The sequence below is a fragment of the Aristolochia californica genome, unplaced genomic scaffold (assembly GCF_029961685.1).
Source record: "Aristolochia californica isolate CCGP_79_NKW_82.1479 unplaced genomic scaffold, dmAriCali1.0.hap1 SCAF_9, whole genome shotgun sequence".
Taxonomy (NCBI): Eukaryota; Viridiplantae; Streptophyta; class Magnoliopsida; order Piperales; family Aristolochiaceae; genus Aristolochia; species Aristolochia californica.
The window spans coordinates 10,276,640-10,348,728 of record NW_027182290.1 but is presented as its reverse complement, the minus strand read 5'-3'; the positions used below and the strand labels follow the sequence as shown (position 1 = coordinate 10,348,728).

Sequence of the window (72,089 nt, the reverse complement as noted above, 5' to 3'; positions counted from 1 at the left end):
AGGACAAGTATCATATTTTGGGGAAAAAATAATCGAAGAAGATGGAATTACCTCGGTAGGATCCGACAACTCAGCAGGTGTGGTGTCACCCAGTGTTTCTGGGGGTTCAGTATTTTATGTAGCATGGGACACAATCGGTTGAGGAGAACCTGGTACAGAAGATAAACCTGGAGGAGCATTATCAGAATAATATGGAAAGTGTTGCAATGTGAAACCCACCATGGTGCACAAACTGGTGGAACCCACAATGATGACGTGGGATGCCAAGAAGAGTCCTCACCCAAGCTAGCACGAGTTAAGAAGATAAGAAGCACAAGTTGAAATGAGTTAGAAGACTTGAAGATCAAGTGGGACCCACAAAGATACCACGAGTTGGAATCTTATCAACATGAGCTAGAAGATCATGTGGGACCCCCAAAGATAAGACCATGAGTTGGCCTCCTCCCTTATCTCCACGTTCTTGAAGAAGAGTTATAGTTCAACTTATATTAGAACTCTATTAGATTGTGTTATCGTTTCACGGTAGACTTATCTTAGAGAGCGTTAGAGTTGGAATGTAATTAAGAGATGTAAAGGCTAATTGTATAAAGACTCTATCACTTCCTCTACTATAAATACAGGTGTTGTAATTCGGAATTAATTAAGTTCTACAATTTTTTCTTGAGTAAATCTGTTATGAACTCAATAGCACACCGAGTCACTCAGAGGAGGAGACAATGACTCACCAAGTCAACTACTTTTACTTTTATTACTTATGTTGCTTTTAATTTCGAATTTGATTGATTATGTAATAAGAGTTGAAGGTAGGGGTATAGTTTGGATTTATAAACCTAACCCTAACCTATCTTGGCGTGAATGACCCTATTTAAAGGGTAAGGAATGAGAAATAAAGTAAGTTCGGATTTAGAGTAAAATAGAGTAATTAGGTTCTTGCAAGGTTCCCTATCCTAGGGTTCTTGGCGTGAACTATCATTGGTGGTTTGCTACGTCCATTGGGGAGTCTTTGAGGAGATCGTGGAAGGAAAAGGAAGAGGAATTATCCTTCTCTTCCAAGCTTCAATAGTTATCCATCTCTTCCACGAACCAGCAGTGAGGGAAGGAGGTTTTGCGTGAGCCTTAGCATCAAGAAAGAGGTTTTCGAGTTGCTGATCGAAGGAGGTCTTCAAGAGGTATTTTATCTATCTTTTTCGAGTTTAGAAGAGCTATAGACTATCTTCTTTACATACAACATTGGTAGTTGCATGAATTTGGAAACCCTACTCATTGATGTGAGGTATAAAGTGGGGTTTCATAATTGGATCCTTAAACAGTCTCTTGATTGATTTGGTGCATCTATAATTGAGAAAATGAAACTCCTTTTCAATTATAACGTGTGAGGGAAGTAAAAGAGAGTTTCTTTTCACAAAAAAAAACGTGTTAAGAAACCCTCTAACAATGTTGGATCCTTATTTGACTCGTTGAGTTACTAGATCCATGGCTAGGGACCATAACAACTTGGTATCAGAGCAGGGTAACACGGCAGATATCAGTAGCCATGAATTGCTTGAAGCTATCCTCAAAGGCAATGCAGATAATGAGAAAAGATTTGCTGAATTGGAGGAGAGGTTCTCTAAGGTTGATATCGGTATGGAGACCTTGAATGGAAGAATGGACAGGATGGAGACTGGTCTGACTACTAGAAGGAACACAACTCCAGAGCAAAGAGGAGGGGACCATTCATATAACAGAGGGGGAGAAGAGTTTACGAGTTTCTCTGGCCAGGAAGGACCCTTCATCCCGGGGGGACCCTTCAACTAGGGAGGAGGCACTGTACCTAGCTAGTAAGGATCCTTCATCCTGGGGGGACCCTTCCACCATGGGATTTACTAGATCCATGGCTAAGGACCATAACAAAATCTCTCTCTCTCTTTGTTTGGCGCACACCTTGTTCCTCTTCTCTTCTTCTCTCTACCCAAGAGCCTTCTTCCCCTTTTCTCCTTTTTCTTTCTCTCTTCCCTTGCTTGAAATATTGGAAAAGGGATCCTAAATTCAACATGGCATTAGAGCATTAAATTTAGGATCCCTACATCAAAAGGAATGCTCTAAGAAGATATGATCAACACCATTCATAGAAGGCTCCTTGAAAAGAAAGATCGAAAAGTGTAAGATAAGTTCCTTCATTATTTTTTTTATTACTCCATGTTACTGGTTTCCAGATTTAGAAGATGATTTAAAGGTGAGTATGTGAATGTTTTTCATCCTATGAGATTGTGGATTTGAATGTCTCTCGATCTAGAAGAAGCTATAAAATCAGTTTTGTCAGTTTGGACTCTCTATTAATCGAGACCAGTCCACGATCAGATTGTTGAAAAAAAATATTCATGGGAAAAAGATTCCCCTAATATAGAAGATTGATATTTAGTCTATTATGAGTGGTTATTTACTCAAAAAAAAATTAGAATAATGATTGTTTAGCGTCAATGCTAAATTTCTCCATGCACCAAGTTGTTTGAAGAATACTACTTGGATATTTTGATTACAATTTTTTTGAGAATTATTTTCGTTGAAGTGCCTATTATGGGTAAAGAAAATGTGATTAGCAAATGTGGTATACTCATAATTACTACAATAACCTTACGAAGGGTATCCAATTTTATAAGTTGGTCCCCATCAGTTCAGAAGTTTCTTATAACAAAGGACCTACTTGGTGATCTCACCAACCATGGAACACCTATTGATCAAGAAGACATTTTTTTTGTAACAAATGGTTAAACAATGATAACATTGTGATTAGTTGGCTTATCAAAAGCATGAAAAATTGTGGAAAGAATGCACTCATTATGGGAGATATGGTAAGAGTTACTGTGGAAAAATTGGTCACTATGGGAAATATGTTATAATGCCAATGACAACTCAGACTTGACAAAGGCTAATCAAGGCTTGGTAGGTGATACACAAGAGGATCAGCCCACAAAATCAACTAAAAAGAAAATTTTTACTAAAGAGGAATATGAGTTGTTTCAAAAAATGATGGGTTCTTCTTCAAGTTCCTCATTAATTACCGCTGCCACCACTGCTTCAGGTATGTTATCTGCCTCATCTTCATCTTGGATAATTAACTCAGGAGCCTCCGAGCATCTTACAGGTAATAAACATTTATTACATTTTGTATCTCCTTGTCTTTCACATAAGTTTGTCACCATAGCTGACAATTCTCAAACCATGCACGAAGGGACTGTTTTAGACTATACAAAGATATTTTTAGTTGTCATATTGACTCTCCCTCAACCACATACCTAGGTGGTTGTTGCATATAAATTTCTTCTTTGATGTCCCCATTCAAAAAGGCATTTTTCACATCAAGTTGATATACCTGCTAAGAAGAGTTAGCTGCTAGAGATTATAATACACTTACTGAGTTCATTTTAATTGTGAAGTTTGTCAACTGAGTAAACATCAAAGGAGTACATACTCACTTCGTCCAGAAGTCAAAAGTATTACTCCATTTTCATTAATCCATATTGATGTATGGGGACCCTTGAGCGTCTCAAATATTTCTCAGGTCAGGTATTTTATTACATTTATTGATGACTTCACTCGTACCACTTGGTTGTTTCTATTTAAGGAGTTTTTTGAGATACCATTGATTTTTAAGTTTTTTCATGCTATGGTACTGACTCAGTTTAGTTAGAACATAAAAATACTTTGGTCTGATAATGCCAAAGAATACATTTCCAAAGAACTTGACTCTTTTTGTCAAGAAAATGGCATTATCCATCAAACATCATGTGCCTACACTCCTCAACAAAATGGTCTAGCCATGAGGTAGCTCGAGGTTTATTATATGCCATGAAATTTTCATTCTTTTATTGGCCTCATGTAGTCATTACCGCATGCTTTCTTATAAATCGTCTACCATCTTCCGTTCTTGGTAATAAATCTCCATACTCTATATTGTTACCAAATGATGATCCGTTTTCACTGCCCTTGAAAATCTTCAGGTGTCAATGTTTTGTCCATATTTCCTCCCCAAAACACAATAAACTTGATCCTAAATCTATCAAGTGTATCTTTCTAGGATACTCAAGTACACAAAAGGGTTATGTTTGTTATAATCCCACTCTTCAGAGTTTTACATGTGTCCAGGGATGTCATATTTTTTGAAGACTCTCCATACTATTCTGACAATGCTCCTCCAGGTTTATCTTCAGTACTAGGTTCTCCTCGACCGATTGTGCCCCGTTTTATCAAAACTTCTCAACCCCCAGTAACACCGGTTGACACCACACCCGTTGTGCTTATGGATCCCACCGTGGTAACTCCATCTTCTCCAGTTGTTTTTGGCCCACAATATGATACTCATCCTATCGCACAAAGAAGAGAACCCAGATCATGCACCATACCCTCTACGTCTCATCCCATATCAAATTTTGTGTTTCATCGTCATTTGTCCCCTGCATGTTGTCAATTTCTCTCTACTATTTCTTCCATATATGTACCACAATTCTATCAAGAGGCTCTCAAACATATAGGGTGGAAGGCAGCAATGGATGACAGAATGTAGGAACTTTATGAAAATCAGACATGGTCTCTAGTCCCACTTCCTTCAGATAAGAAACCAGTCGATTGCAAATGGGTGTTTACTGTGAAACACAATCTGGATAGGTCTGTGGCTCGGCTGAAGGCTCGCCTTGTGCTAAAGGCTATACACAATGTTATGGAATTGATTATATTGAAACCTTCTCTCTAATGGCAAAATGAACTCGGTATTTTTGTTATTATCTCTGGCAGCTAACTCTTCCTAGCAGGTATATCAACTTGATGTGAAAAATACTTTTTTTCTGAATGGGGACATCAAAGAAGAAATTTATATGCAACAACCACCTGGGTATGTGGTTGAGGGGGAGTCAGTATGTCGACTAAAAAAATCTTTGTATGGTCTAAAACAGTTCACTCGTGCATAGTTTGAGAAATTTAGTCAAGCCCTCATATGGGCAAGATTTTACAGATGCTTTGAAGATCACTCAGTTTTTATTAAAAAACACCTAGAGGCAAGGTAATTCTGGCAGTATATGTTGATGATATCATTTTAACTGGTAGTGATTCCGATGGCATCCAGGAAACAAAATAAAAATATGTGCTGAATTAAAGAAAAAATATTTTCTGGGTATTGAAGTATTACAATCCATACATAGGATTGTGCTATCCCAAAGGAAGTATGCCCTTGATCTATTGGAGGAGACAAGAATGCTGGGATGCAAACCAGCAGACACTCCTATGGACTCAAATACAAAATTATGTGCAGGTACTGGAAAATATGTAGATATCGAGAAATATCAGAGATTAGTGGGAAAACTTATTTACCTGTGTGTAACATGGCCAGATATATCATATGTAGTAAGTGTGGTGAGTCGATACATGCATAAACCACAAATTAGTCATTGGCAAGCACTTGAAAGGATATTATGATATCTGAAAGGATCTCTAGGAAGAGGGCTTCTTTATAGAAATCATGGTCACTTCAACATTGAAGGATTCTCAGATGCAGACTCGACTGGATCCCCGGATGACAGGAAAACTAATTCAGGATTTTGTACGATGGTTGGAAGGAATTTAGTTACATGGATAAGCAAGAAGCAAAATGTAGTAACACGGTCTAGTGCAGAAGTAGAATATAGAGCCATGGCACACACTGTTAGTGAACTCCTATGGATAAGATCTCTTCTCACTGAATTGGGATTCTACAAAGAAGCTCCGATGGATCTATATTGTGATAATCAAGCAGCAATACACATTACATCGAATCCAGTATTCCATAAAAAGAAAAGCATATTGAAGTGGACTGCCATTTTATACGAGAAAAGTTCCAAGCAGGTCTTTTATCTCTAAAGCATATATCATCACACAGTCAAGTTGCAGATATTCTCACCAAGCCGATCACTCATAAGATTATGTCTATCATCTGCAGCAAGTTGGGCATCTACGATGTTTTCTCACCCCCAGCTTGAGGGGGAGTGTTACAATGTGGGACCCACCATGGTGCACGAGCTGGTGGGACCCACCATGATGAAGTGGGATGCTAAGAAGAGTCTTCACCCCAAACTACATGAGTTAAGAAGTTAAGAAGAACAAGCAAAAATGAGTTAGAAGACTTGCAGATCAAGTGGGACCCACAAAGATACCACGAGCTAGAATCTTATCAATATGAGCTGGAAGATCACGTGGGACCCACAAGGATAAGGCCAAGGGGTGGCCTCCCCCCTTATCTCCACGTTCTTGAAGAAGATTTATAGTTCAATTTATATTAGAACTTTATTAGATTGTGTTATCCTTTCATGATAGACTTATCTTAGAGAGTTAGAGTTGGAAAATAATTAGGAGAATTAAAGGCTAAATGTATAAGGACTCTATCACTTCCTCTACTATAATAGAGGTGTTTTAATTCGGAATTAATCAAGTTCTACAATTTTCTCTTGAGTAAATCTCTCTCTCTTTGCTTGGTGCATACCTTGCTCCTCTTCTCTTCGTCTCTCTAGCCTAGAGTCTTCTTCCCCTTTTCTCCTTTTTCTTTCTCTCTTCCCTTGCTTGAAATATTGGAAAAGGGATCAAAGAGTCTTCAAAAAATTTGACATATTGAGACACAAGTAAACGCTGAAGAGATGGACTATAGCAAACATAACCCTTTTGTGTGCGAGAGTATCCTAAGAAGATACACTTCACCGATTATGGATCAAATTTACTGTATTTTGGGGAGGAAATATGGATAAAACATTGACAGCCGAAGACTCTCAAAGGCAGTGAAAAAGGATCATCATCAGGTAATAATAGAGAGTAAGGAAATTTTTTACCAAGAACGAAAGAAGATAACCGGTTTATAAGAAAACATGCGATAAGAACTGCATGAGGCCAATAAAAATATGGAACTTTCATGGCATATAGTAAACCATGAGGTACCTTAAGAATATGATGGGTCTTTCATTCAGCTGCACCATTTTGTTGAGGGGTATAGGCACATGATGTCTGATGAATAATACCAATTTCTTGACAAAACGAGTCAAGATCTTTGGATGTGTATTCTTTCGCATTATCTGACCGAAGGACTTTAATTTTTTGCCCAAACTGAGTGAGTACCATTGCAAGAAAATATTTAAATATCAATGGTATTTCAAAACTCTCTTTAAAAATAATAACTAAGTTGTACGAGTGAAGTCATCAATGAATGTAATAAAAATTTTCACATGAGAAATATTGGAGACAATCAAGGGTCCCCATACATTAACGAAAAAGGAGAGACACTTTTAATTTCTAGATGAGGTGAGTATGTAGACCTCCAATATTTACTCTTTTGACAAGCTTCACAATGAAGGTCCGACCGCGCTTTAGGAAAGAAAATGATGAAGAGATTGGGTCGACGGATGTCCCAACCGGTTGTGCCATAACCTGGATTCAGTGTCATAGGTGGATGCAGTATTTATTTGTGGCACATCCAGGTAGTAGAGTCTCCCTTGTTCACGGCATCTACCAATCACCCGCTTCATTGTAAGATCCTAAAAGACACATGAAGTTGGTGAGAAAGTGATAGAGCAATTAAAATGTTTGGTGAGCTGACTAACCGATAAAAGATTCAAAGGGAAAGTAGGAACAAAAAGGATATCAGTGAGCGGAAGTGGATCATTTCCCTTGAACTTTAGTTTGTGAACTGATAGATGCCATATTCTGACATGAGAACTAGGTTAATTATAATAGAATAACCTTTATAATTGTGTTATAGGTGGTTATTTGTCAAGTTTCAAATGAAATGAGCATTTATTGAATTTGGCATTAATCACTGTCGATATTGCATATTTTTCTCTCCTGAATTATATTTCATTATTTTTAAGGTTTATTTCTTCCTGAAATATTTTTTATAGATTTAATTATGGAATTTCAGGAGAATTTTGGTTGAGAAGGAGATATTTACCAAAATGCCCTTAGTGAAATGGAGGTGATTTTTAGGTCAAATCGTTTTAAAATAAATGAGATGGTATTAAAGGAACGAGAGGGGGGACCCGAGAGGGAAGACCGGGGAGGGGAGACCCGAGAGGGGGGACCTGAGAGGGGAGACCCGAGAGGGGAGCGTGAACAGAAAACAGAGTATCAACCAAAACAGGGGAGCACCGTTGACCGAAACAGGGGAAGACCCGAGAGGAGTTTCCCACCGTCGGTCGCCGCACCACCGTCGTCCACCGTCGTCCACTGCCGTCCAACAACCGAGAACAAACCCGAGGAGAGCTCAAGAGAGAGTCTCCGTCGAGGTGAGTTCGACAGTCGTCGCTCGCCAGGCCGAGAAGTGATCCGAGAGGGCTTCTCCGATGCCAAATCCGCTTTCCGACCATCCTCCGGCATTGGTTACGTATTTCCGACCATTCCCGGAGCGATTCCGACTCCGACTCCGACCGAGACTCGAGAGAGCCGGTTAGAGAACTTCATCTCTGTTTCGTTCTTCGTCGGACATAACCTCCGTCTGTCAGCTTCTATTCATCGTCACCGGCATCGTCTCTACCTCCGGCCACTCACTATTGCTACCCAGCGCCACCAATTTCGGGAAATTGCAGCACCCGTGAGAACAAGTTGCTGCCCGAGCGAGAGGAAGGAGAAGGGGAGTAATTCGTCATTATTGAATTTAATTTTTTATATAGTTTGAACTTTTGAATGTTAATTGAATCTGATTTGATAATTAATGTTTATTTAAGATTTTTTTTCTGGATATTTGATTAAATTAGCTAATTAGGGTAGGATTATAATTGAGGTTGAATTTTGGTATTTTAATCCGATTTCTGTCTTTCACTCTATGCGCCCAAGAGGGGCTAGACGCAAGGATTGAGAAATCGGATTCGTGATTACGTGGCGCTCGAGAGAGGCACGAATCACGGTAAAATCTAGAGTTGATAATTTTAGCATCATCACAATAGGAAATTGATTCTCTGCATTCTATTGTAATCCGCTCTTTGTCATTAACTCTAGGCGCCCGAGAGGGGCTAGACGCAAGGATTGAGAATCCGGATTCATGGTTTCGTGGCGCTCGAGAGAGGCACGAATCACGGTAAAATCCAGAGTTGATGTTTCCTGTTGTGCAAGTAGTTAATTAGATTATTGCTTGATAATGTAGGATATAATTAGTGTTTAGTTTAGATTAATTCATCATATTTGGTTAGGCTAGTTGACTGAAGAATACACAAAGTTCAATCCTCCTTGTGGATATGACCCCCGCTTACTGCTAGATTACATGAACGATTCGTACGCTTGCGAGGTATTAAAGCCGATGTAACTAAATTTTACATCATGAACCATCAGCAATGGTAACAAATTTATGTGAAAGACATGGAGAAATTGAGTATAGAAGATGTTTGTTACCTGTATGATGCTCGGAGGCTCTTGAGTCAATTATCTAGGATGAAGAGGAGGCAGAAAACATACCTGAAGCGGTTGCGGTAGCGGTTGGTGAAGAAATACTTTGGGAGGACCCCATCACGGTCTTCATTTTCTTGAATAGTTCATAGTCTTCATCAGTAAAAGTATGCTTTGGAGTTGTTGTTGTAGAGTGCTCTACCTTTGTATCACTCACTTAGGCTTGGTTAGCGTTATTCTCATTAGCTTTATAACATCTTTCGCGAGAGTGGACTAATTTACCACATAGCATTCTTTTAGGTGAAAACATGTGTCTCTAGTGTGGCCATATCCCTTACAATGGGTGCATTCCTTCCCATCTATTTGGTCAAAACCAGTCCTTCCACCTCTTCCTCTTCCTCCTCTATAAAATTTGCCTTGGCCTCGACCTTGGTCTAGAGTACATAGCGGATGGTATTTCTGTAGTAGTGGGAGAAACATCTAGAATACGGAGAAGTATAGCACATACATCATGAAAAGTGGGAACCGCGGAAGAGATAAGAAGGTGAGTCTTAGCAACTTCAAGATGCAATTTAATATTAGCACTATGGAATAGCTAAGAAGGTGAGTCTTAGCAACTTCAAGATGCGATCTAATGTTAGCAAAGCATATGGCAGTTATCAAGGCCTCTTTCTGTTTATCTTGGACAGAGATATCTGTTGGCTGGGCAAGTTTCCATTCTTGAAGAAAGCCTTGAAAACGAGCCAAATATTCATGTATATTGTCTCCTTGTTTGGTGGTAAGCATCCGTTGTAAAATATCATATGGCTTGTGTAAGTTGTCGGAGCTTGAATACAACTTGGCGCATATCTCCCAAATTTTTAGCCGTCTCTAAACGAATGACATTATAGGAGACATGTTCTTCCATACTGTTGATAAACCAACTAATAACCAATGTATCCTCCATTAACCATTTGGTATAGAATATATCATCTTCATCAATATGTGGTCCAGATGGTGAGATGACCAACTAGGTCCTTTGTGATAAGAAACCGACGAACCAATGTGGACCAATTCATAAAATTTGATACCCCCCATAAGGTTACAGTGGTGATTCTGAGTATGTAACTCTTGTGACTCATATTATCTTTAGCCATAGTAGGCAAATCAAGTAAAATAATTCTCCAATCAAGTAATCAAAATATGATCAAGTGGAAGGCTTTAACCAACTCGGTTAATGGAGATGCTTAGCGTAAATTATAAGTAATTAATTTTAATGGATAATAACTCATAAAAGGCTCAACATCATCCTTCTTTATCCTGGAATCTTGTTCCCACATATTTATAAAAAAAATCCAATATGCACTGGTCTAGGTCAAAGTATTGTGCAAACCAACAAAAACTGCATTGATAATCTCTTATAATCAAAGATAATCCAAGATGCATATATTCTCATAATTTCATAAGATGAAAACATGCATAATGACATCTCTAAACCACCTCTTAATACCTAAAACCAGTATCATAAAATTAATTATATAAAAAATATATACTTATCTCTTGGGCTTCAATCTTGCTTCATAAGGAGCCTTTTATGAGCAGTTTTTAATCATATCTTCGTATAGCATAATGGGGATCCTAAATTGGTATCCCTGCTACCATGTTGAATTTAAGACCTCATGAGAAATACCTCGAGCAAAGGGAGAGAGAAATAAAAAAAGGAAAAAGAGAAGAGCTCTTGGGTAGAGAGAGAAGAGAAGGAATATAAGAGAGAGAAGAAAGAGAACACTTCACACGAGAGAGAAGAAAAAAAATAAGAAACTTGCTTGATGAATTCCGAGTTACCATCACCTCTATATATACTTGAGGAGGTGATAGAGTTCGTGTACAAGTAATTTTCGGACTCCTAATTACATTCCAACTAGAACTCTCCAAGATAAACCTATCATGATAAGATTACATTATCTATTTAAGAGACTACTTTAACTTAACTTCTAACTCTTCTTTAGTCACGTGAAACAAGATAGAAACTACCTCATGATCTTATCTTTGTGGGTCCCACATGATCCTCCAGCTCATGTTGATAGAGATACCAGCTTGTGGTATCTTTGTAGGTCCCACTTGATCTTCAAATCTTGTATTTAATTCCAGCACATGTTCCTTATCTCTTAGCTAGAGTCACTTTGTATGAGGACTCTTGTTGACACCTCTAGAGCTCATGGTGAGTCCCACCAGTTTGTATAGACATGGTGGGTCCCACATTGTAACAATATCTTCGAATACTTTTCAAAATTGATATAAGTTCTAATTATTTCTTGTATTTGAACTATTCTTTTCAAATTCAAAATTTTCATTCATTTAACATCACTTGAATTAATATATATAACGTTGCTGATCATTTTGGATTTCACCTAGGAACTTGGTGTAAATATTGTTTTCAATTTGATATCTAATCACAAAGTGGCATTTGTGAGTTTCATTGTAAAAGCAAGTAATCTTGCTCATAAGTCAATCAAGCTAGATTGGCTAATTTGTAATCCAAATCTCTTTGTGTCTAGGTGCTTGTACCTAGAGTTGCTAACCATAGGTGCCAAGGTGATTGGGCAAGTGTTTTAAATGAACCTTTGTGCTTCTAAGCTATTGATGTATTTGGCAATTAATAGTGGAAGTTTTAATTCTAGGGCAAGGGTTCCCTAGGACTTAGCAATATGAAATAGTTATTGTAGACCACTATAAAAAATATTGTGTAGTAGATGTGCTTGTGATATTTACTTGCAGTTGCTTTACTTTTGTGTCAGTTGACTTTCAAAAATAAAAACTTCAAAACTAACTTCCATCCCAGCTCTCTTCTAATTTTAGGCAACAACGTAAGTTCAAAATTTATAGGCTATTTTACCTTTCTATTTAAAGCCTAATGACCCTTTGCCTTTTTACACCCTTTTTTACTAATTTAGCTCTCCATCATTCAAATACTAGCATCCACCCTCCTTGAGGAATCTCGACCTTGAGGTTCAGATGTGAGTAGTGGTGTGGTTGTCAACTATTATCCCATGGGTCGGCATTGTTGAAGATGTTTGCATCCAAGGGAGAAATGTATTGTGCTTGATTCATAGGATACAAAAAGGCGTTAGCTCCCACAAACACAATGTTATGGGAAACCAAAAAAATGATACTAAAAAGACATGCAACTTCATAAATAAAATCTCTACCAATGTCGTTTGTGTGAAAGAGAAAATTTTCAACAACTAGTTTAAAGTTTTGGCTATTGTATGGAGCTCAACCTTCTAACCAACAATAAAGCATCCTACTTTTTGTTTGTCATATTAACACGACAAAATAATGGGATCGGGTGCTCTTGGGCTTGACGGAACCAAGAGTTTAGTTGTTTGGTGAGCCATGAGGCTGAGGAGAAATCTCAATCGCAAAGGGTGGCAGTGCTACCCATTCTTGTTGATAGGGTGGAAAATCATCTTTTGTCTCATTATTCTAAAATTTAGGGGCTAGATGACAAGAGACGTGAGAAAAATGATGGAGGTCGAGGGTGTTCGGCATAGTGATTTCCATGGGAGCTTAAGGCATGGGTATGTGAGGAGTTAGGGGTTGCATTGGAGTATATGATATGGACTTGAAGTGTAGCTACGTTGAATGTGAGAGGCAGCTAGGTTGGGTGGAGTGGGAAGTATAAGTGGGAGCATAGGAGTAAGGGCAATGAGTAGTGGATGGTAACATGTGTAGTGGGGGGCTCTTGAGAAGAGTAGGGAAAAGAAACCATTTTATGCATCAACATTAGGTAGTTGGTCTATCTTTATTTTCGATTGGAAATTGTAATGTGACCCTTAGGTATATTTGATGTCTTTCATGGTTGCCTTGATCTTAGAATTTCTTTTTTTCTCAGTTCTATACCTTATTTCATCCATGTCAATAAGTTGAGAGAAAATTTGAAAATGAGGAACAATGATTTCCTCCTCCATTGTGTGTGTCACCTCTAGCATATATGGATTGCAAAATTTTGTGTTTCACCGCTCATAACCTACTAACATAATGACATTTTCTTCTTCCAATGTTGATCTTATGTTAGGATCCTCACGAGCCATGGATCTTGTCACACTTCTCTCTTGTGTTCCTTCCATTGCTTTGCTTGACGTAGGAACAAATTGATGGAGTGATGTAAGAAGAAATTCGGAAAGGGGATTTGGGGAAAAGGGGGGAGAGATTGAAGGAGCTCTCGACCTGTTATCGAAATTACTCTAGGCTAATTTACTAATTCAATCGCCCCTTTCATTAACCTAGTTGTCCCCTTAAATAGGGTTGAAGACACCAAATACACTTCAAACCCTTGGGTCACTGGTCAAGCCAAATAAATTGTAAACCAAACCAAACCAAAATCAAACCAAATCAATTACATGAAAATTGAAAACCACATTAATTAATTCCTATGTCTGCTGGTAACACGTGATGCTATAGAGTCCAAAACATCTCCCCTCTCCTGGAGAAAGAGCTTGTCCTCAAGCTCTAAGGAAGGGTAGAGAAGCCGAAATGCTGATAATGACTCCCACGTAGTGTCACTGGGGTCTGCATCTGTCCATTGTACGAGAATTTCTCAATCGCCTTGAATGTGGCGTGCCTACAATACCTGAGCTGGAGTAGAAAGGACACGGCCCTCATGGGGTGGTGGCAGAGGGGTGTGCAGCAAGGGAGAGTCGCCCTGGAACGGCTTTAGTTGGGATACGTGAAATACATTATGTATCTTTGCCTCAGGTGGTAGCTGCAAGCGGTAGGCCACAGTGCCAATGCGGTCCAACACTTGAAATGGACCATAATATTTCGGAGAAAACTTGTGGCGCTTGGAGGTAGTCAGTGACAGCTGGCAGTAGTGTTGGAGCTTTAACCACACATAATCTCCTGGGGAATAATATACTTCTCGGTGCTTCTTATCATAATAGAACTTCATAGAGTGTTGGGCCTCCTGGAGATGAGTACACACCTCAGTGAGCATAACATCTCTTTCAGCTAACGCTTGGTCCAAAGTGGCGACTTTGGATGCCCCTGGTTCATAGGATAACAAACTAGGTGGATCTCTGCCATAAACTACCCTGAAAGGAGTAGTTCCCAGTGCGTTGTGCTAAGAGGTGTTATAGAAAAATTCTGCCCAGGGAAGCCACTTAACCCACCGTTTAGGTGAGTCCCCCACAAAACAGTGAAGATACATTTTGATCGTGCGATTCACGACCTCGGTTTGTCCGTCAATCTGTGGATGATAGGCAGAAGAGAATACCAATTGGGTGCCATGTAACTTGAATAATTCTTCGAAAAGGTACTGGTAAAAATGGCATCCCAGTCACTGATAATAGATGCTGGAATACCGTGTAATCGAACAATGTGATCCATAAATAACTGAGCTACATGAGCAACAATATATGGATGCGCCAAAGAAATGAAGTGACCATATTTTGAAAAATGGTCAACCACAACTAATATCACAGATTTACCTGATGAAGTTGGAAGGCCATCAATGAAATCCATGGAAATGTCGGACCAGATTTGAGACGGTAGTTGTAGAGGTTGTAGTAGGCCGGCAGGACTTAAAGATTCGGCCTTGTTTCGTTGAAAATCTGACAAGTAGCTACATAATCAGAAATTGTGCTCTTCACACCCCTCCAATAAAATTCCCGACTGATTTGGAGATATGCTTTCTGTCGACCCTCATGTGTGCTATCATGGAAAGAGGACATAATGGTGTGAAGAAGTGGGGATGTGTGATGCAGAAAAATCTTATTTTTGTCTAGGATAAGACAATCCTGAATCGTCCAATGACTAGCTGTTGTCCCTTGCTGAATATCTTGATATCATGAAATAAGTTCTGGATACTGATGTGTCTCCTCACGAATAGAATCCAACAAAAGTGAGCGTGGGTGGCTGAGAGCATAAACGTGTGGTTCTGGAATGTCCCGACGAGACAAAGCATCAGCCCCCAAATTTAAAATGCCTGGCTTATATTGAACTATAAAATCAAAGCCCATGAGTTTACTCAACCAGTGTTGCTGCGGTCATGTGGTGAGGTGTTGCTCAAGAAGATATTTGAGGCTGCAATGATCTGTACAAATCACAAATGGTCGTCCCCATAGATAAGGCCGCCAATGTTGGATGGATTTGGGTAACCCAATCAGTTCCATCTCATATGCTGCTAACTTGTGGTGGTGTTGTCCCAACTGGCGGCTGAAATAAGTGATGGGGTGTCCCAGTTGCTGTAACACTGCACCAATACCTCCTCCGGATGCATCACATTCCACAAAGGATTTATCAAAATCTGGTAGTTGTAGCACCGGCGCTGAGGCTAAGGCCTCCTTTAACTGCTGAAAGGCATGTGCCGCTGAGGGAGACCAGGTGAATGCATGTTTCTTGAGAAGGTTGTTAAGTGGTGCTGCTATCTGGCCATAAGTACGGATAAATTTTCTGTAATATCCGCAAGGCCCAAAAATCCCCTTAATGCGGTAAGGGAGGAAGGAGGAGGCCAATCTGTTACGGCTTGTATCTTACTCTGGTCAACCTTCATGCCTACTGCTGATATAACGTGGCCCAAGTATGCCACTTCTGAAGTTCCCATAAAACATTTGGATTCATTCAAAACCAAATGATGGGAGCATAGAATGGTAAATACCTGATGGAGGTGTTGGAGATGTTCATCCTAATTTGTGTTATATACCAAGATATCATCAAAAAATACTAACACATATTTCCGCAGAAGTGAGGAAAATACCTTATTCATGAGGGCCTGGAAGGTGGAGGGCACATTGGAGAGACCGAAGGGCATGACGAGGAACTCGAAATGACCATGGTGTGTGCAGAACGCAGTCTTCTCCACATCTGCAGGGTGAACTCTAATTTGATGATAGCCCGATTTCAAATCTAACTTGGTAAAAATCGTAGCACCATGTAACTCATCCATCAACTAGTCCACCACTGGGATGGGGAACTTGTCTTTAATTGTATAGAAATTGAGTTGCATGTAGTCGACACAAAACCTCCATGATTTATCCTTTTTGCGGACTAGTAAAACAGGGGATGAGAAGGGAGACCTACTGGGCTGGATAACTCCCTGAGCGAGCATATTCAGGCACTGTCTTTTGATTTCAATCTTCTGTATATGTGGGTAACGATAAGGATGCACCACCACTAGATCGGTTCCCAACTTCAAACGTATGCGGTGATCACAGTGACGCACTAGTGGTAGACTAGTAGGGTCATTAAATAAATCCGCAAAGGCTGTAAGTAAAGGAGATAACTTATAATCACCAGTGCTCTGAATCTGGAAAGTGTGAAGTGCACTGGGCACTTGTGCCTTGATACCTTGCAATGTAATCTTGCCCTGTTGTGCGGTAAATGTCATAGTCCGAGCCTGAAAATCCCACAATATAGGGCCTTATAGCTGAAGCCATTTTACCCCGAACACCAAATCAAATCCTGCTAAAGGAATGACCAGTAAGTCAGCCTTAAATGAATGTCCTTCAATAGTAAAAGGGGTGGCTGCACATAACCCAATACTAGCAATTTTAGCCCTATTGGCCACTGAAACCGAGAGACCCTTTTGCTGTTGGATTTCTATTCCCAATTGTTTCGCTGCGGGCTCACTAATAAAATTATGTGTGCTGCCATAATCAACTAAAGCAAGTAACTGGAGATGATGTAACTTGGCCTATACCTGCATGGTATTAGAACTACGCAGGCCATGCATGGCATGGAGGGAGAGCTCTGGTTCTTGCTATTCCTTTTTAACAATATCATCTTCAGGAAGCACTTCTGAACCATCTTCCCAAAGTTCTATACTGAATAATCTTTTACGAGTATGTCCTGGGAGAAATTGTTCATCACAATTAAAACGGAGGCCCTTGGCCTTTCTTGCCTCCATTTCCTGTTTAGTGAAGAATTTACATGGAAGATTGTGGGGGACGCACATTTGTAGACTGTTTTGCATGGTTAGGGGCTGAAGAGCCAAAACGAGGCCCAGGTGCAGTACCTGGTAGTCTGTTGGTCCAAAAAGGTTTTCAGCCTAATGATTCCCTCAGAACTCTTTGTTTCTGTTCTACAGCCCTGGCATAATTCATGGCTAAATCCAAGTCTGTAGGACCAAGTAATTCCACTTCCAAGCGAACCGACTCGGTTAATCCACAGTAAAGATCTGAACATACAAGTGAGGAGGAACAAATTTACTCGCTCGGGCCAACCTTTCCTGAAATGTTTTCTGGTACAATTCTAAAGTGCCAATCTGTTTATAGTTGATCAATTCCTCCACTGGATTGCTACTAGCTGAAGGTCTAAACCTCATATGGCAAGCATGTTTGAAATTTAGCCAATTCTGAGTCGAATGGACATTTCGGTAGTGATGGAACCACATAAACGCTTCATCGAGCAGGTGGTAGGCAGCCAACGTGACCTTGTCCACATCCAACATTTGTTGATGATAGAAAAATTGCTCACATTTCGTGAACCAAAGTAAAAGATCCTTTGAGCCATCATATGTAGGAAAATTAAGTTTAAAGTACCTGGGAACCGTAGTTGGTCCCTGTGCGTGAGTAGCCATAGGAAGAGTTTGTGGGCGCAGTGGTGGTGGGGGCGGTGACGTGAAGTGTTGTTATGGACTCTATAGCATCACAAGTTACCAACAGGCGTAGGAATTAATGAATGTGTTTTTCAATTTCCATGTAATTGTTTCTTGGTTTGGGTTGGTTTAGCATTTATTGGTTTGAACCATTGACCCAAGAGGTCTTTAGGGTTTTGGACGTCCTCAACCCTATTTAAGGGGACGGCTAGGGTAATGAGAATTATGAATTGAGTTCACTTTAGCTAGCGTAATTTAGATAAACAAGTCAAGAGCTCCTTCAAGCTCTCTTCCGTTTTTCCCCCAATTCTCCTTTCCGAAATTCAATTCCCTTCAACCCCTCATTCCATCTCAACGTAAAGCAAGGTAATGGAAGGAAGAGAAGAGAGGAGGGTGAAAAGATCCATGGCTCGTGAGGATCCTAACAACGTGGTATCAGACAGGTCCACCCTCGGTGATTCCTCTTCTCCAGAGGACATACGTCAAGTACTTTCAGAACTTCAACAATGATCCACTCTTCAAGGTACTGAAATTTCTCACATCAATAATACATTACAAACACTGGAATCATCTCTACAAACCATCCTCCGACAACTTTTTGTACTTCAAGCACCAACGCCACCACCAGCAACCAATTTTCAACCACAACCAGTTCCCCACCAACAATTCACGCCACCACCAAATCCACCCCTGCGCCAACCTATGGGTTCAATGGCCACTCATGCACAAGGACCATCAACGGTTCCCAGGTACTTTAAACTTAACTTTCCTAAATATGATGGCTCTAAAGATCCTTTACTGTGGTTCACGAAATGTGAACAATTCTTCTATCATCAACAAACGGTGGAAATGGACAAGGTTACTTTGGCCGCCTACCACATGCTCGATGAAGCGCTCATGTGGTTCCATCACTCCAAAATGTCCATTCCATTCAGGATTGGCTGCACTTTAAAAATGCTTGCCAGTTGAGGTTCGGACCTCCAGCTAGCAGCAACCCAGTGGGGGAATTGATCAACTATAAACAGACCAGCACCTTAGAAGTTTACCAAAAAGGTTCCAAGAAAGGTTGGCCCGAGCTAGTGAATTTGTTCCTCCTCACCTACATGTTCAGATTTTTAATGCTGGATTGACAGAGGCAATTAGATTGGAAGTAGAATTACTTGGTCTGACAGATGTGGACTCAGCAATGAATTATGTCAGAGCTGTGGAACACAAACAGAGAGTTCTAAAAGAGTTTTTATAGCGAAAACCATTTTGGAACAACAGAATACAGGGTACTGCATTTGGGCCACGTTTTGGGTCCTCTACCCTAACCGATCAGATCACGCTACCAATGTGCCTCCACAGACTATGCCACCTAAATTTTTGACTAAACAAGAAATGGACGCTAGAAAGGCAAAGGGCCTATGTTTTAATTGTGACGAACAATTCCTGCCAGGCCATACTTGTAAACGCTTATTCAGTATTGAACTGTTGGAAGAAGATTCAGAAGAGCTTATTGAAAATGAAATTGTTGAAGAGGTACAGCAAGAACCAGAGCTCTCCCTCCATGCCATGGATGGCCTGCGTACTTCTAATACCATGCAGGTAAAGGCCAGGTTACATCATCTCATGCTACTTGCTTTAGTTGATTTGGGCAACACACATAATTTTATCAGTGAACCAGCCGCACAACAATTGGGATTGGCCATTCAACAACAAAGGGGACTCTCAGTTTCTGTGGCCAATGGGGCCAAAATTGCTAGTGTGGGGTTATGTGCTAACACCCCTTTCACCATTGAAGGGCATTCATTTCAGGCGGATTTATTAGTCATTCCATTGGCTAGATTTGATTTGGTGCTTGGGGTCAAATGGCTCCAGCTATTAGGACCGATATTATGGGACTTTCAGGCTCGGACTATGACATTTTCAGCACCACAGGGCCAGATTACATTATAAGGCATTGTGGCACAGGTCCCTAACGCACTTCACACTTTGCATATTCAACACACGGGTGATGATCAGTTAGCTCATTTACTTACAGCATTTGCGGATTTATTTAATGACCCTACAGGTCTACCACCAATGTGTCATTGCGATCACCGTATTCGTTTAAAATTGGGAACCGATCCAGTAGTGGTGTGGCCTTATCGTTACCCACATATCCAGAAAGATGAAATAGAATGACAGTGCATGCATATGCTCGCTCAGGGTGTGATCCAGCCCAGTCGATCTCCTTTCTCCTCACCAGTGTTACTTGTACGTAAAAAAGATAAATCTTGGAGATTTTGCGTCGACTATAGGCAACTCAACTTGCACACAGTTAAGGACAAGTTCCCCATTCCAGTCGTGGACGAGTTGCTGGATGAGTTACATGGTGCTACAATTTTTACCAAATTAGATTTGAAATTGGGCTATCATCAAATACGAGTTCACCCGGCGGATGTGGAGAAGACTGCCTTCCTCACACATCACGGTCATTTCAAGTTCCTCGTCATGCCCTTCGGTCTCTCCAATGCACCCTCCACCTTTCAGGCCCTCATGAATGAGGTCTTTTCATCACTTCTGCGCCACTATGTGTTAGTCTTTTTTTATGACATTCTGGTCTACAGCAAAAATTGGGAAGAACATCTCCACCACCTCCATCAGGTATTTACCATTCTACGCTCTCATCATTTGGTTTTGAATCAATCAAAATGTTCTATGGGTACATCTGAGGTGGCATATTTGGGCCACGTCATATCAGCTGTGGGCATGAAAGTTGACCAGAGAAAGATACAAGCAGTTACAGATTGGCCGATTCCCACCTCCACCACAGCATTAAAGGGATTTTTGTGCTTAGCGGGATATTATAGAAAATTTATCCAATCTTATGGCCAGATAGCAGCACCACTCAACAACCTGCTAAAAAAATGCCTTCCACTGGTCTTCTTTAGCAGAACAGGCCTTTAACCTGTTAAAGGAGGCCTTAGCCTCAGCGCCAGTCCTACAATTACCAGATTTTAAGGCAAACTTTGTGGTGAAATGTGATGGCTCCGGGGGAGGTATAGGGGCAGTGTTACAACAATTGGGACACCCCATTGCTTATTTCAGCCGTCAGTTGGGACAACACCACCATAAGTTAGCTGCATATGAGAGGGAATTGATTGGGTTAGCCAAGGTTGTCCAACATTGGCGACCTTATCTTTGGGGACGACCATTTCTCATTCGTACAGATCATTGTAGCCTCAAGTATCTTCTTGAATAGCGCCTCACCACATCCCCACAGCAGCATTGGTTAACTAAACTCATGGGCTTCGATTTTACGGTTCATTATAAGCCAGGTAGTTCGAATTTGGGGGCTGATGCCTTATCACGTGGGGATATTTCCGCCACACAAATTTATGCTATCAGTCACCCACATGCACTGGTATTAGATTCTATTCGTGAGGAAGTACATCAATATCCGGATCTAATGTCATTATATCAGGATATTCAACAGGGGACAGCTGCTCCTCATTGGACAATTTAGGATTGTCTCATTCTCTACAAAAACAGGATCTTTTTGCATAATACATCCCCACTTCTTCACACCATCCTGTCCTCTATCCATGATAGCACACATGAGGGTCGACAGAAAACATATTTCCGAATCAGTCGGGACTTTTACTGGAAGGACATGAAGAACACAATTGCTGATTATGTAGCTGCTTGTCAAATTTGTCAAAGAAACAAGGCCGAATCTTTAAGTCCAGCCGGCCTACTGCAACCTCTACAACTACCATCTCAAATCTGGTCGAATATTTCCATGGACTTCATTGTTGGGATTCCCATTTCATCAGGTAAATCGGTGATATTCGTCGTCGTTGATCGGTTTTCAAAATATGGGCACTTCATTGCTTTGGCGCATCCATATACTACTGCTCAGGTCGCTCACTTATTTATGGACAACATTGTCCGATTACATGGAATTCCCTCATCCATTATCAGTGACAGGGATGCCATTTTTACCAGTGTCTTTTGGAAGGAATTATTCAAATTACAGGGCACCCAATCCACAAACGGACGGCCAAACAGAGGTTGTCAATCGCACGATTGAAACGTATCTTCGTTGTTTTGTGGGGGACGCACCTAGAAGATGGGTGAAATGGCTTTCATGGGCAGAATTTTGCTATAACACATCTTACCACACAACACTGGGCACTACTCCTTTCAGGGTAGTTTATGGCAGAGATCCACCTCGTCTGTTACCATATGAACTTGGGGCACCCAAAGTCGTCACTTTGGACCAAACATTAGCTGAAAGAGACGTTATGCTCACTGAGGTACGTACACATCTACAGGAGGCCCAACACTCTATGAAACGCTTTTATGATAAGAAGCACCGAGAGGCATCTTATTTCCCTGGAGACTATGTGTGGTTAAAGCTTCAAAACTACCACCAGTTGTCCCTGACTGCATCAAAGTGCCATAAGTTGTCTCCAAAATATTATGGTCCATTTCAGATATTGGACAAAATTGGGCCCATGGCATACCGCTTGCAGCTACCACCGGAATCAAAGATCCACAATGTCTTTCACGTCTCCCAATTGAAGCCCTTCCAGGGTGACTCGCCCCTACTGCACACTCCACTGCCGCCACTACATGAGGGCAGAGTCCTTTCTATTCCGGCTCAGGTAATACAAGCACGCCACATTCATGGTGATTGGGAAATTCTTGTCCAATGGGCAGATACCGATCCTAGTGACACCACATGGGAGCCGTTATCATCATTTCAACTTTTATATCCTTCATTTGAGCTTGAGGACAAGCTCTTTCTCCAGGAGGGGGGTGATGTTATGGACTCTATAGCATCACGAGTTACCAACAGGCGTAGGAATTAATGAATGTGTTTTTCAATTTCCATGTAATTGTTTCTTGGTTTGGGTTGGTTTAGCATTTATTGGTTTGAACCATTGACCCAAGAGGTCTTTAGGGTTTTGGACGTCCTCAACCCTATTTAAGGGGACGGCTAGGGTAATGAGAATTATGAATTGAGTTCACTTTAGCTAGCGTAATTTAGATAAACAGGTCAAGAGCTCCTTCAAGCTCTCTTCCGTTTTTCCCCCAATTCTCCTTTCCGAAATTCAATTCCCTTCAACCCCTCATTCCATCTCAACGTCAAGCAAGGTAATGGAAGGAAGAGAAGAGAGGAGGGTGACAAGATCCATGGCTCGTAAGGATCCTAACAAGTGTGGGTGGTTTGCTGCCGGTGGCTGAGAGTTTGTAGCTGGTGGTGGTGCGGTTGATTGAAGTGTTGCAAGCTGACAGATGACGGTTTGGAGAGAAGATTCCAGCGTGTGCAATGTATTATGGATGTTTGTAATTTCAGCACCTTGATGCGTGAACCTTTGTTGAAGATCTGAAAGCACTTGACGCATGTCCTCTAGAGAAGAGGAATCACCGAGGGTGGACCTGTCTGATACCACGTTGTTAGGATCCTCACGAGCCATGGATCTTGTCACCCTCCTCTCTTCTCTTCCTTCTATTGTTTTGTTTGACGTAGGAAAAAATTGATGGAATGATGTAAGAAGAAATTCGGAAAGGGGATTTGGGGAAAAAGGGGGAGAGCTTGAAGGAGCTCTCGACCTGTTATCTAAATTACTCTAGGCTAATTTACTAATTCAATCGCCCCTTTCATTGACCTAGTTGTCCCCTTAAATAGTTGAGGACGCCAAATACACTTCAGACCCTTGGGTCACTAGTTCAAGCCAAATAAATTGTAAACCACAATCAAACCAAATCAATTACATGAAAATTGAAAATCACATTAATTAATTCCTATGCTTGCTGGTAACGCGTGATGCTATTGAGTCCATAACATCTTATTTGTATAAAAATTGGAAAGAGAAACCATTTTTTGAGTTAGAAACTAGATGCATTGGTCTTTCATTGAATATATGATTCACTTTCATACCACTTTGTTAAGCATCCTACACATTCCTTAACTTGTCATCAAATAAAAGATTACATATAGTTTGAATAGGAAAGGAAATTAATTAATCTTAAGCTAATTTAGAAACCAACTCCTTAACTAACTTGAGCGTTATTTAATTGCAAATAATCTTCTAAACTAACTTAAGATGTCAACTCTATTCTAAATTCATGCATCAATTTGAATTCAATTTTTTACTATTTTATTCATCTAATTAAAGCTTAATTACCATTTTACCCTTTCAAGAACCTTTTTACTAATTTACCCTATATTATTTAAAATACTGTTGAAAAGAACAAAAAATTTCAGAATGAGTAATGAGATAAAAAGTTAATAAGTTATAAGGTTGAACAATATACCTCTTAAGTAGCCAGTCATTTTGGGACAGAACCACACTCAATCCAATAGTGGTAAAAGAGCAGTATGTATGTGCGGACCGATGCTCAGTTTTGTGTGCTTTCTAGGTCATTTATGTGTTATGGGCCCATTAAGTAAGAGTATATGTGTTGTTGGCTCCGTGAACTAGGGGTTCGTACTCGTATCTCAAACCCATTATACATAAATACTAGATGTGAAGGAGGGAGTATTAGGCGAAAAAAATCCCACATTGGGAAATGGGAAGAAAAATTAATAAAATATAAGATTAGACAATAGGTTTCCTAAGTGGCTTGCCATTTTGAAATAAAACCGATATATTGATTAATAGTTTAAAGCTTACATAATTCATGCAACTAAATATTATGTACTTATGTCATCACTTTATTTTTTTTCTAAAATACGTGTCAAACTTGTTATTTAGCTTAGCAAAAACTACAAATCCTATCTCAGCCCTAATCAATAATTATTTACTTTAAACAATAGTAGTATAACGTACTCACCCGTGGCTCTAATTCACTGCCGACAAAAGAGTACTAGTGAAGAGCAGCTGACCAGTCAAAGATGCTCCACAGTTAACTCCTCAACCCTGAAGGGCCCACATCTACAGTCAACGTCAAATTAAACTTTTCAAACATCCATCATGAGATGGGATCACAAAGATATTTAACCTTCAAAATGAATAAATTAAGCTTTGATTCAGGACATGGTGCACGAGTAGACCTCCTAAACTTTCAACTTTATCTCCCTCCTCGAGTCGTGCTCTCATGGCTCACAATGTATTTCCCAATTCTCACGACAAACGATGAGAGAGAGAGAGAAGACTGTCGATGTCTCCTCATTAAGTTAGAAGACGATATGAGAGGAGTTGCAGATGAGGTTTGCGACAAGGTTCAATGGCTTCGTTAAAGGACCAAAACCCTAATATCCAAGAGACTAGGAATAAATAAAAAGTGGCTATAGAAAATGTACGATAAAGCTCGGAATTGGGAATCACGTGATACCATTAAGACAAAAACCTCAACCGAGTAGTAAGAAAACAAGTAGGGGTGAAAGTGAAACCTAAAAGAGAGAAAGAAAAATCTAACAGAGCGGAGATCTGTGTGGAATGCCTTTCCTTCTACTAATGCTTGTGGCCATGTCATCGTCGGACATACTAGTAGCAGACCTCACGCATACATAGGGTCCACATCTCTTCTTTCTACCAAAATCAGTGCACGGAAGGCTCAGATTCTCTGATCCCGACGATGAGCCCATCGCGTCGTCGTCGTCCACCACCGTGGAGTGGTTCGTGTCGTCGTCGCCGATGTCCTGGTGTGCGAGGAAGTCCGGATTGAGTTGCAGTGTCTTGCATGTTCTTAGGCAGCCCGAGAGATCGTTGTTATGTTTTAGAAGAAACTCCACCTGGTAATTGATACAATCCAAAATGAAAAAGTCGTTACAATGTTTTTCGTGCAAGGCAATTGACATTTTATTATTATGGCTGGCTTGATAATGGATATATTGCAATTAAATGATAAAAATCCATGCTAGTCTCGAACAGAGTGGTTATCACTTCTTTTAAGTATTTGAACACTATTTTATTCTTATGGAAATGTAAAATATTGCTTTTGTGAAGCTGTTTAAACAAGTAAAATAGATTATATTTTTGTTTTGTTTAAATGAGGGACTAGTTCAAGTGGTTCAGTAAAGCAGATTTATGAATTGAAATTAAAGACTCAGTTTCCTAAGCTACTTCCTCTCAGCATTAGGAGGAATTATCAGAACAGAACAATCGGTCCAAGGCTAATTAAGACACTGTTAATTAATCAGGAGATGCCTGTGGGAAATCAAAAGTGGCTTTTCTTCCATGAGGATTACCTTGCAGCCTAGAGAACAATGGATATAAGGTTCTTGAAGACTCCGGTCACAAGTGGTACAGTAGTTGCCTGAGCCCTTGAACTGCCGGCTCTGCGGCCTCTTCTTGATGAAGACTACCTTGGCACTGTTAATGGTATACGCCTGAAAAATTCAAAGTGGTAAATTCAGAAGCTGCAAGGAAGCAATAACAGAAAGTTAAGAGAAAGAGGAAGCCGTACGTGGCTTAAGCAAGAATAGTAGTGTGTCTGCTCACACGAACCTGAACATTAGAGCAGTCGATAAGCTTCTCGAGGTCTTCTAGTCGCACTACGTCGTGGTAGACGTAGCGGCGGACCTGAAGAAGCCTATGAAAACGATGAGAAGGCAAACAGTGGGGGCAAATACTGGTGCAACAATCCAAGCAGCATATATTCTTCTCGTTCTTCTTTCCGTTTTCATGAGTGGAGCAGCCGACGAAGAATCTCTGCGTGTTCAGAGCTTCCAACCACCCCGGTTTCCGAATTGCCTGCAAAGACAAATATGGTAAGACGCTCAGTCAATCGATCGGTGGAGACTTTGGCAAAATAGACGGAAATGCCTACTGTCTACTGTCTACTATCTACGACCCAACCCAGTAGCGAAGTACCCACCATGATTACATGAAGCGCAGCAGGAGGGAAAGGCAGAGAAGAAAGAAGAATGTAAGCGAATAGTGCATTGAATGAAGATAAGGAGTTGGGTTGGAAGGGAAAGAGAGTATTTATGGAGGTTCACAAGCAAACACGGGGTATATATTAATTCCTTGGTGAAATACAGTGGAGGCTGTGAAGGGGCTTGTTCTGAGGAAGAGGGTTACAAAAAAAAAAAAAGGGAGTAAGATATGAGGAGAACGTGGGGGCTGTTTAATTGTCTCCTATAACCTGCCTTTTAACTATTACCAGCCTCTTCTTGGCTCAAGAGCCTCTGCCCTCAAAACTAATCTAACACTATGAAGCGCCCAAGAAAACTTTTTTATTTTTCCTAACCAGCCCGGTAAATTTGAGCTTTAACCTTGTATCGGCCACTCCTGATCACCAAAGACCCAGAGTTTAGAAACAATTAAGCCCTTGGAGCTTGTTTTTCTTCATTCACGGCACCGTTACTACATATCCAGTTTTGCTTCTGCTCCCAATAAACCTAATACATGAGAGAGAGAGAGAGAGAGAGAGAGAGAGCATCACAAATGCAGCCTCTCCAGGGTGGGATGGAAAGAAAGAATCCGGAGTTTGAAACATAATAATTGTTTTAGGCAAAGCTGATATTCTTACAGCTTGATGCTGCCCATGTTTCCAGGAGGCAAGAAGGTAGTGGATACGAAGAAAATGGGAACAGAATGGTCTTCTTTAAGAGCACTTCGTTAACAAGAAATATAAAATTAATACTAAAAAGTGAACCACATAATAGCAGAAATACACAATAATTAACTCTTATCTCCCTAACAACCGTGATCAAACCAAATTGAAAAGAGTAATTGTGTTTGCGTTACACCCCACACATCACTTTTATTTTAGCATCCCCGTGTATGAATTTAGGGCAACACTTCCCTAGTAAAACAACATAAAAACCTGAAGCAACTACTATATATGAATTAACTCATCAAGGAACATAATTCCGTGCACATACTACCAACTTTTAGTGCCATAATAGATTTACTCCCTGCATCCCCTTCTTTCATTTAGTTCCAAAGCAAACTAGTGTTTTCAACCTGGCCTGGAGTACTAAGTGGTTAATTAATTGAGTTCAACTCGACCAGGTAGTTAAACCGTGTTCGATTAGATTATTCGATCCCCATCAACCATGTCAATAAAGCGCATTTGCCCATTCACAATGCTAACCATCTACTAAATTTCTAATTTTTTTATATTTTTCTTTAATTCTTAGGTCCAATTTCCTTCAACCAACGAGAAATTGTTATAGTGGGTCTATACCCAATGCTCAGAAGTGTAATAAAACTCTTCCATCACCGTGTCCCTCCACAGGACAACGACTCTCAAGTGGTAGGAGTAATAAATGCCAATTAAGGGGGGCTATAACATAGATGTAGTAATAATCTCTTCCATCACGGTGTCCCAACCCAGCACCGAATCTCACAGGTAGAAATTAACGGGTAACATAGATGTAGTAATAATCTCCTTCGTCATGGTATCCCAACAGTAGCAACACTCATAAGGTTACAGTAAGTGTTGGCCCAAAGATATTTGTGAGAGTTAAATAAATGATAGCATGAGAAAGGATACTAAGGCCACCACTTCTTCAATAATAATGTCTCATCCAAAGAGACACAATAGCAACAACTGAAAATGGGTTTGGGCCCATATAACACGAACCAAAATAATAAACCTTGAAAAATGACCCATGAAATAATCTGATGGAAAAATTTCTTCTTAGATGCAAAAGCTTCATCTTTTGTGCTCCCCCTTTCTTGAATATGTTGGTCACGTAAAATTTATCCACAACTTATGGAATAAAATACTTCCTTCTTGTACTTCGTGTACTTCTCCCCCTCAAGCTAGGAGGTAATGGTAGTGATCCCAGCTTGAACCAAATATCATAGATGTACTAATATGCCTAAATAACATAGATGTAGTAATAAGCCCTCAAACCAGGGAGAAGTGAGATATTTTTTTGATATAGCAACTCAAAAAGTGAAGCAAAAAAATCGACTTAAATTCAGATTTTTCAATACAACAGGATACCAGTATGTCCTTTGATGCTTCCACTACGAATATATCTTTAAATATAGATCAGATTGACATAAAATTTGTCCTTCTGAAACTAGACTTAAATAATTTTCATCCAAATATAACTTCTCTTCATAAATTATACTTCTTTTGAGATAAATAATATGATAGATTTCAGTCATTGTAATCTGGCCGAACTATGTACTTTTTTCTCCTTTTGCCAATATGGCTATTGACTCTTCCAAGATCAATGTCTCCTTATTAAAAAAAACTCTGATCAAGAATTGGATCAATAGGTAAGAAAATAAACTTACATATATTTCCTTTGATATATAATTTCCCATATAAAGTCTCGTTCTTGATAGCATAAAGTACATAGGAAGTTGAAACTTTCTACTACTGCTTGAACCTCTTTTGTAATCTGCCATTCGCTGCTTCAAATATCGATTTCTCTTTGTAGATAACTTAGATCGAGAATTGGTTGAATAGGTAAGAAAATAGACTTATAGATATTTCTTTTGATATATAATTATCTATATAAAGTCTCGTTCTTGATAGCATAAAATACCTCAGAAGTTGAAGCTTTCTACTACTGCTCGAACCTTTTTTGCAATCTGATCTTCGTTGTTTCAAATATTGATTTATCTTTTTAGATAACTCTGATTGAAAAAATCATTTTTCCTTGCAAAGTAGACTCGAATTTATTTCCATCAATATAAAATTTTCAATATAAAAAATTCAGTATATAGGTGAAAAACATAAAACAACTAATGGGTGTAGGGACTAAAAAAAAGATAAATATGAAACCTAAACTGCTTGAATTAATAGATTAGAAAAGGATCACATTATCTCTGTGGGTTGATACCATGTTGAATTTATGGAAAAGAGAAATACTTCGTTGACTTATTATAATCAGAGTATATGAACCTCTATTTATAATAGAGGAAGCTCGTAGAGTCCAATTACAATAAAACTACCTTTGTCCCAATTACACCAAAACTCTAACACTTAAAGATAAGTCCTCTCATAATTAAATAACTCAATATAAATAGAAGACAACATAACTAAAACTAGAACTCTTCTATGAGGACGTGACCATAAGATAAAGATGCCAACTTGTGGCTATCTTTGTGGGTCCCACTTGATCTTCTAACCAGGTCATGGTTATCTTTGTGAGTTCTTCTAAATCTTCCAACCAGCTTGTGGTTATCTTTTTGAGTCCCACTTGATCTTCCAACTTCTGTGATAAAGATGCCAGCTCGTGGTAATCATGGTGGGTCATACTTCTTATAGGCTTGAGCCCATCTTACAATACTCTTAGATATGTGGGCACTCCTTGGTCGTGTGGCCCATCTTACAATACTCTTAGATATGTGGGCCTTCCTTGGTTGTGTGGCCCATCTTACAATACTCTTAGATATGTGAGCCTTCCTTGGTCGTGTGGGCTTGGGCCCATCTTCCAACCATTATATATCATGAAATCCTAAGTTTCAACATGGTATCAGATCAGACAAGGATCTGAGATGGAAAAGGAGAAGATGATGGAGAACAAAGGGAGGAAGAAGAAGAAAAAGCAAAAAAAAAAAAAAAAAATGGAAAAAAGAGGAGTTTCTCAATTTTGATTATTTCACAATTCTTGTTTTTCATTGGATTTTTAACTCTCTAACCCTATGTTTCAAGTATAAAAGTGTACCCCGTTCAAAAGATATTTGAGTCTTGTTTCCAACTCACAAAGAATCATTGAAATCAGATTTTTTTAGAAATGGAAATCACCATCTGAACAGGAGAAAGTTTCATGCTATAGCAACAAACTTCAAATTTTGAGCCGTTTTATGCTATCAAGAACAAAATTTTATATGGAGAATTATATATCGAAAGAAAGATCTGTAATTATATTTTATTACATATTCAACCAATTGTCAATATGATTTTTTGATATGGACATATCAATATCAAAAGAATCAATGGTCTTGCTGGCTAAAAGAGAAAGAGTACTCAGTTTGGCCAGATTACAGAGTCCAAAATCTATCAGATTATTTATCTCAATAGAAGTATATTTTATGAAGTGAAGTTATACTTGGTTGAAAGGTATTTGATTATAGTTTCAAAAGGATAAAATTTTATGTCAATCTGATATATATTTACGGAGATATTCACATTGGAAGAATCAAAGGTCATTCTGGTATACTGTTGCATGCGGAGATCTGGATTTAAGACGATTTTTTTGCTTAACTTTTTTATTTTATGTTATTGATCAACAACATTAGGAAAGTATCTCATGATCTACCCTTGGAAAGAGTATGTTGTTAACTAACAATATCTGGAAAAAATCTTTAGAAGATTATCTTATTTTCAAAAAACGTTTTTTGATTTATTTGTCAAAGACTGCCTTGCCTAAAGATTTCAAGAAAAAAAAGGCAAGGAAAGGTGTCTTTCTTGATTGCTAAGTTAGCACAAATTGGAGGAAACTACTTTATCTAGAATATTTTTTTCAGCCACAAAATTTTTGAGATTTTGGTGGTATTTTGAAAGATTACAAAGAATTTGATTGGTATCCTTGCCTAAAAAATTGAAGCAAGAAAAGTTTGAAATATTTGGCTTGGCTTGAGTTACTTGGTTTACAATAATGGAGAAAATTAAGTTGTTGATGATAGCCTTGTTTTAGTTGATCATACAAGAGGTGGATTAGCCCTTGAACTTGCAAAATATTTGTTAACTGCAAGTTGTGATCATTGACATTATCTCCCAACTTGAGGGGGAGAATAAAAAGAGAAGTATGAAGGATAAGCACATTGGAGATTATTTGATTTATTTTTTATTAAATAGCACTTGGTGCAACTTATTATTGGCAGTCTATTACCTGGCTTGACTCACTCACTCAATGTCAAAGCTACAATCCTCTATCTACTATCTGCTACCGATTTGACTCTGGCTTGATTATTAACCTAGATTATTAACTTGGATTATCCTCAGCTTATTATTTGATGCATAACTTCCTTATTCAAGGAAGGACTTGTTGCAAATTTATTTATGTGTCCTTATTGCTCTTAATGAGTTTTACTACCTATTGGTTATCTGCTACTATTTTGCCTATTTGGTACGTGTTATTTGGGCTTAGGCCCATTTCAGCTATTGCTATTATGTCTCTTTGATTGAGACATTATTATTGAAGAAAGAATTCTTAGTTGCGGATTGTTGTCAACATTGGTTTTTCTGATGAAGAATAAAGCACATGATGGCCTTAGAATATTATCTTCCAGGTGATTACCTATTACCCTCCTTAAATGGCATTTATTACTCCTACCATTTGAGAATCAGTGCCCTATGGAGGGGCACCGTGATGGAGGAGTTTTATTACACTTTTGAGCAATGCCTATAGACCTACTACCTACAGAATATAGGAGTGTGCCAAACATCCAATATGAGTTATTTGACTCAAGTATGGAGCAATGTCTTATAGCTAGGAGTGATTTTACTCTCATTTATATTATGCCAGTTGGTTCTCTTGGAAAAAAGAGACCACTAGCTTTAGGGGGAGTGTTGAAAGATATGGTGGACTGCCATTTTCTACTGGAAGATCCTATACACTATTTTTAGTAAGTTGGGCGTTTATGATGTTCTCTCACTCCCATCTTGAGGGGGAGTGTTAGAAGATGGGCCCAAGCCCACACGACCAAGGAAGGTCCACACGTCCAAGTGTGTGGAAGATGGGCTCAAGCCCATGGACCAAGGAGAAGGTCCACAAGCCCACACAGTTGTGGCATGATGATAAATAAAGAGTCATCTCATAAAGATGACATTGATTTAAATAGTTTATGGTTTATGTCTCTTCTTTACTCTTACTACGGTGAATGGTATTTTTACAATATTAGTACATTTGATATCTATAAATACAATTGAAAGGGGAGGGTTTGAAAAAGTCCATTACCATAATCTTCCTCTTCTTTTCTCCAATTTTTCCGATCTTCCTCTTCTCCTCCTAAAACCTTCTCTCTTATTCTTCTTCTAACCCCTTAATCCTCTTCTAATGTGATTATACATCATGAAATCCTAAGTTTCAACATGAGCCTTCCAAGATTCAGATTTTTAGTTTTGAATTCAAGCTCGGATTGTTTTTGAACTCATAAAGTTATTTCATTAGGTAAAGCTTGGATTGTGAGGAAAGCTACCTCACTTGGGTTACTCTTTTTTTGGGACAACATATCATTGATTTAATTACTTCTCAAGCTTGAAAAAGTGAACTTTAATCCAAATATATTCTTCAATATTGGATTATAGCCATTGTGCCAAGTTTAATTGGATTTTCAGTTTGATACCTCATCATATCCTCTCCTTGTTTGTGCTTTGCTAAGCATTTGTTTTAAGATGGCTAAAGGAAATACTAGTAAGAGTGGTTTACTCAAAATTACTACTATTCCCTTGAGAGGATTATCCAATTATCTTAGTTGGTCTCTGTTGAAGAGAAGATATGGAAGGCTCTTACAGGACTCTCATGGTAAGAAGCCTCACAGAGCTAGAATTAATAAGGAGTTTTACATGAGTCTCACATAAGGAGGTCTCACAGAAGAGTCTCAGTTTTAAAGGTGTTTTAGTTATGTTATTTTCTATTTATTTTGTGATATTTAATTATACTAGGAATTATCTTTAAGTGTTAGAGTTTGGGTGTAATTGGGACAAAAGTAGTTTAATTGTAATTAGACTCTACTACTTTCCTCTTTTATGAATAGGGGTTCATGTACTCAGATTACATCAAGTCAATAAAGTTTTCTTTTCTTTTCCATAAATTCTACATGGTATCAGAGGAGGTTTTGTGAGTTGACTCAGTCAACCCACAAAGATAATGTGATCCTTTTCTGATCTATTATTTCTAGTAGTTTAGGTTTGTATCTATCTTTTTTATCTCTTTTCAGTCCCTGTAATCGTTGTTTTCTTTGTGTTTTTACCTCTTTACTAAGTTTTTAATATTGCATGTATATATTGGCAGAAATATACTTGAGTGAACTTTCCAACGTAAAATGAATTTTGGCAATCAAAGTTTTATACAAAGAGAAATCAATATTTGAAGTAGCAAAAGTTCAGATCGCAAAAAGAGGTTCGAACTTCAACTTTCGAGCTGGCTTATGCCATAAAGAACTAGACTTTATAGGGAGAATTATATATTCAAGGCAATATCTATAAGTCTATTTTCTTAATTATTCAACCAATTCTCAATCTAAGTTTTCTAGATGGGGATATTTATCTTGGAAGAGTCAATGGTTGCTGGCCAAAGAAGACATAATACTTAGTTCGGCCAGATTATAGATTCCAAAATATATCAGATTCTTTTGCTAAAAATAAGTATATTTTATGAACATATATTACAATTGGATGAAAGGTATTAAAGTCTAGTTTCATAATGAGAAAGTTTTATGTCAATTTGATCTATATTTAAGGAGATATTTGAATTGGAGTCTGCAAGGGTCTTCTTACAGAATAAAGAGAATCACGAGATTATAAAAGATTCATGAATGAATATTTTTTTTGGAAGATATGATGTAATTTGGGTGGCACTAATGGAATTAGTTTAAATTTCTTGTCTCTTCTTCACTCTTATTAGGGTGAAGGGTATACTTGTAATATTGATAGTTTTGATACCTATAAATATACCTTATGGGGGAGGGTTTGGATTAAGTCCAAGACCTAATTTTTGCCTTTTTTTCCCTCACGTATTCTTCTCTCTTTTCTCTGTTGGACGTGTATCATACTCTATCCTCTCTTCTTCTTCTCCCTTCTTCCTTCTCTCCATTGCTTAATTTATTACCTATGGAATCCTGAAAATCAATAATTGTTATGTCAAATTTGATATCAAATTAAAAGTATTTGAGTCTAGTTTCTTGATCAACAAACCATTTGTGATTCCGAGCTATATTTTTGGACATATTGGTATCATAAGTATTAAAGCTTCCTTATTCAGGGATGGACTCACATCGGATTATTTCATGTGTCCTTAATAAGGATTTTTATTATTTGGTACGTGTTATTTGGGCATTGGCCCATATCCAATATTGCTATTGTGTCTCTTTGAGTGACACATTATTAAGGGAGAATGACTCCTCGGTTGCTGACTATTGTCAGCACTGGTTGTTCTGATGAAGATTTGAATAAATAATTGTTGCCCCATCATCTTATCTTCCTTTGATTTCCATTTTCATGTTATTGCTATTTGGCAGACTTACTCCTACCGTCCTTTATTTGACTCTCACTTACCTCTTTGAACAAACCATTTTGAAGCATTGCTTTGGTTGGTGCCTTTTATTTATAAGGTGTTTTTAAGTCCATTGAAACTTTTTATTGGTACCTGTGGGTCTTTCATTGTCATCTTGTGAGTGAAAAACATTACCCACTTTAGTGATTATTATCACTATATTTTTTCAAAATCCTTTGAGTTTAGTTTCGACTTATGCTTTATCACCCATTTCTACCTTTGAGAGTCAGTGCCCGGTGTTGGGACACCGTGATGAAGGAGCTTATTACTATATCTATGTTATATGATTCAAACTAGTATCACTCCCATTACCTCCCAACTTGAGGGGGAGTGTTGAAGAGAAGATATGGCAAGCTCTTACAGGACTCTCACAGTAATAAGTCTCACAGAGCCAGAATTAATAAGGTGGAGTTCTACATGAGTCTCACTGAAGGAGATCTCACAGAAGAGTCTCATTTTTAAAGGTGTTTTAGTTATGTTAGTCTTCTATTTGTGTTGAGTTATTTAATTATACTAGGACTTATATTTAAGTGTTAAAGTTTGGGTGTAATTGGGACAAGAGTAGTTTAATTGTAATTGGACTCTACAACTTTCTTCTATTATAAATAGAGGTTCATGTACTCAGATTACATCAAGTAGATAAAGTTTTTCTCTTTTCCATAAATTCAACAGTCTCAATCAGTTAGAAGGTTTCTTATTACTCGAGACCTTCCCGTTCACTTAACCAAGCCTTCTCCACCAATTGATGAAGAAAGTTAATACTATTTAAAGTGGGTTAAGGTTGACAATTTGGTAATTAGTTGGCTTATTAATAGTATGGAAGAACATGTAGCCAACAATGTTTTCCACTTAGAAATAATCAAACATATTTTGGACACTTGTACTAAGTAACATTCTAGTACGGAGACTTTACAAATTTTTTTGATGTATTGCAAAACATGTTCAATACTAAGCAAGGAGACTATCTTCATGAATTTTTGGCTCGGTTTTGAGGTTTAATTCAAGAGTGGAAGATTACTCAACCTTACTCTATCAATATTTTGGTTCTATTGAATTTATGGAAAAGAGAAATACTTCTTTGACTTCATTAACTAATTATAATCAGAGTACATGAACCTCTATTTATAATAGAGGAAGGTAGTAGAGTCCAATGACAGTAAAACTACGTTTGTCCCAATTACACCCAAACTCTAACACTTAAGGATAAGCCTTACCATAATTAAATAACTCAATATAAATAGAAGACAAACATAACTCAAACTAGAACTCTTCTATGACGTGACCATAAGATAAAGATGCCAGCTCGTGGTTATCTTTGTGAGTCCTTTTTGATCTTCCAACTAGCTTGTGGTTATCTTTGTGAGTCCTTCTTGATCTTCCAACTTATCTGATATGGATGTCAGCTGGTGGTAATCATGGTGTATCCTACTTCTTATGTACTTGAGCCCATCTAGTGGGACTTCCTTGATCATGTGGCCCATCTTATAATACTCTTAGATATGTGGGCCTTCCTTGGTTGTGTGGGCTAGAGCTCATCTTCCAACACTCCCCCTCAAGAAGGGTGTGAGAGAACATCATGAACTCCCACCTTGCTGCAAATGATGTATATAATTTTTTTATATAAAATAGTAGTCCTCCCATCTTCCAACACTCCCCCTCATGTTGGTGCTCTCTTCCATGAGGCCTAGCTGGCCAATTCAGGGGGGTATAACATAAATGTATTAATAAGTTTCTCTGTCATTGTTTGCCAACCGTAATATTTTTTGATAGGGTATTAAGTTCCTCTGTCATAGTTTCCCAACCGTGATATTTTTTGATAGGATATTAAGTTCCTCCGTCATGGTTTCCCAACCGTGATATTTTTTTACAGGGCTTGTCATGGTTTCCGAACTGTGATAATTTTTGATAGGGTATTAAGTTCCTCCGTCATGGTTTCTCAACTGTGATATTTTTTATAGGGCCCATCATGGTTTCCCAACCGTGATATTTTTTGACAGGTATTAAGTTCCTCTATCATGGTTTCCCAACCGTGATATTTTTTTACAAGGCCAGTCATGATTTCCCAATCGTGATATTTTTTATGGGGTCAAATAAATAATGATATGAGAAAGGATACTGAGGCTACCTCTTCTTCGATAATAATGTCCCCAAAGAGACATAATAGCTATAGCTGAATACAACACGACTATCTTCCAACACATATAAACCAAAATAATAAGCCTTGTAGAAGGACCCATGAAATAATCATCATCCGATATAAATTTTTTTTCTTAAATGTAGAAACTTCATCTTTTGTGCTCCCCTTTCTTGAATATTTTGGTCCCATAAACATATCCACAACATATGGAATAAAATACCATTTTTTTGTATTTCTTCTACTTCACCCCCTCAAACTGGGAGGTAATGGCTGTGATCCCAGCTTAAACCAAATATCATAGATGCAAATATAAGCCCAAATTGGATAGATGTAGTAATAAATCCTTAAACTAGGGAGAAGTGAGATATTTTTCTAACATAACAACTCAAACAGTGGCGCAAAACAATGGGCTTAAATTCAGATTTTTTAATGCAACAGGACACCAGTTTGACCTTTGATTCTTCCAATGTGAATATATCTTAAAACATAGATCAGATGAACATGAAATTTTTTTTATTATGAAACTAGACTTGAATACCTTTAATCCAAGTAGAAATTATCTTCATAAAATATAATTATCAGAAGATAAATAATATGATAGTTTTTTGTCTCTGTCATCTAGCCGAACTAAGCATTGTTTCTCCTTTTTTTTCCAGCATGAGCATTCACTCTCCTTTTTTTTCCAGCATGAGCATTCACTCTTCCATGATCAATATTTCCTTATAAAAAACTCATATAGAGAATTGGATGAATAAATAAGAAAAAAGACTTACAGATATTTTTTTTATATATAATTCTCCATATAAAGTCTCGTTCTTGATAGCATAAAATACCTCAAAAGTTGAAGCTTTCTACCGTGCTCGAACCTTTTTTTCAATCTGACCTTCGTTGCTTCAAATATTTGTTGAATTTATGGAAGAGAGAAATAGTTCATTGACTTCATTAACTTATTATAATCAAATTACATGAACCTCTATTTATAATAGAGGAAGTTAGTAGAGTCCAATTATAATAAAACTACCTTTGTCCCAATTATACCAAACTCTAACTCTAAAGGATAAGCCTTAGTATAATTAAATAACTCAATATAAATAAAAGACAAACATAACTCAAAATAGAACTCTTCTAGGATGTGACCATAAGATAAAGATGCCAGCTCATGGTTATCTTTGTGGGTCATTCTTGATTTTCTAACTAGCTTGTGGTTATCTTTGTGAGTCCTTCTTGATCTTCCAACTTATGTGATAAGGATGCCAGCTCGTGGTAATCATGGTGGGTCCTACTTCTTATGTGTTTGGGCCCATCTTACAATAGTCTTAGATATGTGGGCCTTCTTTGGTCATGTGTGCTTGGGCCCTATCTTCCAACATTCCCCCTCAAGTTGGGGGCGAGAGAACATCAAGAACACCTAGCTTGCTGCAAATGATGTATAGAATATTTTTGTATAAAATGGCGGTCCTCCAATCTTCCAACACTCCCCCTCACGCTGGTGCTCTCTTCCATGAGGCCCAGCTGGCCAATTCAGGGGGGTAATCATAGATGTAATAATAAGTTCCTCTGTCATGGTGTCCCAACCGTTGACATTTGATATTTTTGACGGGGTATTAAGTTCCTCCATCATGAAATCCCAACCGTTGACATTTTTTATATTTTTGATGGGGTATTAAGTTACTCTGTCATGGAATCCCAACCGTTGACATTTGATATTTTTGACGGGGTATTAAGTTCTTCCATCATGGAATCCCAACAATTGACATTTTTTATATTTTTGACAGGGTATTAAGTTCCTCCGTCATGGAATCCCAACCGTTGATATTTTTTATATTTTTTATGGGCACAAATAAATAATGGAATGATGCCACCTCTTCTACAATAATAATGTCCCCAAAGAGACATAATAGCTACAACTGAATATAACTCAACTATCTTCCAACACATATGATATGAACCAAAATAATAAAGTTTATAGAAGAACCCGTGAAATAATCCGATATAAAAATTTCTTCTTAGGTGCACAAGCGTCATTTGTACTCCCATCTCTTGAATATTTTGGTTACATAAACTTTATCCACAACATCTGGAATAAAATACCTATTTCTTGTACTTCTTCTACTTCTCTCCCTCAAGCTGGGAGGTAATGGCACTGATCCCAACTTGAACCAAGTATCATAGCTGCAGCAATAAGCCCAAATAATGTAGTTGTAGTAATAAGCCCTTAAACCAGGGAGAAGTGAGATATTTTTCTGATATAGTGTTATAATCCTGGGGTTAAGTGCCTATGCCTTCCGCCCCTAATAGGCTGGTCTTTTGGGTAGTATTGGTTAGGTGTTTAACATTTGGTATCAGAGTAGGCACTACGTCCCAAGTTCGACTCCCGCACAAGGCGTCTGTGTGTGTTATTCCCGGACGACCCAATAGTTGTGTGTGTTAATCCCGGCCGACATTTGTGTGTGTTAATCCCGGCCGCCGTGGTCCGGATCGTAAGGGTGGGTGTCCTGTTATGGTCCTGGGGTTAAGTACCTATGCCTTCCGCTCCTAATAGGCCGGTCTTTTGGGTAGTATTGGCTAGGTACTTAACATATAGCAACTCAAATAGTGACACAAAAATGGGCATAAATTCGAATTTTCAATGCAACAGAATACCGACATGACCACTAATTCTTTCAATGCGAATATATCTTAAAATATAGATCAGATTGACATGAAATATTTTCCTTTTGAAACTAGACTTAAATACCTTTCATCCAAGTATAACTTCTCTTCATAAAATATAATTATCAGAAGATAAATAATCTGATAGATTTCAGTCTCTATCATCTAGTCGAACTAAGCATTGTTTCTCTTTTTTTCCAACATGAGCATTGAGTCTTCCAAGATCAATATCTCCTTATAAAAACCCTAGGTCAAGAATTGGTTGACTAGGTAAGAAAATAGACTTATAGATATTTCTTTTTATATATAATTCTCCATATAAAGTCTTGTTCTTGGTAGCATAAAATACCTCGGAAGTTGAAGCTTTCTGTTGTTCGAACCTCTTTTGCAATCTGATCTTCTCTGCTTCAAATATCAATTTATCTTTGTAGATAATTCAGATAGAAAATTGTTTGAATAGGTAAGAGAATAGACTTACAGATATTTCTTTTGATATATATTTCTCCATATAAACTCTCATTCTTGATAGCATAAAATACCTCGGATGTTGAAGCTTTCTGTTGCTACTCGAACCTCTTTTGCAATCTGACCTTCGGTCATTCAAATATCGATTTCTCTTTGTAGATAACTCCAATTGGAAAAAATCATTTTACATGGAAATAAGACTCAAATATATTTTCGTCAATATATAATTTTTAATATTAAAATCTCATTATAGGGGTAAAAAAAGCAAAGCAAACTACAGGTGTTGGGACTGAAAAAAAATACAAAACTAGACTTAGAGTTTAGGGTTTAGAGAAAAGGATCTCATTATCTCTTTGGGTTGACCAAGTCAACTCACAGAACCTGATCAAATATTATGTTGAATTTATCAAAAAAAGAAATACTTCATTGACTTTATTAACTTATTATAATCAGACTACATGAACCGCTATTTATAATAAAAGAAGGTAGTAGAGTCCAATTACAGTGAAACTACCTTTGTCCCAATTACACCCAAAATCTTACACTTAAGGATAAGCCTTAGCATAATTAAATAACTCAATATAAATAAAAGAAAAACTTAACTCAAACTAGAACTCTTCTAGGACGTGACAATAAGATAAAAATGCCAGCTCGTGGTTATCTTTGTTAGTCCTTATTGATCTTCCAACTAGTTTGTGATTATCTTTGTGAGTCCTTCTTGATCTTCCAACTTATGTGATAAGGATGCCAACTTGTGGTAATCATGGTGGGTCCTACTTCTTATGTGCTTGTGCCCATTTTACAATACTCTTAGATATGTAGGCCTTCCTTGGTCATGTGGCCCATTTTACAATACTCTTAGATATATGGGCCTTCCTTGGTTGTGTGGGCTTGGGCCCTATCTTCCAACAAATTTCTCTTTGTAGATAATTCCGATAAAACATTGGTTGAATATGTAAGAGAATGGACTTAAAGATATTTCTTTTTGTATATATATTTATATATATAAAGTCTCGTTCTTGATAGCATAAAATACCTCGGAAGTTGAAGCTTTCTGTTGTTGTGTTAGGCTCTCTAGCCATGGATCGAGTCACCCGGCGATCTCCTCTAGCTTCCAGATTGAATGATGAGGAAGGGAAGGATTTGGGGTTCTTGGAACGCCCAATGGTGAAGGAAGGGAGCCTTGAAAGGAGCTCCCACGTTAGGCCTCTTTTGAGAGAGAACCTGATCTCATTTAGACTAATGATCAATGCTTGTCTTCATTCCTTCACTTGACGCCCTAAATAGGTCAAGGAAAACATCAAAGGTTCTATAATTACAATTAGACCCTTATGGAACTTCAAATTACAATTAAACCCCTAAGGTACTGAAATACAAGTTTACTCCATCTATTCTCTTCTCCGGTTAGCCACTCTTGATGCTATGGAGTCCATAACATCACCCCCCTCCTGAAGAAAGAGCTTGTCCTCAAGCTCGAAAGTGGGAAATAGAGTCTGGAAGGACTCGAGTGTCTCCCAAGAGGCTTCTATCAATTCCTTGTCAGTCCACCGAACCAACACTTCCCAAGCGTTGTTAACTCGCCTGGCTTGAAGGATCTGAGCGGGCGTGGGCATGGACCTGCCATCTTTGAGAGGAGGCAGAGGGGTATGCAGCAGTGGTGAGTCTCCCTTGAACGGTTTGAGAAGGGAGACGTGGAAGACGTCATGGAGCTTGGCGTCGGGTGGTAGTTTCAAACGATACTCCACAGTGCCAATACGTTGCATGATCTGGAATGGCCCATAAAATTTTGGAGAGAGCTTATGGCATTTGATGGCTGCAAGAGATAGTTGGCGGTATGGCTGAAGTTTGAGCCAAACAAATTCTCCAGGTGCAAAGGAAAGGGGACGGTGTCCTTTGTCATAAGTATGCTTCATAGTTGCTTGTGAACGTTGTAACTGAAGGCGGACTTGAGCAAGCATTGCATCTCTGTCGGCTAATGCTTGGTCCAATGCTGCTACCCGAGAAGACCCCGGTTCATAAGAAAGTAGTCGCGGAGGTTCGCGTCCATAAACAACTTGAAAAGGGGTAGTACCCAAGACGGTGTGGTATGAGGTATTATAACAATACTCCGCCCATGCTAACCAACGAACCCACAGTCGGGGCGTGTCCCCCACAAAGCACCGCAAATACATCGCCAATGTGCGGTTAACCACTTCTGTCTGGCCGTCTGTTTGAGGGTGGTATGCTGACAAAAAAGCTAACTTAGAACCATGGAGCTTAAATAGTTCCCCCCAGAATTTACTGGTGAAGATCGCATCACGGTCGCTGGTGATGGTCTCCGGAAGGCCATGGAGATGGACAATATTATCCATGAAGAGCTGAGCGACCTGTGTGGCTGTATACGGATGGTTGAGGGCCATAAACTGGGCATATTTCGAGAACCGGTCTACCACAACAAAAATAACAGATTTCCCTACAGAAGGAGGAAGACCATTGATAAAATCCATTGATAGATCTGCCCATACCTGTGAAGGAAGTGGAAGTGGCTGGAGCAAGCCGGCGGGTTGTAAGGATTCTGACTTATTCCTCTGACAGATCTGGCACACTGCAACATACTCAGCAATGACCCGCTTCATACCGCTCCAATAAAATTCCCGACTGAGGCGGAAGTATGTTTTCTGCTGGCCCTCATGTGTACTATCATGAAAGAAGGCAATAATGGCAGGAATGAGTACCGACGAAGGATGAAGATATATGCGTCCTTTATACAGAATGAGACCGTCCTGTAGTGTCCAGTTCTTGTCCTTGGAATGGTTTTCGATTTGAGCTTGTAACTCAAGGAGATCTGGATGATGGCTAGTATCCTGACGGATTGTGTCCAGCAAGGGCGACTTGGGGTGGCTCAATGCGTGCAAATGTGAATCCTCTAGTTCCCGGCGTGACAAAGCGTCTGCTGCCCTGTTGAGATAACCCGGTTTGAATTCCACCTGAAAATCGAATCCCATTAATTTTCTGAGCCAATGTTGTTGTGGGGATGTAGTAAGGCGCTGCTCCAATAAATATTTGAGGCTACAGTGGTCTGTCCTGATCACAAAAGGTCTGCCCCACAGATACGGCCGCCAATGCTGCACAGCTTTGGCCAAACCGATAAGTTCCCTTTCATACGTGGCTAACTTGTGATGGTGAGGAGCGAGATGGCGGCTGAAATAGGCAATGGGGTGACCCTGTTGCTGCAAGACGGCACCAATCCCTCCCCCGGATGCATCGCATTCTATGATGAAATTTTTGGCAAAGTTGGGCAATTGGAGAACTGGTGCTGACGCTAATGCCTGTTTTAAGTTGTTAAATGAGGAGTCTGCCAACTGAGACCACTGAAAGGCATGCTTCTTCAGTAAATTATGCAATGGTGCTGCCAGGTGACCGTATTCTTTGATAAATTTTCTATAATACCCTGCGAGACCAAGGAACCCTTTCAAACCTGTAACGGTGTGAGGTGTGGGCCAATCCATCACCTATTGTATCTTGCTGAAATCTGGTTTCACCCCAGATGCTGAGATCACATGCCCCAAATAAGCTACTTCGGATGTGGCAAAGTCACATTTGGCACGATTGAGAAATAAATGGTGTGCTCGGAGAATGGTGAAAACCTGTCTCAATTGATGCAAGTGTGCTGCCCAAGTTTTGCTATAGACCAGGATATCGTCAAAAAAAACTAAGACATGCTTCCGTAAGAAAGGGCGAAATACCTGGTTCATAAGCGCTTGAAAGGTGGACGGGGCATTGGATAGCCCAAATGGCATCACCAAGAACTCGTAGTGACCATGGTGGGTGCGGAAGGCAGTTTTTTCGATATCCTCTGAATAAACCCGAATCTGATGGTAGCCAGATTTTAAGTCCAACTTTGTAAATAGTTGAGAGCCGTGTAGCTCATCCAATAATTCATCGACCACTGGAATTGGAAATTTATCTTTGATGGTGCGAGCATTGAGGTCACAGTAATCCACACAAAAGCGCCAAGATTTATCTGATTTCTTTACGAGTAATACCGGGGATGAAAAAGGAGAACGACTAGGCTGAATAATACCTTGTTGTAGCATTTGTTGACATTGTCGTTCTATCTCATCTTTTTGCACATGGGGATAGCAGTAGGGACGCACTACCACTGGTTCTGTGCCCATCTTCAAACGAATTCTGTGATCACACTCTCTTATAGGAGGAAGGTCGGCAGGTGTCTGAAATAAATCAGCATATTCGGCCAACAATGAAGCTAAGTTATCCCCTGTTGAAGGATCCACCGAAAGTGTGTGGAGGCTGCATGGCCTCTGGGCGCTATTGCCATGGAGGGTGATCGGATGTGTGTCCTGGTTAAAACTCATGGTCAGGGATTGGAAATCCCATAAGATCGGACCCAATCGCTGTAGCCATTTAATTCCCAAGACAAGGTCAAACCCAGCCAGCGGTATGACCAAAAAATCTGCTACAAAGGAGTGACCTTCAATAGTAAAGGGCACTGCTGAACCGAACCCCACTGTGGTGACCTTGTCACCGTTAGCCACTGAGACTGATATTCCTGATTTCTGCTGTAGTGATAACCCCAACTGTTGTGCTGCCTGGCTGCTTATAAAATTATGTGTGCTGCCTGAGTCCACGAGTGCTAGCAGAATATGATGGTTCATGGTGGCATGGACCTGCATGGTATTTGTGCTATGCAGTCCGGTCATGGCATGGAGGGAGATCTCTGGTGTGTCCTCCTCGATTTGGTCCATATCCTCCTGAAAGTCATCCTCTGAGGGGTCTTCTATTTCTACCCAAAATAGTCTTTTGCATAGATGGCCCTTGACGAATTTCTCATCACAATTGAAACATAGGCCCTGAGCCCTCCTCTGATCAATTTCTTCTTTTGTCAGACGTTTGATAAATCCTGGTGGGGGTGTAAAGGCTGGTGGTGGTGGTGATGGTTGGTTGGGAGGAGGCCTGGGGGGAGTGGGATAAGGGCCATGGGGCTGTGGGCGAGGTTGCCAAGGAGGACGTTTGTTTAAGGACTCACGGAAGAGGCGCTGTTTGGTGTCCAATGCTCTTGCCAAATTCATGGCGTGGGCTAGGGAGGTGGGGGCTTCCAATTCCACTTCTAGGCGAAGGGGTTCTACCAGGCCAGCCGTGAACAAATTGACATAAAGTTCAGGTCGGACCAAATGACTTGCACGAGCAAGTTTTTCTTGGAACAATTTCTGATATTGTTCTATAGTGCCAAGCTGTTTTAGATTGACCAAATCCCCAACTGGGTTGCTGCGAAGCGGAGGACCAAACCGTAGCATACAATTTTCTTTGAAAAATTCCCAATCATAGACCACAAATTCGTTTTTGAATTGATGAAACCACATAAGCGCTTCATCGAGCATGTGGAAGGCGGCTAATTGAACCTTGCCTTCGGGCAGAGTTCCTTGATTGGAAAAGAAATGATCACACCTGTGCAACCACATTAAAGGGTCGGAGGACCCATCATACGTTGGAAAATCAAGCTTTGTGTACCTTGGCACGGTAGGAGGGGCTGGATTGAGGCCCCCACGAGGTTGAGGTGTTTGGCGCAGGGGAGGAGGTGGAGGCGTTGGCAGAGGGTTGAGAGGATCTGCTGGACGTGATGAGGATGCCATCTGGACTGAAAGCTGGGTGAATCCTTCTTCCATGCATGACAGCAACATCTGGAATTTTCCCTCCAAGCCATTGATTTGAGATTGAAGACCAGCATGGTTTTCTTCCACAAAATTTTGAATTTCTGCAGGTGAAGAGGAATCACCAAGGGTGGTCCTGTCTGATACCACGTTGTTAGGCTCTCTAGCCATGGATCGAGTCACCCGGCGATCTCCTCTAGCTTCCAGATTGAATGATGAGGAAGGGAAGGATTTGGGGTTCTTGGAACGCCCAATGGTGAAGGAAGGAAGCCTTGAAAGGAGCTCCCACGTTAGGCCTCTTTTGAGAGAGAACCTGATCTCATTTAGACTAATGATCAATGCTTGTCTTCATTCCTTCACTTGACGCCCTAAATAGGTCAAGGAAAACATCAAAGGTTCTATAATTACAATTAGACCCTTATGGAACTTCAAATTACAATTAAACCCCTAAGGTACTGAAATACAAGTTTACTCCATCTATTCTCTTCTCCGGTTAGCCACTCTTGATGCTATGGAGTCCATAACATGTTGCTTTAAACCTTTTTTACAATCTGATCTTTTCTCATTCAAATATCAATTTCTCTTTGCAAATAACTCCGATTGGAAACAATTATTTTCCCTTAGAAAGTAGACTCAAATATTTTTCCGTCCATATATAATTTACAATATGAAAATCTTAGTATAGAGGTGAAAAATGCAAAGCAAACTACGAGTGTAGAGACTGAAAAAAACAACTACGAACCTAGACTTAGGGTTTAGGGTTTAGAGAAAAGGATCTCACTATCTCTGTGGGTTGACCAAGTCAACTCACAGAACCTGCTCTGATACCATGTTGAATTTATGGAAAACAAAAATACTTCATTGCCTTCATTAACTTATTATAATCAGAGTATATGAACATCTACTTATAATAGAAGAAGGTAGTAGAGTCAAATTACAATAAAACTACATTTGTCCCAATTACTCACAAACTCTTACGCCTAAGGATAAGCCTTAGTATAATTAAATAACTCAATATAAATAGAAGATAAACATAACTCAAACGATGTCAGCTCATGGTTATCTTTGTGAGTCCTTCTTGATCTTCCAACCAGCTTGTGGTTATCTTTCTGAGTCCTTCTTGATCTTCCAAATTTTATGATAAGGATGCCAGCTCGTGGTAACCATGGTAGGTCCTACTTTTTATATGCTTAGGCCCATCTTGTGGGCCTTCCTTGGTCGTGTGGCTCATCTTATAATACTCTTAGATATGTGGGCCTTCCTTGGTCGTGTGGGCTGGAGCCCATCTTCCAACAGATTCAATAATGGCTAAGGGAAGCTTTAGCGACAACTATTTGTTTGACAAATATCATGCCATACATTGAAGTTGCTAAGACTCAACTTCTTAGCTCCTCTTCACTTCCATCATTTGATGATATAATTGCCACATTGTTTTGAATTCCCAATACTTCTCCTAACTCAAATAATAAAGCTTCATCCGCTATGTATTCAGGTAATAGAGGTACATCACCCTCCAACTGAGGTCGTGGCTGAAATTATAGAGGTGGCCGAACAAGAGGTGGTAGAATTGGTTCTAGTTCCTCTCGCACAGAGTCTCAAGTATGCACTTAATGTGGTGGTCAATACACCTTATGGAAACTTGTTGGAAGCTCCATGGCAAACTGGAATGGGCCACGACTACTCCTGCATCTGTTACTAATGATAAATGGGAAGAAAAGGCTGAACCACAAATCGGGAAGATTTCTCTCACTCATGAAGATTATGAAATGTTTCAAAAAAATAAGTGTTTCAAAAAATAAGTCATTAATGGGGCCTTGCCTTACATCTTCACCTACGGCTGCTACCACTATTGCTTCAGGTATGCTTTCTTCCACTTCCTCCTCTTCATGTTGGATAATAGACTATGGAGCCTCTGAACATCTCTCAAATAATAAACAAGTGTTACATTCTTTTTCTCCATGTATTCCCGATAATTTTTTTACTATAGATAATGGTTCCCAAACCAAAGTACTTGGCAAGGGATCATCTTCTATTATACATTTTATTCCACTTTGAGATGTTCTATTTGTTCCTCTACTCCCTTTAAACTTACTCTCGATAAGTCAGCTCACAAACATCTCAATTTCTCCATCACCTTCTCATGCTCTTCTTGTGTATTTCAAGATCTAACAACGAAGTCGGTGATTGGTGGAGGCCATGAACAAGGGGATTTGAATTACTTGGACTTGCCTCCTTTAGATGCAATTTCATCCTTTCCATCTTTCTACATCTTCTCTTCGGCATTTATTTCCTTCTTTAAACTCTTTGTCTACTTTAAATTGGGAAGTTCATCAATTAAGCAAACACCAATGGAGTACATATTCTCCTTGCACTACCAATAAAAGTGTTGTTCCCTTTTCTTTAGTACACTTTGATTTATGGGGACCTTTAATGTCTCGAACATTTTTCAAGTTAAATATTTTATTACCTTTGTTGATGATTTTACCCCGGTTACTTGGTTATATTTTTTTAAAGAATAATTTGAAATTCTTTCTATATTTAAGGTCTTTCATGCTATGGTATTAACCTAATTTGGAAAGAAAATTCGAGTACTTTGGTCTGCTAATGCTAAAGATTACTTGTTTAGGGAGCTTCAGTCATTTTGTAAAGATAATGGCCTTATCCCTCAAACATCATGTGCCTACACACCTCAACATAATGGTTTTGCTGAAAGAAAGAACCGCCATCTCTTTGAAGTTGTTCAGGGCCTCCTCTACTCTATGAAGGGACCTTATTGGCCTCATACCATACTTACGGCCTACTTTCTTATAAATATGTTACTTTTATCTGTACTTGGTCATAAAACTCCATATTCCATATTATTTCCTAGTGAAGACCTATTTTCTCTTCCCGTGAAGGTCTTAGGGTCTATGTACTTGTTTTGTCCATCTCACATCTCCTCAGAAAAGTAAACTTGCTCCTAGCTTTATGAAGTGTATTTTCTTGGGTAACTCTCGAATCTAGAAAGGTTATATCTATTATAATCCTACTCTTCAGTGGTTACTTGTGTCTAGGGATGTGACCTTTTTTAGGACAACTCATTCTATTCTTCGAATGATGCTCCTCTTGGTCTTTCATTCTCTTCGGCCACTCCTCGTCCTTTTGTGCCATTTAACGCTAATATCACTCGGCCCCTCGAAGTGTTGGCCGATACATCACCTATGGATTTTTGGATCCTATTGAGGTTAGTCCTTCTTCCCCTATTTCATTTGGTCCACACTTTGATACTCGGCCCAATTCTCTAAGAAAATTGTTGAAGAGCAAATATGGAAGAGTCTTACATGACTCTCACAATAAGAAGTCTTACAAAACCAAAATTATTATGGAAGGAAATCTCACGGAAGAGTTTCAATTTAAAGGTGTTTTAATTATGTTAGTCTTCTATTTATGTTGGGTTATTTAATTATACTAGGACTTATCTTTCAGTGTTAGAGTTTGGGTGTAATTGGGACAAGGTTAGTTTAATTTTCATTAGACTCTATTACTTTTTTTTATTATAAATAGGGGTTCAAGTACTTTGATTACATCAAGTCAATGAAGATTTTTTCTTCTTCCATAAATTCAACGTGGTATTAGAGCAGGTTCTATGAATTGACTTGGTTAACCACAAAGATAATGTGATCCTTTTCTGAGCTATTATCTCTAGCAGTTTAGGTCCGTATCTATTTTTTTTTCTCCTTTCAGTTCCTGTACTTGTTATTTGCTCTGAGTTTTAACCTCTATACTGAGATTTTCATATTTCATATTATATATTGACAAAAATATATTCGAGTCTACTTCCAAACACAAATTGAATTTGGGCAATTAGATTTTTCTACAAAATGATATCGATATTTTAAGTAGCAAAGGTTAGACTGCAAAAGAGGTTTGAATAGCAGCAAAAAGCTTCAACTTCCAAGCTATTTTATGCTATTAAGAACGAGATTTTATATGGACAATTATATATCAAAAGAAAGATCTGTAAGTATATTTTCTTACCTATTCTACCAACTCTCTATCTGTGTTTTTTATATGGATATATTGATCTGGGAAGAGTAAATGGTCATGCAGGCAAAAGGAGAAAGAGTACTTAGTTCGGCCAAATTACAGAAATCGAAATCTATGAGATTATTTATCTCAAAAGAAGTATATTTTATGAAGAGAAGTTATATTTGGATGAAAGGTATTTAAGTCTAGTTTCATAATAAGAAACGTTTTTTTCAATCTGATCTATATTTAAGAATATATTCGCATCGGAAGAATCAAAGGTCATACCGGTATCCTGTTGCATTGAAAAATCCGAATTTAAGCCGATTTTTTTGCGTTACTTTTTGAGTTGATCAACAATATCAGGAAAATATCTTACTTATCCGTTTTTGTCAGTTACCTTTCTCCTACCATCCTTTTTTTATTCTCATATTGTTGATTTTTCAGGACTCCATGGATTTAGCTCATGGAAAAAAAGGGAAAGAGACCCATTGGGAGAAAACCAAAGGAAGAAGAGGTTATGGACTTGATGCCCTAACCCTCCCCCTGACGCTCTATTTATAGATTAATAAAACTACTATATTACAATGATACCCCTAAACATAGGGTTTATGGTTTTAACCCTAGAACTTTAATATAATTACATCAATGCCATATTTATGAGACATGCCTTTATTTACCATCCTACCATCATTGTATGTGGGCCTATGGGCCTTCTCCTTGGTCTATAGGCCTTGAGCCCGTCTTCTATATCTCTTGAATGTATAGGCCTTCCTTAGTCTTATGGGAGTGGTTTCTGTGGCAGAGCAAAATAATCCAGCAATCGAGCCAGCGGAAACTTTCTGAATAAAAATCAATCCAGCAGATTAATCAGCAATAGTGGGTCGTCTTCCCCGTGGCCGAACAGAGCGGAAAACCAGAGCTCTTCAGAAGGCTACTTTCCAGAAAACAAGTTTCTGAAATGGCAGGAGGTTGGTTGTGCTGAACCCAGAACAGGAAGGTAGATACCAGATACGTGAAAACCAAAGAGAGCAACCTCTGAACCTGAGCCAATCGTATCCCAGCAGCCATTCAAATGCCAAAGCAGAAGAACCAAAAAGTTTCCTTTGCTGCTAACCGATGACTTCTGTAAATATTCTCAAAACAGAGATATGGTTAATACAATCTGAGACTGGATATCACGTATACGATCATGCCTTAATTCACGTCCAATATGCTTCTACATCTTGCCTTCCGTCCAATATCTAAGACTGGAAAGTTTCCAAGTTTCTGAACTGGAAAGTTTCCAAGTTTCTGAACTGGAAACTTCCCAATTGAAGACAGAAAACTTGGAAAGTTTCCTTCGTTGGCTGATTTTTCAAGATTCGTCAAGGCATCCAGGACATGATTGAATTTTTGAAAAACACTTATCTTACTGATTTTCTGACATCAACATCTAAAATGATGATTCTGAATTCAAAGAAAGAAGCAATGATCTGTTGCTAGTTCTGGATTCAACAGAGAGACCACCAATACCGAACCTCAAATCTCAGAAACAATAAATGGATCCCATTCTTGCAACAGTGAAACAACTGAATGAGAGAAAAGAGAAAAATGAAGACTTATTCTCCGAGCAGCATGAAGAACTCAAAAAACCATGATCAACCACAAATCGATCATCCACCAACCAGAATCCGATTATGAAATAATAAACAAAAACCATGTGATAAGATCTCATTTGTTATGATACGATAAACCACGCAGATTTTTCAGCTAGAATCAGAAACAAAGATCCCCATGACTAGCCTTGTTTTTTTTCAGCAACAGATCATATGATATACTTGCCTTTGAGAAGAAGAGCATTGAACTAGAACAACAACTCAAAAGCTCTATTACAAGAAACCACATCTAGGAGGAAAATTGGGAAGAATAAGAACAGTCAAAGCAAGAAGTTTGTTAAAACGGGAGAAGGTATTTCCCAAAACAAGTTAATTTCATTCAATTGTGTCAGAGCTAGGTGGTTCTGGTCCACCTGGGTTAGGTTCCATCCACCCCTAGTCCACTTGGGTTAGGTACTTGGCTTTCCACACTTAACAGACCAGTCTTTTGGGTTTTATTGGCTAGGCGTTTCACATGGTATCAGAGTTGGGCACCACGTTTCGTGTTTGAATCCCGACGAAAGCGGTAGGGAACGGGATTGGTGGGTGTCAAAGCTAGGTGGTTCCGGTCCACCTGGGTTAGGTACTTGGCTTTCCGCACTTAACAGACTGGTCTTTTGGGTTGTATTGGCTCGACATTTGACAATTGAACACAACATATTTATACAAATTCGGTATCCCCAATCATGCCTTAACTCATACCTTCAATTATGCCTACAATCATGCCATAGTAGACTTTTCCTTTTAGATTCTACGGAAGATTTCCTCATATGAAAGAAAGCTCACATCAACAAAGTTCACTCTCATTCCTCATATTTGATGCCACTATTGCAATGAAAATGGACACTACGCCAACATTTGCCAAATTAAGAATGGTAATGACTTCAAATAACGATGGGTACCCAAAGAAGCCAATAGGGTTGCAGTAACTCACAAAACCATGAGTAAAAAAATTGGTTGCCAAATCACCTAGCACTTCAAATGTTATCCCAAAAAGGCCCAACTTAAAATGGATCTCTAAGGATTAACCTTTGTGATTTAGGTTTGTCTCCGAGCCAAGGTACCAAATAATGTACCAATTTTGGATAGTGGATGCTCGAGGCACATGATCGGTGATTAGAAGAAGTATGTAGAATTTAAACTGATAGACGATGGTCATGTAACATTAGGAGACAATAGCAAAGGTACCATCAAAGGAATTGGTAAAATCAGTACCTCAAACTCTTTCATATCCGATGTCTATTATGTAGAAGGGTTGATGCATGATTTACTTAGCATTAGTCAATCTTGTGACAAAGTAAAAAAAGTCTCATTTGAGAAGGACAAATATTTAGTAAAGAATGAAAATGATGAACTAGTTCTAGAGGGGCATATAAATAGGAACCTCTATGTTGTGAACATAGTTAATTTACCCTCTACTAGTGCCATATATTTAGGTGTAAACATCAATGAATGTTGTTTTATGGCATAAGAAACTAGGAGACATAGGAATAGATTCCCTAAACAAATTAGTTAATAAAAAAGTAGTGAGAGGACTTCCGAACCAAAAATTTGTAAGAGTGAAATCTTGTGATGCTTGCCAACTTGAAAAGTAACACAAAAAATCATTGAAGTCCAAGAATGTAGTCTCAACCTCTTGACTTCATCAAATCCAAATGGACTTAGTTGGACCTATTCAAACCTTACGTTTGAACGGAAAGTATATCACCTTCATGGTTGTAAATGACTGTTCTAGGTTCATATGGGTATATTTTCTAGCTCGTAAGATGATCGGCCTTTGCAAAACTATGTGAAAAAGTTTTTTAAAAATAAGGTTGTATCATTATCAAAATTAAGAGTGACCAGAGTGACCATGGAGGAGAATTTAAAAAATCACAATTTGAGAAATATTGTGCAAAGCATGGTATAGACCATACATTTTTAGCTCCTCGAACTCCTCAACAAAATGATATTATTGAGAGAATAAATAGAACCTTAATTGAAATGGCAAGAGCTATCCTACATGCAAACAATTTGCCACATAGATTTTAGGTCAAAGCCATAAATATCGCTTGCTACATCATAAACTGAGTAAGCATAAGTCCCCTTCTCCACAACTCTCCTTATGAATTGTATATGGGCACCCCTCCCAACATAACTTACTTTTAAACCTTTGGATGCAAAGCATCTGTATTAAAAGAACCTAAGGAGAAATTAGGGAAGTTTTACTCTAGGGATAATAAAGAAATTTTCTTAGGTTATTCATCTCATAAATACCATATAGAATTTATAACAAGACATCTATAAGAGTTGAGGAGTCGGTGCATGCTGAATTTGATGAATCTGATTCGTCAAATTCAATCCCACATATTCAGGTTTTTTCTTCTTGTATACCGTTTCAATCTTTCTTGCTCTAACTGACTTCTTGGAGGCTCTTCATTTGGCTCGTTGGATTTGATTCGCAGTACCCTTACCATTCTCCTGACCCTTCATCGTGGGGTTGCTAATACTTTCACGGTGCCCACCAACTCCAAACCCACATTGGACCCACCACTTTGATGATCATACTCATCAAAAAGGTTGCTCTACCTGGCTTGCTGACCGTAGGGTACATTGGATGGAGAAGTGAAGAAAGGCATAGGAATGGAAGTTTCCTCTGGGGGCACAACATCTTGATACATTTTCCAATGCTGGTGGATGACTGAGCGTTATCTCGGGAAGAGCATCCAAAGGGACAAATGGAGTTTCTTGGGAATTCTGATAACCTTATGTGGAAAGCATTACCAACTCTTAGGGGTGGCATCGACCCGAGCCGAGCTCAAACCTGCCTATGTTCGAGTTGTGCCTGATTTAAATATTTCGAACTCGAGCTCGAGCCGAGCCTAGCCTCGAGCCTAAAATTGTTACCGAGCTCGAGCCCAATAATTTTAACCAAGTTCGAGCCGAGCTCAAGCCGAGCTTGAGCTCCAACATTCATTTAAAACTTTTCAAAAATTACATGTCTCGAGTTCGAACTCCAACATACATTTAAAACTTTTCAAAAAATACAAGTCAAATAAATTGTATATAAAATTATACATACATTTTACATAAAATTGGGCATATATTTTACATAAAATTGGGTATGACCTCTACATAAAATTGGGCATGACCTCTACTTAAAAATTTAGCATAAGGGTAGCATCGAATCTAGCTGAGTCTGAACCTTCCTATGTTCGAGCCGAGCTTGATTTAAAGATTTCAAACTCAAGCTCAAGCAAACTTAGCCTCGAGCCTAAAATTGTAATCGAGATCGAGCCTAATAATTTTAACCGAGTTTGAGTTCGAGCTCGAGCTCTAGCAGATTGCGAGGTTAACTTACATTTAATACTCTACATAAAATATATGTCAAATAAATTATCTATAAAATTATGCATACATTTTTAAAAAAATAATGATAGGGGAGGTTCGGGATTGAATCTCGATAATAGATTAGAACCCACCAATACTAATTTTTTTTTACTCCAAATTTTTTTTATCATATTTTGTAATTTTTTAATCTGGCCATAAATTTACTATGGCCTCCTTAGTGCCCTAATTGAAAATTTATATTATATGAAAAACTAGAAATTTTTTTCCTAGGATACACATTTCCAAAAAAAACCTTTAAATAAAATTCTATTAGTATTAGAGACTTACTAGAAAATTACAAGAAATATTTTAAAATTTTTTTAGGACAGTTAAATGGACCTCTTATTGCCACTTCTAGAGAAATAAATAAAAATTAATAATCAATATAATATATTACTATACTTATCGATAAATTTTTAATCAAATAAAATGTCAAACACAAAATTGCTATAAAAATTGCCTCATGCTAAAAGTATTATTGCATCAACAATCAAATACTTATTCAAAAATTTTCTGTACCCTTTTCTAGCCCATCTTGACAAGAAAATCTTACTTAGAAAATTATATGATTTTTTAATAAAAATTTCGAATTAGAAAAATGTTTCCAAAAAACATGAGGCACTAATGGTCCCTATATTTCTAAAAACTAATAGTCTCTAGAAACGTATTTCTACTAAAATGTCTTTTCAATTTCTTCAAGAGCCATGAGGAAGGGACAAAGAGTTTTGTTATGGTCCCAAATCCCATATCGCTATTCGCAGGGAAAAACGAAGAAGAGAATAAATAAGAGAAGAAGTCAGGCTCATCAAAGGGAGACCTGAACCTTGGGTTCATTTTCGGAGAATGCCGATCCTAGGATTCATTGAGGAGAATGTCGATCCTTTGTTTTGGGTGAAATTAGGCTTGTCCATTTCATTCCATGTTGTCCCTTAAATAGGGTTCATGTCCATAAGAGAAAATTATAATTTTTCCCCTCCATGGCATTTAACTTGAAAATAAACTAAACGACTACATAACTGACTCAGTCAGAGTAATTGACTCAGTTGTGGTCTCTCTGCCTGACTCGGCCCACTATTGGGTTCATAACATTACACCCCTCCTGGAGAACGAGCTAGACCGCAAGCTCAAAGGTAGGGTATGCTTGCCACAACTGATCCAAATCATCCCAAGTAGCACCCACTTTAACTGTGTCAGCCCACTAGACAACCAAGCGGTGGAAGCGTACCAATGTAGCAGCACAGATGGAAATTTTGTGGGATTTTTTTTTTTTTTGAAAGCTGCTGAGCTGAGAAATGATCACCTCGTATATAAGCATTATGAGCAGCTCAAGAGTGTTGGGTTTCTGACCGCATCATCCTCATTGCATCATTCCAATGGTTCAAATAAACATCATCATCCTCCCAGTCAGGGTCAATTGGGACTAAAAATAGTTGGCCTGAAATCGTTGGCAGCTGGGTTCCACTTTGAACTCAGTAGTGGGTCAATTAGCACCTGTGCCAGATCTAGTAATTTGGCCATTACAAGTCCTACTACAAACTCCTCAGCTAAATAGCTCTGGACCCTGTCTGTGTTTTGAATGTGTCCCAATTTTTGAATCCATGTATGACTGAGGGTAATTGCAAGTACTGTAGTTAGACACTGGTGGTCCTTTTGAAGTCCCAGTTGCCGATCAGTAAGCAAGCCCATGTCCAACGGGGGCACTATTTGTAAGGGCACACCTAGGTGAGCGGCCTTGTTCTCAATTATTATCATGGATTCTACTGGCTAGGAAACAGTAAATGCTGCCACTTCATCCTTTAATATGCTTGCTTGCTCTCCAGTAATGGCACCAGGAATGTGTCTTAGGATATGCCTATGGTAATATCCCAGGTAAAATATCCACTGAACACTGGTTTCTGTCACACTTTAGTTGCATCAAATGGTTCTCCTAAACCCACCTCAACAATGGAAACATCCACCTTTGCTGCTGCCAAGATCTTGAAACCCAGTAATGTACAGAATCTGAAGGAGTTTGATAGGGGCACATATGCAAATATGTTCTCCTACAGACTATCCAAGTACCACCAGAAGTATGCAAGGACCTTCTGACGAATTGCACCATATATAAACCATGACGACACATATACTGCCTTTTTCTAGAATTTTGCATTAGCAACACAAGTTTTGGGATTGCTCACACTGAGGAGAAATTCGGTTTTAGCAATGACAAACTGGTTAAGCTGATGGCTGATCACACCTTCCACTAGTGTGCTATCTGAGGCAGCAACAACCTTCTGTATAGCATCCCTCATGTCATTGGCCTGCCAGTAAGATCTCTCAGCTTCAATGACTCCCTGAAGAATCATAATGGTGACATTCTTGTCCAAAACTTCATTGTACTCGCATGTTGGAATCTGAACACAGTTTGGGCAACCGCAATTGGTTGAGTAGTGGCATGTTATCACAAGTTCCAATGTTGTTGCCGAGAGGTCCCCAAAAATTGCATGAACTGGTGCTGAAAGACCTATGGCTCCAGGATGTCGATCATACAACAACAATCTTTTTGGAACAAAGCGAGTGTCATGGGGATTTGCACACTCTGAACCCATGTCCGAATTATTGCATGTAATGTACAAAGGTACCACATTAAGAAGAGCACGAGAAGTAGCATGCTGGCCAGCATGAAACGACTGAAATTGATGCTCTACTTCTGCTTTTACTGGCGGGGGGAATCCAAATCCATACTGCCTAAGAATCATATGAAAAATTTGGAAGAGCAAGGTCGACTATGTCAAATATTTGATTACTACCCTGCCAGAAGAGATAGAACCCAAACCATGTGGTTGTTACTGTCCTGGAATTTGATTGAGCCTGTAGCCTTCGTCTGACACCACAGGATAAGCAAAGTTCCCACCAAGAACATGTATATCTGTGTAATCACGTGTCTTTGTGTAAAATTTCAAGTCTACTTCCTGGCAGAAAACAGTCTTCTCTGATTGATCAAAGCGCGTCACAATATAGGTGTTCCTTGATGCATATAAACAGCTCCTTCATAAACTTCATTTCCAATGTAATTCCATGATTTTGTAGCAGCCGGGGAAGGATCTGAAATTAGATAGCCTTTATGCGCAAGAGTCTTTACTGCACCATCCAATCCAGAACCAAAGTACCTCTCATCATATTGCAAATACAATGGGTGTTCAAAGGCAGCACAACATGAATGCTGCTCAAGAACCTCTTGTGATGTATACGGAAGCTTGCTTGTTGAAATGTGCACGATTTGAAAATTGTACCCAGTTCTTGTCGTAATTCTTCTTAGCATTTCGACATACATCTTGCAAGCTACATCGGTCCCACAACTAGTTGGAACTTCCTTGAAATTTAGATCAGGCACAAGAATGTTAAGCACCTAGCCAATACTACCCAAAAGACCGGCCTATTAGGAGCGGAAGACATAGCTACTTAACCCAGGCCCATAACCAGGATGTCCCATAATATCACACCCCCCTTCATGAGCCGACAACCACGGCGGCGCAATGACACAGGCCCGACCTGGGTTTTTATCCTATGACCTACCTGTATTTTAATCCAGCCTTTGCGCACGACACAGCGACATTGGCCCGATCTGGGTTTTTATCCTACGGCCTACCAGTATTTAAATCCGGCCTCTGTAACATTGTCGGGCATCAAACTCGCGACCGAGAGTCTACTCTGATACCAAATGTTAGGTTCTTCCCGAGCCATGGATCGAGTCACCCTTCTTTCCTCTCTTCCCTCCATATTGAATCTTGACGCTGCAAGAGGTTTCTTGTTTCTTGAACGTGGAATGATGGAAATAGGAATGGAATGATTGAGTTTTGAAAGAAGCTTGACCTGGACCTCAGAGGGAGAATCCGACCTAGACCTCTCTGGGATAATCTGACCTATTTAATTCTAATTTCTCAATACTTACTTTCCTTCACCTTGGCGTCCCCATAAATAGGGTTGAGGATGGAAATACAAATTAGACCCAAGGGTCAATTGGTTCATGCCATATTACATCTAAACCAAAACAAACCAAATGGAATTACATTGAAAGTAAATTGACATAATTAAATTCCTATGCCTATGGATAACTCATGATGCTATGGAGTCCATAACAGTTGCCCACCCACTAATACGAGACTGCATAGCAACTGCTAATTCCAGAGTTCTGTTGGCTACACGAATAGGACCCTTGTGTAGCAGTGAACTCATCTCCTGTTTCACATGTTGGGACAGAGCAAGAGAGTGATTAGGCGGAACTGAGTATTCTCCAATAGCATTCCAGAACAGAGTAGGCACTTCAATAATTTTTACACGCAAGTCACTGGATTCACTCTTGTCATAATTTTCAAAAGCTGTATATGAGGGGGGGGGGGGTGTTGTTCTTTGGATCCTCGCGAGCCATGGATCTTGTCACCCTCCTCTCTTCTCTTCCTTCCATTACCTTGCTTGACGTTGAGATGGAATGAGAGATTGATGGGTTTTGAATTTCGGAAAGGAAAATTGGGGAAAAACGGAAGAGAGCTTGAAGGAGCTCTTGACTTGTTTATCTAATTTACTCTAGCTAAAGTAGACTCAATTCATAATTCTCATTACCCTATCCATCCCCTTAAATAGGTTTGAGGACGTCCAAAACACTAAAGACCTCTTGGGTCAATGGTTCAAACCAATAAATGCTAAACCAACCCAAACCAAAGACAAAACCAAACCAAGAAACAATTACATGGAAATTGCAAAACACATTCATTAATTCGTACGCCTGTTGGTAACTCATGATGCTATAGAATCCATAACATCACCCCCCTCCTGGAGAAAGAGCTTGTCCTCAAGCTCGAAGGAAGGATATAAGAGTCAAAATGCTGATAACGGCTCCCATGTAGTGTCACTGGGGTCGGCATCTGCCCACTGGACAAGAATTTCCCAATCACCTTGAATGTGGCGTGCTTGTACTACCTGAACTGCAATAGAAAGGACTCTGCCCTCATGTAGTGGCGGCAGTGGAGTGTGCAGTAGGGGCGAGTAACCCTGGAATGGCTTCAATTGGGAGACATGAAATACATTGTGGAGCTTTGATTCCGGTGGTAGCTGCAAGCGGTATGCCATGGGCCCAATTTTGTCCAATACCTGAAATGAACCATAATATTTTGGAGACAGCTTATGGCGCTTGGATGCAGTCAGGGGCAGCTGGTGGTAGTGTTGAAGCTTTAACCACACATAGTCTCCAGGGAAATAAGATGTCTCCCGGTGCTTCTTATCATAATAGCATTTCATAGCGGGTTGGGCCTCCTTTAGATGAGTACGTACCTCAGTGAACATAGCGTCTCTTTTAGCTAACGCTTGGTCCAAAGCGATGACTTTGGATGCCCCAGGTTCATATGGTAACAGACGAGGTGGATCTTTGCCATAAACTACCCTGAAAGGAGTAGTTCCCAGTGCTGTGTGGTAAGATGTGTTATAGCAAAATTCTGCCCATGAAAGCCATTTCACCCACCTTCTAGGTGCGTCCCCCACAAAACAACGAAGATACATTTCAATCGTGCAATTGACAACCTCTATTTGTTCGTCCATTTGTGGATGATATGCAGACGAAAATGCCAATTGTGTGCCCTGTAATTTAAATAATTCCTTCCAAAAGATATTGGTAAAAATGACATCCCTTTCACTGATAATGGATGAGGGAATTCCATGTAATCGGACAATGTTGTCCATAAATAATTGAGCGACCTGAGCAGCAGTATATGGATGCGCCAAAGCAATGAAGTGACCATATTTTGAAAACCGATCAACGACGACGAATATCACAGATTTACCTGATGAAATGGGAAGTCCAGTAATGAAGTCCATGGAAATGTTGGACCAGATTTGAGACGGTAGTTGCAGAGGTTACAGTAGGCCGGCCGGACTTAAAGATTCGGCCTTGTTTCATTGCCAAATCTGACAAGCAGCTACATAATCAGCAATTGTGCTTTTCATGCCCTTCAAGTAAAAGTCCCGACTGATTCGGAAATATGTTTTCTGTCGACCCTCATGTGTGCTATCATGGATAGAGGACAGGATGGTGTGAAGAAGTGGGGATGTGTTTTGCAAAAAGATCCTGTTTTTTTAGAGTATGAGACGATCCTGAATCGTCCACTGAGGAGCTGTTGTCCCCTATTGAATATCCTGATATAATGACATGAGATCTGGATATTGCTGTACTTTCTCACAAATAGAATCTAATACCAGTGAACGTGGGTGACTGATAGCATAAATTTGTGTGGCTGAATTATCCCGACGTGATAAAGCATCAACCCCCAAATTCGAACTACCTGGCTTAGAGTGAACCGTAAAATCGAAGCCCATGAGTTTAGTTAACCAATGCTACTGTGGGGATGTGGTGAGGCGCTGTTCAAGAAGATACTTGAAGCTGCAATGATCTGTACGAATGAGAAACGGTCGTCCCCAGAGATAAGGTCACCAATGTTGGACAGCCTTGGCTAACCCGATCAATTCCCTCTCATATGCAGCTAACTTATGGTGGTGTTGTCCCAACTGACGGTTGAAATAAGTAATGGGGTGTCCCAATTGTTGTAACACTGCCCCTATACTTCCCCCGGATGCATCACATTCCACCACAAAGTCTCCCTCAAAATCTGGTAATTGTAGGACTGGCGTTGAGGCTAAGGCCTCCTTTAACAGGTGAAAGGCCTGTTCCGCTAAAGAAGATCAGTGGAAGGCATTTGTTTAGCAGGTTGTTGAGTGGTGCTGCTATCTAGCCATAAGATTGGATAAATTTTCTGTAATATCCCGCTAGGCCCAAAAATCCCTTTAATGCTATGATGGAGGTGGGAATCGGCCAATCTGTTACTGCTTGTATCTTGCTCTGGTCAACTTTCATGCCCACAGCTGATATGACGTGGCCCAAATATACCACCTCAGATGTACCCATAGAACATTTTGATTGATTCAAAACCAAATGATGAGAGCGTAGAATGGTAAATACCTGATGGAGGTGGTGGAGATGTTCTTCCCAATTTTTGCTGTAGACCAGAATGTCATAAAAAAAGACTAACACATAGTTGCGCAGAAGTGATGAAAAGACCTCATTCATGAGGGCCTGAAAGGTAGAGGGTGCATTGGAGAGACCGAAGGGCATGACAAGGAACTCGAAATGACCGTGATGTGTGCGGAAGGTAATCTTCTCTACATCCATCGGGTGAACTCTTATTTGATGATAGCCCTATTTCAAATCTAATTAGGTAAAAATTGTAGCACCATGTAACTCATCCAGCAACTCGTCCACGACTGGAATGGGGAACTTGTCCTTAATTTTTTGCAAGTTGAGTTGCCTATAGTCGACACAAAATCTCCATGATTTATCCTTTTTACGTACTAGTAACACTAGTGAGGAAAAAGGAGATCGACTGGGCTGGATCACACCCTGAGTGAGCATATGCATGCACTGTCGTTCTATTTCATCTTTTTGTATATGCGGGTAACGATAAGGCCGTACCACTACTGGATCAGTTCCCAACTTTAAACGAATGCGGAGATCGCAATAACGCACTGGTGGTAGACCCGTAGGATCATTAAATAAATCCGCAAATGCTGTAAGTAAAGGAGCTAACTAATCATCACCAGTGTGTTGAAGCTGTAAAGTGTGAAGTGCGTTAGGTACCTGTGCCACCATACCTTGTAAAGTAATCTGACCTTGTGGTGCTGAAAATATCATAGTCCAAGCCTGAAAGTCCCATAATATAGGTCCTAATAACTGGAGCCATTTGACCCCGAGCACCAAATCAAATCCAGCCAATGGAATGACTAGTAAATCTGCCTAAATGAATGTCCCTTAATGGTGAAAGGGGTGTTAACACATAACCCAACACTTGCAATTTTAGCCCCATTGGCCACTGAAACTGAGAGTCCCCTTTGTTGTTGAATTGACAATCCCAATTGTTGCACGGCTAGTTCACTGATAAAATTATGTGTGCTGCCCGAATAAACTAAAGCAAGTAGCATGAGATGATGTGACCTGGCCTTTACCTGCATGGTATTAGAACTACGCAGGCCATGAATGGCATGGAGGGAGAGCTCTGGTTCTTGTTGTACCTCTTCAACAAATTCATTTTCAAGAAGCTCTTCTGAATCTTCTTCCAACAGTTCAATACTGAATAAGCGTTTACAGGTATGTCCTGGAAGGAATTGCTCATCACAATTAAAACATAGGCCCTTTGCCTTTCTAGCATCCATTTCCTGTTTAGTCAAAAATTTATGTGGCATAGTGTGTGGAGGCACACTGGTAGCCTGATCTGCTCGGTTAGGGGCAGAGGACCCAAAACGTGGACCAAATGCTATACCCTGTATTCTGTTGTTCCAAAATGGTTTTCGGTGTAAAGACTCTTTTAGAACTCTCTGTTTGTGTTCCACAGCTCTGGCATAATTCATTGCTGAGTCCAAATCTATCAAACCAAGTAATTCCACTTCCAATCTAACCGCCTCTGTCAATCCAGCATTAAAAATTTGAACATGTAGGTGAGGAGGAACAAATTCACTAGCTCGGGCCAACCTTTCTTGGAACGTTTTTTGGTAAACTTCTAAGGTGCCTGTCTGTTTATAGTTGATCAATTCCCCCACTGGATTGCTGCTAGCTGGAGGTCCAAACGTCAACTAGCAAGCATGTTTAAAGTGCAGCCAATCCTGAATGGAATGGACATTTCGGTAGTGATGGAACCACATGAGCGCTTCATCGAGCAGGTGGTAGGCGGCCAAAGTAACCTTGTCCATTTCCACCATTTGTTGATAGAAGAATTGTTCACATTTCGTGAACCACAGTAAAGGATCTTTAGAGCCATCATATGTAGGAAAGTTAAGTTTAAAGTACCTTGGAACAGTTGATGGTCCTTGTGCGTGAGTTGCCATGGAAACCATTGGTTGGCACAGGGGTGGATTTGGTGGTGGCTTGAATTGTTAGTGAGGTACTGGTTGTGGTTGAAAATTGGTTGCTGGTGGTGGCGTTGGTGCTTGAAGTGCAGCAATTTGTCGGATGACGGTTTGGAGAGATGATTCCAGTGTTTGTCATGTATTATTGATGTGAGAAATTTCAGTACCTTGAAGAGTGGATCGTTGTTGAAGTTCTGAAAGTACTTGACGTATGTCCTCTAGAGAAGAGGAATCACCGAGGGTGGACCTGTCTGATACCACATTGTTAGGATCTTCACGAGCCATGGATCTTGTCACCCTCCTCTCTTCTCTTCCTTCCATTACCTTGCTTGACGTTGAGATGGAATGAGGGATTGATGGGTATTGAATTTCGGAAAGGAGAATTGGGGAAAAACGGAAGAGAGCTTGAAGGAGCTCTTGACTTGTTTATCTAATTTACTCTAGCTAAAGTAGACTCAATTCATAATTCTCATTACCCTAGCCGTCCCCTTAAATAGGGTTGAGGATGTCCAAAACACTAAAGACCTCTTGGGTCAATGGTTCAAACCAATAAATGCTAAACCAACCCAAACCAAAGACAAAACCAAACCAAGAAAAAATTACATGGAAATTGCAAAACACATTCATTAATTCCTACGCCTGTTGGTAACTCGTGATGCTATAGAGTCCATAACAGGGGGTCTTTTTCCACTCTATGTAGAGGCATCGTTACTGTTATGAAATCATGCTCATGCTCCTCATTCAACATTCTATGCAATTCAAGGCTAGAGTCAACAACACGATCCCTGACATTGCTATCAATGACAAAGATGAGACCTTGGGTGTTTTAGAAGTAAGGTCTCCACAAAGGTTGGTTCTTGTCCTGACCACCAACATCCCATACATTGAAACTGATATTCGTATATTCTATAGTTTCCACATAAAATCCAATGGTGGGGATCGTGGTGACAACCTCTCTCAGCTTAAGCTTGTAAAGGATGGTGGTCTTACCAGCAGTATCAAGACCAACCAACAGAATGCGCACAACAAAAACTGCCGGAAAACAAAATTTGACTGGTATCCCAAAACAGAGGTTGCCTTTCCCCAATTTTTACAGTCAAGACAGAGGTATTCGAAGACTCATGTAGCATTGATGTCGATGAGTGGATGTATGTCTGTGTTGAGTGTGAATTGGATGCATCTGGCCGAACGAAACCCTGCAAACCCAAATTGGGCTTTTTCGAATAGATTTTAGGTTGAACTACGCTGTGTTTCAGCTCGGGATTTCTATGCTTGGAGGGTTTAGGTCGACCCTCTGCTGGATGGCTGTTCCCGACGGAAAATGAAGGGTCTTGGAAATTTCTAAGACAGGTCTGCGCTAGATGTCCATGATCGGAGGAGTTAGGTCGACCCTCTTTGGAATGGACAAAATTATGCGTCGAGATAGTGGCTGCACTGTCTTCTTCTGACACGGAGATTTTCCCCTCTGAATCCTTCTTCAGATGTGTCTCTAATTCAGCCCCTTTCTCAGACCTTTCCATTAAAAACCGTCGTATGTCATCACGTATTGCCGAAATCATTTCTTTGCGCACTGCTGCCATTTCATCTAGGAACGAAGAAATCATCTCTTTGCGCACTGCTGCCATTTCATCTAGGAATGAAGAATCGTCCATTGTGAACCAGCTCTGATACCAAGGTGTTATGGTCCCAGATCCCACAACGCAATTCATTGGGAAATATGAAGAAGAGAACGAAGAAAAGAAGAAGTCAGGCTCGTCGAAGGGAGACCTGAACCTTGGGTTCATTTTCGGAGAACACCGATCCTAGGGTTCATTGAGGAGAACGCCGATCCTTTGTTTTGGGTGAAATTAGACTTGCCAATTTCATTCCATGTTGTCCCTTAAATAGGGTTCATGTCCACAAGAGAAAATTACAATTTTGCCCTTCCATGGCATTTAACTTCAAAATAAACTAAATGACTACATAACTGACTCAATCAAAGTAATTGACTCAACAGTGGTGTCTTTGCCTGACTCGGCCGACTATTGGGTTCAAAACAATTTTTTTTATGTGTTTATGATCTCGCACGTGTGAAAGTCACACGTGCGAAATCGACTTCACTCTGGGCTCGGAGAAATTATTTCCTAACTTAGGTATCTCTTTGTACTCTAGTTTTCCACCGAGACGTTACATAGTGAAGGCGCGGCACTGGTGAGGACCTGTCATCGGTGATGGAAGCGGCAACGACGAAAATAGAGGAGGAGAAGAAATTGGAGGAAGAGGAAGAAATCGGAGGGAAGGGGATGTAGCAGCAGGCGAGGAGCTGTCGATGGCGACAGAGGCAACCAAAGCGGTGGACGGGAGGGGCTCCACATTCCCCCCTCTCCCGATCCCAATCCCGCGAGTCGCCCATTAACGAGCCAGCTCGCGAGATTTAGAGCCGAACCTTGATTCAGTTGAGCTCAGCTCGTTAACTTAAACGGGCCGATTTCTGATCTCGAGCTCGAGCTCGAGAGATACCGAGCCAAACTCGAGCCAGCTCGGTTTGAAGCCATCCCTACCAACTCTTGTAGCCCAGTTGAGGCAAATGAGTCAAAAATGTTTTGCATGACGAAAAGTCGGCGATTTTCAAGGCCAAAAGGGATTACTTTCTTAGCTGGGAATGGAGATTTTGTAGTGATGGAGGGCTTTGGTTCCTTATGATGTACCCTGGGTTCCATGCGTTTGCAACTGATGGAACGGCTGCCATTCATAGGATTAGTTTGATTGTTAGACGTACATTGACATGAACGCGGGAGACCGGCTTGAGGTCCTCTAGACTCGGAACCATTCTTCCAAGCCTGTGTGATGAGTAAGGATTTCACTCTGGAAAGTGAGGGTAGCGGATCTTGTTCGGTAATTCTGAAAGTAACGGGGATTGACTGCTCTGGGAATTTTAGTATACTACCCAATATTTTTAAAAATAATGACATAAATAACCAATTTTTAAATTAATTGCATAAATTCCCAACTTTGATATATCAACTACACATGTGAACAGTCAAAGGTGACACATAAGCTTTGACCGCTTACAAGGTGCCACATCAGTGCCCGAAGAGTCTTACACCATGTCACTTGCCACATCATCATCCATATAGGATGACACATAATTTGCCACATCATTGAATGCTTTGTCACCATTCATGTTTGACAACATGTCATCACGCGCCACATAAGCCGTCTCTCGACCTTCTTATTTCATTCGATAGCTCCCTCTCGCCATTCGCTCTCTCTCGAAGCTTCTCTTGCCCAGTCTTCGTCTCAGCCACGTCTCTCTGTTACGATCCCAGATCTGACACAAGGATTCTTTGGGAGGATCTGGGATCTACCACGGGTTATAGGTCTTCCATGCATTATTGTAGGGGTAGTAGGAAGACATGGGGAAGACGAAGATCAATGGAGGATGAGAGAATATGTGGGTTTTTTGAGGAAAACCTCTTCCTCCGGTGGCCCACAGGAGGACGTCGAGGTGTCCCTGCTAGAGGATTTTTCGTTGCCTGGTTCGAGAGGCGTTCTGGCACCCCTTTTTCCCGTCACCCTTTCTCCCCCCATGTGCTCCGCTCCAAGTCGGCTGCCAGATCGACGGAGGCCAATGGAAAGGTGTTGCGGTTGGGTGCCCTCAGAACTTTCTCCGACAGTGAACAACACCCCTTAGGGGTTTCTCCGCTGGCCTATTTTTTTGGCGTCGCCTGTGAAATTCTGGTTTCCCGTGATAAGGGGGCAAACGGGATGAAAATTTTGATTTTTCCGGCCCTTGGCCTGTTGCCCCATCCGAGATAGCTTCTGCTACCTCTTGTGTGCATATGTGGTCAAAAATTTGAGGTCGTGTGACCTGTTTTGCTACAGCAGTGAGTTCCTCCCTTGCATAATGTTCAATGGAAGCATCTAATCGTGCTCGTGTTTCTTCCAATTCCTTACCCATAACAATCCATCTTTCTTGAAATATAGAATAACCCATTGTGTTCCCGCTCTGATACCAGTTGTTACGGTCCCGGATCTAAAACATGGATTCTTTGGGAGGATCTGGGATCTGCCACGGGTTACAGGTCTTCCATGCATTACTGTAGGGATAGTAGGAAAACATGGGGAAGATGAAGATCAATGGAGGATGAGAGAATACGTAGGTTTTTGAGGAAAACCCTAACCTTGGGATCAAGAAGGTGATCTCAAGCCTGTTTACACTAGATTTAACCTAATTCTCAATACTTCAATGCTTGTCTTTCTCATTACTCATACCCCTTAAATAGGGTTCACCCTGTTAGGGTTTAAGATAAAATATTACAAAAATACCCCTATAAATAAAATATTCTAAAAATACCCCTGTGGCCTAAAACTGAAATAAATAAAGTAAATTAAAGAAAAAAACTAAAATAATAATATTATTGAGTGCATAACACTCTCACCCTTCTTCTATGTTCCCCTCTGTTCATCCTCTTGTCGCCCCCTCTCTCAAAATTGAAGCCTATCATTTCCTCTCGACGTCCCCTCTCTTAATACCCTATCATTTCATCCTCTCACATCCCTCTCTCTTAATACCCTACCATTTCATCCTCTCACCACCCCTCTCTCAAAACCAAAGTCGTACTCACCCTCCAAACCTGAATTTCAGAAGTCAAATTAGTGGGGTAATTTTTTAGGGTTTCTATTAATTGAATCTAATTATTGTATTTAATTATCATATTGATTTTAATTTAGGTGTTTAATTTCTATATGGATTTTTTGTGTGATTTACTATTTAATTTCTAAATTTTTGTTAATGAAATTCCTGTCACTTATAAATAAATTAAATTGTGGTTGGAATTAAAGTTATTGCTAAGTTTAATTGAAACTTGATTGAATTGATATATGCATTTATTAATTTTTTTGTATTTTAGTTTATGAATTTCTATGCCATTGAATGTTGTATTTCATTTTGATAATTTTAGCAAATTATTCAATAATGATGATTTTGAATGTAAAGGCTCTATGCCCTATTTGTGTTGTAGTTTACTCTATTGATATAAGATTTTCAGGATTTTTAGTCGCTAGTTGTTGTTAAATAAATTTGATGTGCCATGGAATGATCATGCCATGTGACAAGGAGATTCGGGTGTTATAAATATCCACCACATGGTTTTTTTTCTTTATGTTTTCTTGTGTTTGCCTTAGTTACTAGGATGGATACAAAGTCTGATTAAGAGTAGGTTGGGTAAGGGAGGGCGGGTTGAGTCCAACTCAAACTAGGTTGAGTTGCCAGCACAAGCATCCATTAGCCAATGAAACCTGACCCCTATCACTAACGAGGTATGGTTCATAGTGACTGTGAAGTCATATGGGGTTCTACTAGGGGTGTTCGGTAACTTTGGACTTAGGTGTATTTTTGCATTGTTAGGACTAGTCATCTGCTATGGAATTGTTTTGATTAATTTTTAAATGTAATAGAATGTTGATGAATAATTTTGAAGTGCTATTGAAAGATCTTACCATGTGGTGAAGAGATTCGGGTGTTATAAGTATCCACCATATGGTTTTTGTTTGTCTATGTTTTAATGTGTTTTCATGTGTCCCTAGTTACTAGGACGGATAGAGATCTGATTAAGAGTAGGTTGAGTAATGGAGGGTGGGTTGAGTCCAATTCAAACTAGGTTGAGTCACCTACATGGGCGTCCATTTGCCAACGAAACACAATCCCCATCATTGACAAGATACGGTTCGTAGCGACTGCAAAGTCATATGGGGCTCTACTAGGGGTGTTCGGTGAATTTGGACTTAGGTGTGTTTTTGCATTGTTAGGACTAGTCATCTACTATGGAAATATTTTGATTAATTTTTAAATATTATAAAATGTTGTTGAATAATTTTGAAGTGCTATGGAATGATCTTGCCATGTGCTGAGGAGATTTGGGTGTTATAAATATCTACCACATGGTTTTTTTTATCTATGTTTTACTGTGTTTCGATGTGTTCCTAGTTACTAGGACGAGTAGAGAGTTTGATTAAGAGTCGGCTGAGTAATGGAAGGTGGGTTGAGTCCAATTCAAACTAGGTTGAGTCGCCTATACGGGCATCCATTTTCTAATGAAACATGACCCTCATCACTAACCATGTACGATTTTTAGTGACTACAAAGTCATATGGGGCTCTACCAGGGGTGTTCGGTGCATTTGGACTTAGGTGTGTTTTTGCATTGTTAGGACTAGTCATAAAAATCATGTCTTAGGTAGTTTTTTTGCATAAAGAGTCTCTTACTAATGTATGTAGATTTTGTAGATGATATGGCATCAATTGTTGGGTTCTTCTATCGATACAATGGAAAATTGAAGGAGATGTCTCGATATTGTGATAGTTATGATGGAGATCAATCACAAATCAAAAGGATTACAGTTTTGATTAATTTTAGTGAGTTCATAGTAATGATGTACGGAGTCACGGTGGGGTGGTAATACTCACCCAATGATTATTAAGGTCAAAGTTTCATTTTCTCATGGGGTTTTTATTATCTTTAATGTGGAAGATGATCATGACTTGACCAAATTATTTGAGCTTGCTTCAAGTAATCAATCTATGGTTGAGATTTACTTAGAAAAGGTCTTAAGACAAAGAGTCCGTGGAAGGGAAGGTACGAGGAATCGGGACTTTATTGGTGAAACATCCCATCCCCAAGAATTACCACATAGATCTGATGATACAGAGGAGTGAGTATTTATATTCGTATATTCATATGAATTGTAATAAGTTTACATGACTTGTTTTTGAGTATTAACTATTATCTATATAAGTTTAATACACTTGGGCGTGATGTGGGGTTTTTGGACCTCTTGCCTATGGCATCACTATCTGAGGGTGGAGCATCGTCTCCCATGTAATTCCACATACCCCTTCATTGTTAAATGTGTGATGTTTATGCTATCACTACCCAAATGTTTTTTTATTGTTGAGTGTATCCAGGGTTGTTAGTGATGATAGTGATAATAATATTCATTTAGAAGATATTGAGTGTGATGTTAATAGAAGTATGTCAATTGCTATTGACCATCGCAGGGGTGGAGGGGGAGGGGGAGAGAGAGAGAGAGATATTTGAAACCACAACCAACTTAGCGTAAGACATTAATTAGGCTCCACAACTTAACGCAGATAACCAATAGGTAGTAAAAGTCCTTAAGAGCAATAAGGACACATAAGATAATTTGTAGCAAGTCCATGTTATGGTCCTGGGTTAAGTACTTGGGTTTCCGCTACCTACCAGGCCGGTCTTTTGGGTAGTATTGGCTAAGTGCTTAACAATTGGTATCAAAGAGCGAATACAATGAGCGATTCTTCGTTCCAAGAAGAATGTATTGCCATACTCGATTTATTGGAAGAAGTACAAGAGAGAATGAGTAGAGAACATACTACAATGAAGAGATTTCTCGAGGCCGTTGAAAAGAAGTTCATACAACCTAAATTCTTCGAGCACGATAAATGCATAGAAGGAGAGGCAGCCGACGACATCTCGGACGGGCAGAAAGGCCGAGGGCCAGAAAATTTCACAGTCTCCGAGCACGAAATAAGCACGGAACGATAGATAGCAAACGATGTCTCAGACGGGAATACAAGCCACGGGTCAGAAAAATTAAAAATTTCATCCTGTTTACCAGCCAAAGTCCCTAGGGAAGATTTGGGTGTGACCTCAAATCCGAAACTGGGAACCATGGAAATCTCCAAGAAAGACACAAATCTGAATTCGGACTCAGACCTTTTGCAATCAGATGGCGAGGACCCCAATTTTTGGAAATCGAAGGGGTATTCCACAACCCCCTTCTCACGGGAAGCCCAACGTCTTCCACAGGCAACGCAAATAAATCCAAGACACCTACCTCTTGGAAAATCGCCAAGCGGAGAAGCCCCAAAGGGGTGTTATTCACCGTCAAAAAAAGCTCAGCATGCACCCAACTGCAACGTCCTTCTGCTGGGGTCCGTCGTTCCGGCAACCGGCATGGCGTGGAGCAAAAGGGAGAAAGGGTGACGGGAAAAAGGGCATCAGAATGCCTCTCGGACCATGTGACGGAAAATCCTCCAGCGGGGAAGCCATGAGTCCTCTTGTTCGCCACAGGAGGAAGAGGAGGCTCCAACGGGGCCGTTGGACAAAATTCCGAGGGGATTTGACTTCCGGACACCACCTCTCACTATCAATCCACCTCTTGGCAGAACAGAGGGAACCCAATTC

The 72,089-nt window shown here is 39.6% G+C and overlaps 1 protein-coding gene across 1 annotated transcript; it reads right to left on the bottom strand.

Annotated features, from left to right (window-relative positions):
• Positions 1-25,331: 25,331 nt before the first annotated feature.
• Positions 25,332-56,650, bottom strand: LOC137940634 (protein RGF1 INDUCIBLE TRANSCRIPTION FACTOR 1-like). The gene is made up of 4 exons (XM_068785788.1): positions 56,456-56,650; positions 26,368-26,613; positions 26,109-26,249; positions 25,332-25,652 (listed from the first exon to the last, which is right to left on the bottom strand). Exons 1-4 carry the CDS (start codon positions 56,648-56,650, stop codon positions 25,332-25,334), a joined length of 903 nt encoding a protein of 300 aa, XP_068641889.1.
• Between the last annotated feature and the right edge of the window lie 15,439 nt (positions 56,651-72,089).

What these genes read in the sequence shown, in the direction of transcription:
- LOC137940634 (XM_068785788.1), bottom strand. Translation starts at nt 56,650, where the DNA reads ATGGGCTTGCTTACTGATCGGCAACTGGGACTTCAAAAGGACCACCAG. An exon ending in AATTACTAGATCTGGCACAG is followed by an intron (nt 26,614 to 56,455) that starts GTGCTAATTGAC and finishes TTGTCTTTGCAG; the next exon opens with GCAATTCGGAAACCGGGGTG. An exon ending in ATTGTTCTCTAGGCTGCAAG is followed by an intron (nt 25,653 to 26,108) that starts GTAATCCTCATG and finishes ATCAATTACCAG; the next exon opens with GTGGAGTTTCTTCTAAAACA.